Genomic DNA, 72089 nt, shown 5'->3' on the forward strand with positions numbered 1-72089 from the left:
AACAAAGGAGAGGATAGGGAAAAAGAAACTGCAAAAAAGCACAGGAAAAACAAAGCAAAACAAAGTAAAGATTATAAAAAATTACAAAGGTAGAAAAACAACAGAGAAGAGCAGAAAGATAAACAGGAACAGCAGAAAAGGGGACAGGATGGCAGTCAAGCTACAGAGGAGTGATGGTCTACAAAAGGACGACCAGGGATGAGGCGCAGGCAGGAGGAGGTGCTCTAATACCTGACCTCCAGGTGAGAGGAGCCAGCTGCAGGTGATGGGAGCAGCAGCAGCAGCAACAAGACTGCACAGCGCTGTGGGAAGAAGAAGTCCACTAATGGTTAGTCCACAGTACACCCAAAAGCAAACAAAATGGGGGGCAATGAAAGGCAGCACCACCCGATTGCCTCTTCTGATCTAACAGTGGCGACCAGATTCTCAGTGATGTAGGTCATCCACAGCACAGGGATTACTCAGGGCATTGTGTGCACCACCTGCAGGCACTAGGCCTGGGTCCAACTCACCCCTCCTTCCCAGGTGTCCCACCTTCTCCTCACCTGGATATTGACACTTTTTTCTCGCTAACATCGAAAGTTTTATTGCCTTGACGCTAGTGTTAGCGACAGTTTTCACTGCAGCTTGCTGTTAATATTGCTATGTAGCGACATATTGTAAATACATTGCTAACAGGGCGATATTTTTGGGTGATAGGGAAAACTGCTGCTATCTAACACTAATGTTAGTTAGCTGCAGTTTTTGTAAATATAGTCCTGGGGGACCACAATCCTAGTCAGGGTAAGCTACATACTCCCTTTAAATTTACCCGTGCTCACCCTCTGGTAGCTTGGCACAGAGCAGGTAGGCCTAAATTAAGAGGCAATTTGTAAAGTATTTGTGCAATAAACACACAGTAACACAAAGAAAACACCACAAAAAGACTCCAACAGGTTTACAAAAGTAGAGCATGTTTATCTGAGTAAAACAAGGCCAAAATGAGAACACCCTAATCAGTAGAAGTTGAGAGTAAAAGCAAAAATAGTGCTTAGAAGTCACTAGCTGTTAAAAGGTTACTTGAAGTCATGAGGGACAAATCCAAAGTTTAGGCCAACCGCAATGGAGGGTCCTGCTGAAGGAATGCACTGAATGGAGCAAGTGTTGACTTCGAGAGTCTGCTGCGTCATCTTCAACCTGCACAAGGGGGTTCCACGTCATCATCAAGCTCGGTAGAGATGAAGGCACTGCATTGTCATTGAGCCACACAGAGCATCGTCATAGGGCCGCGCCGGCTGTGAAACTACTTCATCTAACAGCCTCTGCATTGAAAAGCGATGTGTTGGTTCCAACTGCTGCAGTGGTGATGATGCATCGCTTTTTGTAGTAAACAGCTGCAGAACCCTCTTCTGAGGTCCAGGGCTGGAGAGGGCACCTTAGGCAAGAGTAAGGTTCACAGTCCAGCAGCACCAACTTGATTGCAGGAGGTCTTTTGTGTCCCTAGTACTTCAGAAGACAGGAGACAAGTCTGCAAGCCCTTGGAGTCACTCTGGGTTCTAGTGAGATGGGCCAAGACTTTGTCCTCAGCAGAGCATATATCAGCAGGCAGCAGGGCAGCTCAGCAAAGCAGAGAAGCAGTTCATAAGAACAGTCAGTCTTTACTCCAGCAGAGTGCTTCCCAGGACCAGTAGTTTACGGTTTTGGGAGGGTTGGAGCCCCAGTACTTATGCCTATCAGTGCTTATGATGTAAGGGGTGATTTCAAATGAGCTCCCTGATGTGCACAAAGATCCCTTTCCACCCAGTCCTGTCTGCCAGGCTATCTGTGAGAGGTACATCAGTGCTTTTTGTGTGGACAGGACACCACCTATTGCAGTATAACTTTCAGCCCCATCCCATTTCTTCCTGCCCAGGAAGACCCATCAGAATGCATCTATGGCTGTCTAGAGGGAATGCAAAAAGTGTAGCTGTCATCCAGCCCAGATGCACATTGGAGAGAGGCTGCAGGCAGACAGAGCAACGTTAACAGCAGAGAATTGTCCACTTTCTAAAAGTGGCATTTCTAAAATAGTAATGTAAAATCTAACTTTATCACTAAAGAAGAATTTATTATTGCTATTACAAAGATATGAAACATGATTTAGCTACTCCTTTCTAATCAGGAATTATAGCTTAAAGTGTTTTAAGGAATTCCCAATGCTAGCCTATAAGAGTAGCCCTCACAGTAGTGAATAACAAATTTGGGGCTAGATGTAGGTAAACTACATTTACCGAACCTAAAATACAGAATTTTACAGATTCGGTATTTTAGAATCGATAAATGCTATGTAGGTAATTACTCAGTAAGTATTAACAAATCGGTAGGATTCGGTAATTACCGAATTGGTAAATACTGATTAGGTAATTCCCATTAAAAGGGGGGAAACATTCAAGGGTGGCAGAGTGTCACTTTGGCACCCTGTTGCACCCCTGAATTGTGCATGGGTTCACATGTGGCACACATACATGCCCCTGTTATTGAATGCAAAAAATTGCTTTTTTTAGGGTTTTCGTAATTTACCACCAACTTGTAGTTGTTTTAAATGTCAAGTCGAATTGGCAGTAAGCTACCCACACAGGCCTTGCAATAGCAAACCTGAGACAGGTTTGAAAGAGTACTTGGGTGGGAGGCACAATCAGTGCTCTAAGCCCAATCGTAGCATTTAGATTAAAGGCCCTGGGTGTATGGTGGACCACTTTACAAGGGACTTATGAGTAAACTAAATATGCCAATCAGGTATACACCAATGTCACAATGTTTATGGGAGAAGCACACGCACTTAAGCACTGGTTAGCAGTGGTAAAGTACTCGGCGTCATGTGCCCAACAAAAAGATACAGCAATTTGCATATGGCTGGGTCCAAACTGGGGTGCCGTAGTGGGAAAAAGAGCGATGGATTTAACCCAGATCTTTTGACTGGGGGAGAATATTTGAATTGTCAGCATTCCGTCCATAATTTGTTAGCTGTAACATTTTTTTTCGCCTTAAGTGGGATGGGTATGCCCAGATGTGGATCACTTGCTCACTTTGCCACTGGATTCAAGCTAGCCTGGCTGAAGAACGGTGACATACTCTGAAACCGGTCTCAGGATGCTTGTTTCCAGTCCAGGGAGGACCTGGCCTGGCAGTTTGGTCTGGACTGTTCCCATGGGGCACAGGGTCAAGACTGATTTGCACATGGCTGGGTCAAAACTGGGGTGGTGTAGTGGGAAAAAGTATGATGGATTTAACCCAGATCTTTTGACTGGGGGAGAATGTTTGCATTGTCAGCATTCTGTCCAACATTTGCTTGCTGTAACAAAAAAAAGATACAGCAAAAAGTGGAGGTAAGCAGGCAAAAAGTTGGGGGAAGGCCACCCTAAGCATGACTGGTCTAACAGACATACATTAACGAAATAAATAGAGATAAATGCAAAGTATGGTAGCAGCTCACCAAGTATGCTGTCTGGTAAAATTATAGTAACTAGAAAACCTAATTGGATTGTCATACATGCTCAAAGTAATGCTCCAGGATGCCATCTCTTTGTCCCTCCATCATTAGATAGATCATTGCGTTAGTGTTTGAAATCAAAACCACAGAAGGCACTTGTACCAGGTTCTATAATGAATCAAGGGGAGCAGTGTTGGCCTAACAGCTAGGGCGGTCGATCTCAAAGCTAAGGGAACTGGTTTCGAGTCTCAGCAATGACACTGAACATCCTGTGATTCTGGACAATTCACTTAATCTCCCTGTGCCTAACAAAAAAATGAATGTGTCCGCAAGTAATTCAACTGGTGCTATGGAAAGCGCTCTGATACCCGATTCGGGTCAAGTTCGCCAATATAAAACTGTGTTAAAAAAAGAAAATGCTACATGTAGTTATTTATCACTGGGCTGCTGTTGTAGCAAGACAGGTAATATGTGGCACTGCATTTTTATACTATTGCTGTGGCAAATTTTCTTATAGATGTCTGGAGCACTCAGTACCCCGGACCCATGTCCAATGTGCAAGCTTTCTTTGATTCCAGGAACTTTTTCTCAAATGTGTTATTCTGGTGCAACAAACATTGGCTTCATCTTCCATAAGTTGGGCATCGCTATTCACTTGAATGCTGTGAATTACAGTGACATGTAGCCATAGTGATAATCTAGATTCTACATGAGACCTGCACGTACAATTTGTATGTATCATCATGATGGAATGGCACTGATGGAGCGAGCTTCAGAAAATATTTTATTCTGACTCGTGAAATTTATTCCCTGTAACATGAATTAATCTATTAATGAATTGTTGCATGATTTGTTTAACTAATCCAACTTAGTATAAGATTGCGCACACTTGAACACGCGGGACTAATGACATGTGCTCTTGTTGCATTTGCGAGTTTGTCATTTAACACATGATTAATATTGTTTTGTTTGTCTTGTTTGTCCTATTCTCCTTGTCACTATTTATATGTGGCTGAGCATTTTATGGCATGTGCTTTTATTATATGTGCTTATATGTTAGTCTTATGTTGTGATTGTCTGTCTGTGTATTATTTTATCATCTTTTTACTCTTTCAGAAATATAAAGATTTCAGCTGTACTATATGAAGAATGGTAGATATTTTATGTGCTGCTTTATTTGTTTGCTTCTGCTAGATGTCATTTATTAATGGGTTAATTATTAGCAATGGTAGGGTGGGTAACAGAAGGGTTTATTTTACTTGAATTAATCACCTTTTTGTGTTTGTTTAAATACTAGCTCGAGTGAAAAGTTTGGGGCCTAGTGCTAATGAAAGTTGGTTGGCCTGACAAAAGGAGCAGAGTGCAACGTGACGATCTTGTCATTTAAAAAAAAACTTCCACGCACGGAAATGTGAAGAAGCTCAAACAATGGTTGTTCAGTACAGCTCCAAAAGCAAAAGCGTCAAGGCCGAGGAAGCGTGTAGAGGCAGCTTGGCTAAAATCCTGGAGGAAATAAACTGAAAAACTTTTGGTTTAAAGTATCAACTTTGGGAAGCCAGTGTTGCTTCGTGTCAATGAACAATGACATAATGATGTCATAGGGACTGATGCGTTGGCCTCTCGGTGGTCTGATGGATGTCAACCAATTAGGTTGCTGTATTTTACTAAAATATAACATTTAGTTAGATTAGTGGGTCAGAAAGGTATAAAAGTTAAGCCTCTTGAGGGGAGCGGGGCTGTCTGTTTCCTGAGGGCGAAGTGCTGTCCGTTTTCCTATGGACACGTAAGGACTCAACTGTTTATTCAATTTGTTTTCTTTTCAGGTCAGAAAGCTAACTTAGGGAATAGGGATGATGTTTTCTTTAATTTATTATTCTATGCAATGTTGAAGTGTCGGACCTTTGAGCCAATGATTAAATGAATAAAACTGAATTAATAAAATTAAATGTTTGATATTAATAAAAAGCTAATAAAGTTTATGAAATTTGAGAATTTAAAAATAAAAGACTTTAAACGTCAAGCTGGTCTTGATTTTTGAGTTCTTACCATTAGTTAAAATCCGTTGGCCTCTGTGGTCTAATTAAATGTTTCTTTGATAATTCATGAATAAAAATGTTATACTGCAGTTGTAAATATGTACAAATGTGTTTAATAGTGTAGTGAATTAGGCCACATGATTCAGCTTCATGATTTTCTGTCTTTGTGCATGGGCCTGGTTATTGATTAGTTTGGTGAGTATTAGGTAGTGAATGGTGACGCATGTGAGACAGAATTTCTATAGTGACGCTGGATCAGCACACATTGCAAGAAATTTCTATACATAACTATTTTTACCACCCTGCAGTATTTGCATGCACTGGCATTCAGCCAACACATTGAATACTGCTCCAAACACATCTAAAACTATTCTCTCGTCCTGCCACATCCTTGTTTAATGTTAACATCCTTCCAAAATGCTCCAAAATGTGTCTGAAAGCCATATGAAAGAACAAACAACACCCTTCAGCATCCTGATGTATCTAAGACCTGGTCAACAATAAACTCTCCTTCCTTAGACAGGCAAGAAAATGGAAGAAAAACAGAACCACTGATTACATCATGTTCCTGAAGTCCCTCCAGACAACTCATCACATGAGTGAAGTACTATACCAATAACACAATGAAGCTTCCAATAGAAGCAGAGCACTTATTAAACAATTAGCCATTGTATCCGCCCCCTCCCTGATCTTTCAAACCCACACTCCACAGATAAGTGCAAAACCATCAAATATTTCTTCGAAGAAGAATAAAATACAGAATATCTGACAGCACATCCACAACACCAAACATGCTTTTTCTCTGACATTTATTCCTTCACACTGTGGCACAACTGTTGGGAGAACACATGTGAATAATGTGTTCACCTACAGTCCTTCAAATTATATTTGGATGCTGGAAAATTCACTTTAGAAGGTGAGACAATGACCAGTGTATGCACCAGCAACATCACTAGAAGGCCTATTAACTACACAATGGGGGTAATTCACAGCACGGTGAATGAAAGAATCAGTAGTCGCTGGAATCAAAACAGTGGGTTATTGTTATGCAGAAGAAACATTTAGGAGCTTCGCATCCACGTTATAAGAAGATGTCTTAGTGGAATCTCAGTTCCTGACATACAGAGCAGTGACACAAGCGATCCGACTGTTGTGGGGGAAAAGAGGTCTAGAGCCGTGAATGTATACTACCCTGCAGGTCCTTCACACCTGTGGTAAGGGCCGCAAACTCATCTCATAGCTATACCGCACACAGCTGTCCATGAGTATCAATTCATTGCCTACCGTATGATCCAGCTCTGTGGAGTGGCATAATAGACTGCTTCGAGATCAGTAACAGGACTTGAGCACCCTCATAAAGTATAGAGCGATGCTAGATTGAAATATCCGCAGTGTCATCTTTTGCATGCCACTCCTCTTATACCATAGAAACTGAATAAAATCATAGGCACCACTGATAAGGAATGCCCACAGTGTTCACGGATTGATGCTGACTCCCTGAACATGGTCTGTAGCTGCCTTATAGTTGCCTATTTTTGGAGGGAGGATGTTGCAGTCATGACATAAACAGTGATACTGGACAACCTACATTTGGAAGCAATGTGTCTGTTGGTGCAATATGTGCATACAAAAAGGGTTTGGATCGACCTAGCCTTAATCCTTGCTAGAAGAGCTATAGCAATGCATTAGTGATCGACAGGCAGTCCACAGCACAGCACAATCCTTATCACATCTAGCAGCAACTCACTGGAATGAATTACCAATAGAACTTCGGCTTATTGTTGACTACCTGGCATTCAGGAAGAAAATGAAAACTCATCTGTTTCATAGGATTTGATCTGGATCTTAGAGACCTTCTCTCAGTACTCCACTCCCACTTAGGTTGCGCTCTCTTTTGCACCATTATATCCATACGGATGAATGCGCTGTATAGATAAATAAATAAATAGATGGAAAAGAGATGTGGAGAAATAGGCACTAACAGAGGGGGCTATATTACAAATAGAGCAAAAGAGAGGTCCTTCGCAAAAAATCCATGGAAGACCAATGGACGGATATCCTAGCGATGTTTACAAGCACGAATGACTAAGAAACACAGTAAACACTACATATCCAGTGTATCCTGCCCCTTCCCGTGTGTTTATCTAATATGAGGTTCTATTGGATTTTTAGCTTACCACCACATACTGGTTGGGATAGATACAACCTGCATGTATATATCACATATATAATTAAGCACATGGTGTTCTATGTGGTGTGTTCTGGTGTCTTTACCTTTGACATGTTCCCTTCACATACATATCAACTGACTAAGATTTATTGTATGATTTATTTTCTGAATTGAAACCAAAGTTGAAATTAGAAACCAAAGGCACCGAACTGGAACCCACATATTCATTTTATCAGTTTGACCTAGGATATAGACTCTACTGACTTCCACTATGTAATGTAGTGTATTTGTATAGCGCGAACAGTAACCCGTAAGCATCCCGGCGCTTGTACTCCTACCACAAGGGAACCCCTCCTGGCTTTTCCTTGTGGGGTGTCCACTCCTGGGCATCCCATGGTGAAACCAGGCCCCTCCTGGCTTTTCCTTGTGGGGTGTCCACTCCTGGGCAGCCCATGGTGAAACCAGGCATCCCTTGTGCATCGGGGCCGTTGTGGAGACTAAGCAAGCTATTGCCCAGAGTTGCAGCGTGGGGCCCATGCTTAGATTCAGCACTGAGGCGAGAATATCCGGTCAGAGGAATTTAAGCCCGATCCCGCCGAGGCGGGAATCGAACCCTGGTCCCTGGCAAGCGTTCTGCATCAAGGTCTGCCGCTCTAACCATTGAGCCACACTTCTCCACTATGAGCTGATAATGGTCATTGAGAATTATGTCAACTTAGGTAAACATTAGATACACATCATGCAAATATTTGAGGCGAGCATTGGGGTGCTTTAAAATGAAGACGGTGATGAAAATCTACTCACATTATGTGAGAAATGTGTCAGATTGTTATGCTGCATTACAGAAATTAATTTAAAAAAACGCCAAGGAGTATTTGTAGCCCATTGGTTCTCAACTTTGATAGAACATTAAAGTTCACTAAAATGCTGAAGACAAATTACAATATTCAAACGTCTCCTTTGCTCCAAACATCCGATGCTTCTTACACTGGCTACAAGTCATCAGTTTCTGGATGCCCAGCACCTACTTAAGGCTTTCGCCTAGCAAACAAAATGCTTGCTACTTGCTAACAGCAACATGCAACAAACAGAACAAGCTTAGTTCAAAGACATGAATCTAGGTGGATTCCAACCCCAAATTTTAACTAATTTTAAGGTACTTGGATTCATCTAGGACACTTTTCCCATCTGTAGGGAATAAATACATCTATATCAAAAAGGAGGGAGATAAGGTAGTTGATCAATGGATCAACGGACACGATTTACCACACAGGTTGGTGGAAGGTCCAGTAACAGCTTGTGTCCGTATCTTGCACTAGGAATACAATAGGGGGTTGCTGCACTGTTCCTATGGAAAGAAAGGAAGAAATTAACTGGCGTGACCAAAGATGTTAGAGTAACATCCTGGGGCATCCATTTTGTTGGATATAGTTGCCTCACACACCCCGAAGGATGTCATGCTTCATCATTGGCGGTTGCTCCTCGTCGGGGAGGCGGTGCAATCCCCGACGGGCTCACCTCAAAGAGGGGCTCTTTGGCGGAGATCTTTTTCCAACAGCCTTATGGTGAGGTGGGGGTGTGTGGGCGTTAAGATGGCCCCCATATAACCCGTTAGAACCACGTGACCTGACAGGGGAGGCGGAGACGCGCCGTCACACGCCGACCTGTCAGCATGGTTTAAATTGCCCCGGCCGCCGAGCTCACACATCTACTCGAGCTCGGCGGTGAAGGGTAGGTCAATCTACACGGACACAGGAGCATGGAGGTGAGTCTAATAGGCGAGATGTAAAGCGGAGGGGGACAGTATGGAGGTCTTTGACCTTACTTAGCCCAATTCTTCATCAAGACAAACTAACACTAGCCTTAGCAATAACCTATAGGCGCTATGTTTGAATCTCTATCTCCAGCTAAACCCTTGGGCTCATCCCTGATGTTTTGACCCCCTATTGTATTCCTAGTGCAAGATACGGGAATAAATACATCACAGACAAAACAAAGATAGCCTGGTACCAGCTCTTTCTACTTCCTGTGTTCCACACCTTTTGCTAATCTCAGCCTGTTGATCACCACACATGTTCAAATAATGCCAAATGAAGTTAGTTAAAAATCCCAAAGATTATTAAGGTGGCACAAAAGGCATGGGTCTCTTGAAAGTCCAGTGTAGGTTCCCACGGGTGGTTCGCCTGTATGATATTTCAGTGACTTGGACAGTCACTGCAGAGAACCAACCGACTAGTCCTCACGTTCGAATAAAAATCTCATTGCCAGCCAAGACTGGCATGCAGCTTCTGGCCACAGATAGAAAGGATTTGATCAGCTTTTAGGCACCATGCTGCAGGGACCATAGGTCGGAGAAGGTTGAAGTCCACATTTGCAGTCAATATCTGTTGTGCGGAGCAGGGGCTGGGGCTCTCACCAAACTTTAATGTCCCTTCAATAATATTCATAAATCTATTGGCTGTAAGACCAATAAATATACCAATGATATTCAGTTGCTGTTGATCTGTGAGATTCCCTTCTACTCAAGCCTTATGCTTTTCTTATTCAGGTGATGTGCAGCTTCAGGGAAATAGCAACAGTGAACATTATTGATAATACAATAATTTATTACCCATGTTAAAAAAATATGCTAGAACTGCAGATGACACGGAGCTGACATAACACCAAATTTGCTGTCCAGTCTTCCATTCACGAGTTTTTGTTATTATATCTATTACTATAACCATTCAAATGAGAAAGAAAGACTACAAACCCAGGCCACCTCATTTGCTAGGTGTGGCCTTGTAAACTCCAAACTGCCTTCTGAGACAGTAATCCCCCTGGCTTGCTAATTGCATTTATTGTTGTCTTGATGACCCTCGTGGGCTCCTCTATTAATGGTAAACTGTGCAGCAGACGCGCCTTTTAAAGCCATATGCGAAAGAAATGAGGGTAGGAACAAAGTCACTGGGAAAGTTAGGAATATTTGATAATGATACCCTACCTCTGTTGCTTGACTAAATACATAAAATATGCATTTGTGTGAGTTGTGCCTTGTTGTAGACAGTCCTAAGGTCACAAGCTGCATTTGCTGCCACATCCAGTGCTGATCATAAAGTGCAATGCCAGAACAACTCACTCTTTGACTCTCTTATTGTGTTCTATTTCAGCTTGGTAAGTCCTTTATTAACGGAGGAAGCTCCCTTACAACCTTCACTTGGACTCTTACTACCTTTGCTTTCGTTCATTCAAGCAAATGTTGTTAGCGTGCCCAATTCTAGAGGAGACATAACTGGGAGTGCTCTGATTGCTAGAACTTCCCTTATTGCTGGCCTTTTTACCACTACTATTGTCTTGGCGACTCACTTTTCAACCCAATTGAGAACCCAAGAAAGGATCGATCGAAAAGCACATGCTAGTCATATGGCTGGAATCTACCTGACAGTAATACCCATTGTGCCTGAACCATAGTCTGCTGGGAGTTTATTTTCCATTCTCCTGGAGAGTGAACTGCATCATAACCTCAAGTACTTCGTTGGCAGTGAGATTTGCCTAATAATCACTAGTGGTTAACTGTTTCTAATTGGATAAGGAAGAGAGACGCAGACCAGTTTCGTAGCTAAAAGTGGGTGAATGTTACTCACAATGGTGGTTGGATACCGATGAAGGTGGGGGGGATACCTCCTTTAGAAAAATGTGCCCTCACACACCCATGCAGGGTTCAGGCTTCATCATAGGGCATTTTGCTCCTCGTGGGGGTGGCGCTCCTGTCCCCCATGGGCTCTACGAAGGGGTTTTTTGTCGGGGATCTTTTCAGGAGCAACACTCCAGTTGTGAGGGCGGGTATGTGGGTAAAGAAACTGAGTGAGTGAATTAAAATTAGCCCCTCGGTACCCAGAAACAGAACTGTATTCAAGGGTGCGAGTGGTAAGATTAAAAAAAGTGGACAAGGAAGACCTCTTCGAAAATACTGCAGAGGCGTGCTCTCCCCCACCTTCATTGGCTGTAACTGAGATCCATCTTCATCGACACAATCTTATTTGCATACTGCCCACCTGGTTTCCACCCAAGGGAAAATTTCTAGAACGAATAATCCAATGCCGGGCAATGAACTTTCCACTGTCTGTCCAAGACTCACTATAGCTGGTAATAATACCCCTATAGGCTCCAGTCTGTCTAGACCACACCTACGGAATGTCCCAAAAGAATGCTAAAACATTGGCACTTTCACTCACATTGGGAATTTTTATGACTCGAGTTCCTAGGTCACAGGCGCCAGTTAGGGTGAATGAGACATTTCTGACCAATAAAGTTGTACATTGGATCTGAAGATGTCCAGAAATGCTATAGTGTAATTCATTCATTCAGACATTACCAGGGCAATGCGACTTCCTTCTGTAGGCAATAACTTAGACTGCATTAAGCTGCGATTTGCACATCCGTCCATTGTAAATGACTTGCTGACATTAGAGGTACACAACCTTCCCCCAAATAACTCGTCTAGAGGACTATTATGTCTCAGGCATTGATACCTACAAACCCGGCAGTTTGACTTGCTTTACCAAGAAATCCTGTTCTTTCTAAAATAACTACACAGAGTTCCGCTCGGGGACCCAGTACTGTTGCCACATAATTTGCATTGAAATCTTGCGCTATACCCTTGAATAAGTCTAGTAACATCAATAATTTTGTGGAACATCACAGGATTTAGGAATAAGAGCAGGCAAATAGATTGGGGGACCTACATTGATACCGGGGATGTTATCCTGTTTCAAGAAACCTGGGAACTAGAGCCATCATATAGGCTTTTTTCATTTTCCTAGCCGGTAGGTCCCAAGCAGGTAGTCCATCACATGCAGTCTCTATATGGTTTAGTATCTCCTTGAGCTGCTCTGTGAGACAACTAGTTATAATTTTGCCTGATCTACTTGGGCTAGAAGTTTCATATTGGAGAGGGAAAAAATGTTTCTTTGCAAAATTTACAATAGAAGCACCACAAAAGCATCAGAGTCCCCTGTACTAACCCTATTCAGAGATTGTTTTCCAAAGGCTGGCAAAGAGTCTGTCATTATAGTGGGTGGTGATTTTAATCTATCTTTTGAGCCTTCAGCTTTTCTTAGGGACATTTTCGGTGAAGAAGATCACTTCTGGGGCATTCTGCAACTGCCAGGCCCATGCAGATCCTCTTTGGCTATGGTGGCTTTGCAAATGATAGATCTTTGCTTATGATGTGATATAAGGGCCTGTAATGGCCAGTCACCCTCTGACTTAGTGAGATATCCCACTTTTAGAAGGCTTCCCTACCAGAGCCACATTGATTACAAACTCCTAGATTTATATTCCCGAGGCAACCTTGTTAACATGAATGTCCTCCAATGGTATGAAAGTGATTTTTTTTCTTGCACCTTACTCTACGGGGCAATCCTGGACATACAAGTTTGCAACACCCTGGCAGGGGTCTATCTATCACCAACAACAAGATGAATATAAGGTGAAAGCATGTTGCACATAACGAGGAAAATATCGCCCAATTGTATCATTGCTTGGTTCCAACTTTGTGTGCCTTTGCTGATCCCGTCTCCTCACCCCACACTGTTATGGACTTCCTTACCAGTGCTTCAAAGCTCTTAAAACTTCCTTCTTCACCAAACCTTCCACTACTAGGACTACGTCCTTGCCACTGAATCCTACATGGCACAACAACACTTTCAGGCTAGCTAAGAGTTATTTTATCAAAGCGATCAAAGGCGGCTCCTCAAGTGAGATACAGACTGCTAGAGCAAATTATAAGGAAGTCTAAAATATGGTCATAATAACATAGGATACCGCTCTCCGGGAGGACATCCTGACTCCTGTTTGATCTGGAAACCAGACAACACTTTTGGCATATGATTGGCCATGGAGCAAAAACATGCACAATGAGAAGTGAAAACAATATTCTTCCCCAAGATTGGACCGCCCACTTTCAAACCCAATATATCAGTGACATCTTTGGTCCTTCCTCAGATCTGGCTCTTGGGAAGACTGGCCTCACTTCTCCAGGGCTAACCCACCCATGTTAGATATGACGTTTCTGGTTAACTAGGGTATGCTCTTAAGCCAGGCAGAACCCACCACTCTAGTCAGGGTAAGGAAGTTACACACCCAGGATAACCCCTGATCACCCCCTTTGTAGCTTGGCAGAGCAGTCAGGCGTATCCCAGAGGCAATGTGTAACACATTTGTGCAACACACACCAGTGACACAAAAAATACACCACAAGAGAGACTCCACACAGTAAAACACACCCTCCACTGGGGTCTTTCTTTACAGATCATGTGACTGTCATCTGTCACGTCACGCAGTGGTTCTCTCAGGCTTTAAAAATGGTGCCAGCCAGCCCGGGGTAGCCCTGCCAGTTATCAAGCCATCAAAGGAGGAGACACTTTCTTTCCAGGTGAGAGGAGAGGCCCTTATTTTTAGTATTTAGCATCCTCGGACTTTTCTTCCCTGTTGTGGATACGGTCAGGGTCTCCTTTCTGAGACAGCCCCTTAGGATCAGGATTCGCTTTTAATGTAGTATGAGCCTGGTTGCGGGCGTATATCATGGTCTTGTATCCGAGACAGCCCTGGGGATCAGGATTCAGTAGGGGTGTGGTCAGTTGGTCCTCCCCTTTACTATGCTTATACCTAAACTATGTTTATGCCTGTTTCCTTCCCATTTTTTTGCTCAGTTACTATAAGAACAGTGGACTCTCTTGTTTTGCATGTACAGGTGTTTTATGAGATTTTCTTCTTCCCACCTTATTTTACATGTTAAATTTAATGTACATTCCCGGGTTTCCCCATTTGGAAAGGCTGCAAGATGGGATTTGGTCTTGCTATTGATAGATACTGGCATGAGGTTTGTCATTTTGAGATGCATATTTGCATTTGTAGTTGGGGTAATACTCGTCCTTTCTCTTTTAACAATACATGCAGTATCTCGTTATTTGAAAATAGTCGCTATACCAAACAACGCCTTTTGGATTTTCTCCTTCCTTGACCCTTTAAGTACTAGGTGAGTCTTCTTCTATTAGAATGTTTTTTTTATACAAAACACCTATTTACTTCATTTTGTGCTTCCTCCCCCTATTAGTGGCTAAATACACAGCATTTCTTTTGTGCCAAGGCACACATCTTGTGTGCAATAATAGGATACCTCTGACACCATAAATTCAACAAACAACTCTTTACCCAAACGGTTCTTTAATTACCGTTGGGATATATGCATTTATATTTCTGCTTTTTAACTTTTTCAATTTGAAAAACAACCAAACCCATCATTCAGCTTCTCAAACACAAAGGTTCTTATTATATACAATCAAACAAGGCAGTGTATTCAGTCGTTATATACAGTGAAAATAACTTAGAAAATTGGTGATTTATACATTCAAGAAAGTGCGTCAAACAAGGAAAGATAAACACAGGAAAATACTTTAAAGGTACATATAGATGTGGACTTTACATCCAAAGACAGTCCTATTACTTTCCAAGTAAAAGCAAGGGCAGGTTGCTACATTGTACTGTCCTCAAGCTATTGGTGCTCTTTTTCGCCAAGGGAGAGGTCAGGGAATATTTCTTGAAACACAAGAGAAAGGGGAACCCTAAATTAGGGGCTGGTTTAGTCCAGTTTAAAGTCTGTTTTCAGCTCGGTTTGCCCAGGAACCTCTCTTGAACTAGAACTTATGCAATGGATATTGCATTTTATTGCATAGAGTTGTCCATTTTTCACATCTGCTAGAATAGGGTGCTGTTCCACAGTATTGATAGTTTAGGATATTTAAACCGTCTTTTTCTGTGAAGCTCTGTACAGATTCATGTATTAGACATATGCACTGGTATTGAAAGTGTATGTTATTTATACAGTCCCTTTTTTGTGAGCTGTAAATAGATCGATGTGTTAGATATATGCACTTTACATGTGGGGTTTCTGTATATTCAAGTGGGCTTTTGAGTGTCTATTTCTGTTGTATTTTGCATATATGAGTTGCTGAAATGTATGAACCTGTAGGCCGTTTGTCATTACTAATCTTGAGATGTTTCTGTAAATGTCTTTTTAAAAGTTTTGTTATATGTTGGGTAATGTGGTTCTAAAGTCATGTCTTGTCTATGAAATTACAGCCCTGACAAAGTTCCCTCTGGCAAAAATCGGGAACGAAACGCATTGGCTGTGTACCAGTTTTAAAGAATAATTTAAATAAAAAGAAGTAATTTTGGAACAGACTTTGATTCTTGCATCTTGACTTCACAACATGTGAACCTTCCATATGTTTTCTTTTACATTCGTTTTCAAGTTCTTGTGTAATTTTATTTTGCTCTGACAGAACATACTTTATCATGTGCAGTGCTGGCTTCATACATATTTATGGAGAAGTGTTCATTGGAATGAATATTCGTTAGCCTAATATATTTTAGCTTCACAGAATGTGCAGGTGGCAAACCGGAATTACATGTATTTGTGCTCCCTTCCCGTGGGACGGTAACTTCATGTGCTTCGAAGCGGGTTGTCCTCCATGTGTCCCTGTGCTCAGATAGTCTGTTTTCCTCATGGCCTTTGGGGACATGCATGAGCCTTAAGGTGTCTGGAAATTCATGAGTGGGATTTTGCTTCTTTGTGAGCGAACCGATTTATACCTCAATTTAGACATATTGTAAACACTTTAATCTAAGGGACAGATCCCTTGGCACGCCTGTAGTGGAAGTGGTATATGAGGGGAAAGGGGCACATATCAAATCTGGTGAAACTCTACACAAATGATATTGATCTATTTAGCCTTTTGTGCGTTCTGTGGAGTAGCTATGTTAAAACAAGGTCAGCCTAGCCAATCAGTGCTTTCAAAAGTAGCTAAGCAGGTTACTATTTAGGATTTCGTGGTGCGGGCAACAACTGCGTTGCGTTGATCCGAGCAGGCTCCTTCGATGCTTACGAGGGGTAAAAAGGAGGCGTAGCTGTCTGGGAAACAGACCTTCTGTTCTTCGATCTGGATGGCTGGGCTGAGGATTTAAAGCAAGATATTCACAAAGCTACTATGAAGAGTTCACAATTGACCATAAAAACAGAATTAATTACAGCAACCATTCAAAGGAATAATAAGCACACACGCGCCTCCCGCGGCCGCAGGGGTAGGGGATGGGGATGCGCCGGTTTCCCTTGCGGGAGCGAGCAGCAAGGCAGATAATTGCTAAAATATGGCACTGCTGCTCGCCCCGCAAGGGAACCGCCAAACGTACAAACGTTTCCTTTGAAAACAATGCAATGAGTGCACGTTTTTGCATGTAAAAGTGTAGCGATGGCTAAAGGTCTTTTTCCTAAGCAGCGCATGCACGCTGCGTAGGCGAGACCTAAAAAGTGAATGTTAGGGTCTGACAAATGGGTCCACTTGCCAGGTCAACATGGTAGTATAAAACTGCAAGCAGACACTGCAGTGGCAGGTCTGAGACACATTTACAGGACTAATCCTGTAGGTGGCACAACCAGTGCTGCAAGCCCCCTAGTAGCATTGGATTACAGGTCCTGGCACACTCAGTGTACTTTACTATGGATGTACCAGTAAATCAAATATGCCATGTGAAAGGGTGATAAAGTTCCCAGAGTCCTATAGTCGACAAAAACAGGGTCAGTAAAAAAGTAGGCAAATGCAAAATTATTGGGGAAAAACCTGCAAAAAGGGACAGGTCTAACACCTGGTCTAACACCTGGTGAGGCTCTCGGAATGGACAAGATCCCTGCAGATCTTTTTGAGTCAGAGCCCGCTACTCCGGCACCTTATTTAAATTGTTTAACCAATGCTATCATGACTGGAGCCCAATTCCAAGCTACTTGAAAAGGAGCAGACATAGTTCTCTTACACCAGAAGGGCCTAATATTTGATCCAGCAAAGTATCAAGCAACTAACCTAATTGATGCGCTCAGAAACTTTCCTGTTATCACATTTTAGACCGTCTCTTACTGTATATTAAAGACAATAACATTATCTTGCAATTCCAAGAAGGGGTACACTCTAAGACAAGCACAGTGGACCACGATTTCAGATTCCAACTTATGAGATAGAAAGTGGTAGATATTAACAGGTTTAGCATCCACGTGGCATTTGCCAACTTAAAGGTGGTCTTTGATATGGTCCCCAGGGCAAAGCTCTGTTGCATCCTAAGTGAGCAAAGTCTCCCATTTTCCCTTATGGATATTATAGTGCATCTTCGCACTGATAACTACACCTGAGTAGATAAGAATCAAATGAGGAACTAACAGACCAGATGAAGGTCACCAAGGGTGTTCAGCATTAGAGCATTCTGGCCCCAAAACTATTCCTTCTCTTCATAAATGGCTGTGTAGACTTTCTCTTGAATTAGGAAAATGATTCCCTAGTTATAGGTGGCATGAAAACACCAGCCTTATTGTGTGCAGATGGCACATTGCTAGTCTCAAAACACCAAGTGGAATAGAAACCCTGCTAGCTAAGTTTACAATGTTTTGCCTTTAGTCATGATCTAGATATTAAAACCAGCAAAACCAAGTTCATGGCCATCCACCCGTACATTTGTAAAGATAGGGAGATAGGTCCTGGGACGTAGGGTCAGCTGGACCATATAGTACTTGAGGGAAAAACAGAGTGCAGGCCCTATCACTACTTTCTACAAGCTCTTGAGTTTGAGCGACAAATCAGGCTTATTTCCGATTTGTACGGTATCATTAATTTATACCTTTTACTTTTTTTCTATTTTGTTATTTCATCAAACAAACAAACAAAAAATACCACATTAACATTTACAGTTAAGACATTAACATATGACATTAACACAATGATTCGTTATATACACATATATACATATTGCACCATTGCTATGCAGCAAATTCTAAATCTTCGCATTTTTGATTCAGCAAATCATAATTCCACAATACTTGTAAAGGATAAAGTCACTTTTAACAAGGAGGTAGAAACAAAATGAATGACAAAAAATCAGTGAGAGGAACAAATCTCAGACTATATGAATTAATCCAAATTCTAGTCTGTCCAATCATTTGGTTTGTTTCTTCCTAATAAGAATCAATTGCCTCCTTTATTGCCGACGCGTTTCGAACTCGCCAATTCATTAGGCTAGTTCCCATCAGGGCTTTATCTCTTGAAGTCTGCAAATTAGGTACAAGAGAGATAAGAACTTTCAGTCTGATTCATCAAGCATAATTGCGCTTGCAAAGGGCCAGATTCTGAGAATCTGGCCCTTTGCAAGTGCAATTTTTGCTTTTGGGATTCATCATCCCAAAAGCAAAAGTCTCTATTTAAGAACTTGCAAATTTGCGAGGAATAGCATTTAAGGAATCTCTATTAGAGATTCCTTAAATGCTATTCTTGAAACATTTAAAAATATCGCTTTCGCAATTTTGGGCGGCTATTTACCGCGAGGTCAAACCTCATGGTAAATAGCGAAAACTTAGAAAAATGCTTTTAAAAGCATTTTTCTAAGTTGCATGTTACACAAACACATGTCCTTTGGACATGTGTGTGTGTAACATCAGTGTAATTTAACATTTCAGGGGTGTTACAGGGTGTCCTTTGGACACCCCTGCACCCTTGAAATCGCAATCTCATTTGCGATTAGCTAATTGCTAATCGCAAATAAGGAATGACTCCCCATTGATTCCGAAGGGCCTTTAGGCCCATAGGAATGAATGGGGAGTTATTCCTTATTTGCGATTAGCAATTAGCTAATCGCAAATAAGGAATCAGTAGGACTCGCAAAAAATATTGCGAATCCTACATGAATCCTGTTTTGCGAGTCTGGAATAGCGATTCCTTATGAATCGCTATTTCAGACTCGCAAAACTTCACATTGATGAATCTGGCCGTTTATGTCTAAATGATCTTAAGAATCCCTTATTCATTGCCCCATCTTTCTCGTTTGGAAAAATGCATACCTTTATCCTGCTTTGTAGCAAGTTTCCGGGGTTCACTTGTCTTTTTTTCTAGTTGTGCGTTCTAAAAAATGAAAGAAGATTCACAAAGTCTGGTTTCAGTAATTTACCTTAACCATATTGCGTGTGGCAAGACGCTATAACACTCTCAGGATCTACCTATATTGTAAAGGTGTCTCGCCCTCGATGATGAGTGGCGCTTTGTGTGCTTAAATTCAAAACCCAGGGTCCTGGATGCGGCAGAAAATGTTCTCCGCCTAGAGGAAAAATCAATAAAGCTACTAAGTGTCTGTTCTCTGTTCTACAAGACCCGCAGTACCCATGCGGTTGTGCCTGCATATATATTGAAAATATGTACCTTTTATCGTGTACTCGATGTCGTATACGTCTCCCTTTTCAGTGCTGCTCGCTCTACACTGTTTGACCTTGGTTCGTAAATATTTTTCAATCCTGTCAAGGTTAGGAAGGATACAGTTAACATCCGCCAACCTTACGGGCATTCGTAACCGCCCGTCCCACCCAGTAGTCGGCTTACCTAGTATTTTCGGCTCCCTGCTACAGCTTGCTCTCTATTCGCTCTCGTCTGTGTGCAAACACTGCGGCTTGCTGTCAATGCGCGATATCACGTAGCGTGTGGTGTCTGTCTACGTCACGTGACACTTATGGAATTCTGGGTGATGTAGTCCATATTCATATATTTCTTGGTTGGCGCAGCAGAGTGGACATTTGGAGCATTGTGTAATCATGCATAACAATGCGTTATTACAGTCTCGAAATTTCGGACATCGTGTTGAGCCCTGTATGTATGCTGTTAAATCGCAAAATCAGATAGGCCTCCTTTCTCAGTAAGACATCATCCATATCTGTGATGTGTTTAACATGAGTTGTAGTGTAAAGGACAGTCCATGTAATATCAATGGTGCACAGACATAATATCGAGTCCAAAATTTCGTTTGGACATAATATCGAGTAAATAATATAGACTGGACAAAATATCGACTGGACAGAATATAGACTACAAAAATATCGTTTTTAAGATAAGTGAAGTAATATCGACTGTATAAAATATAGATAGCAAAAATATCGATTTTTTAATAATATTTAATATTTTATAGTGTATTTTTTTGTAATAATATTAGTGAAAAGTGTGTATTTATGTTATAAATAATTTTATTAAATGATTTTTGTTTTTATAATTATTGCGTAATGTAATTCTGTAGCGGGTTGTGGGTTTATAGGGGAATAGGGTGGGAAGTAATTTAATTATAATTAATTAAATATGTAAAATTATTAATTGATATTAATTTGTAATTAATTGTTAATTAATTTATATGTGTCGATTAATTTAATAGTAATTGCAAAATAATTATTAATAATTGATTAATTGGTAGTTATGTAACTTTTACTAATTTAATGCAGTAGCGGGTTGTGGGATTATAGGGGAATAGGGTGGGAAGTAATTTAATTAAAAATAATTAAATATGTAAATATATTTATTGATAGTAATTAGTATTTAATTGTTAATTAATTTATATGTGTTAATTAATTTAATAATAATTGTTAAATAGTTTATAATAATTGATTAATTGGTTATTATGTGAATTGTACTAATTTAATTTCTGTAGCGGGTTGTGAGTTTATAGGGGCATATGGTGGAAAGTAATATATTAATAATTAACTAAATAATAAAAAAATACACGTTATTTATTTGGAAATAATAGTGAAATAATTTTTAATTATTAAAAAATTAATTTTTTATGTTTAATTAATTTGTATTAATAGGTGAATAATTTAAAGAATTATTGATAATTATTAAATGTCATTTATTATTTATTCTATTACATACCATTTTCATTTAATTTTTAATAATTATTATCAGATGTTTCTTGTTAGATTTTTGATTTATATATGAAAGATTTAATCTAATGTTGTATTCTCTGGAGTGTGAATTGTAATTTTTACACCTACGCTTTCCAACGCTTTCCTTACTGTTGCACCCACTGGAGTTGGAATAGTAATTTTAACCCCTACGCTATCCAAAGTTTTCCCTACTGTTGCACCCACTGGAGTGGGAATAGTAATTTGAACCCCTACGCTATCCAACGCTTTCCCTAATGTTGCACCCACTGGAGTGGGAATAGTAATTTTAACCCCTACGCTATCCAACACTTTCCCTACTGTTGCACTCTTTGGAGTGGGAATAGTAATTGTAACCCCTATCCTATCCAACGCTTTCCCTACTGTTGCACTCTTTGGAGTGGGAATAGTAATTTTAACCCCTACGCTATCCAACGCTTTCCCTACTGTTGCACCCACTGGAGTGGGAACAGTAATTTTAACCCCTACGCTATCCAACGCTTTCCCTACTTTTGCACCCACTGGAGTGGGAATAGTAATTTTAACCCCTACGCTATCCAACGCTTTCCCTACTTTTGCACTCTTTGGAGTGGGAATAGTTATTTTAACCTCTACGCTATCCAACGCTTTCCCTACTGTTGCACCCACTGGAGTGGGAATAGTAATTTTAACCCCTACGCTGTCCAACGCTTTCCCTACTGTTGCACCCACTGGAGTGGGAATAGTAATTTTAACCCCTACGCTATCCAACGCTTTCCCTACTGTAGCACCCACTGGAGTGGGAATAGTAATTTTAACCCCAAAGCTACCCAACGCTTTCCCTACTGTTGCACCCACTGGAGTGGGAATAGTAATTTTTACCCCTACGCTATCCAGCGCTTTCCCTACTGTTCCACACACTGGAGTGGGAATAGTAAATTTTACCCCTACGCTATCCAACGCTTTAGCTATAGTAGAATTCATTACAGTTGTTACAATATTTGTTAACTATTTTGCTATGCTACGGTAAAATTATTATATATGTTTATTTAATATAAAAAAAATTATATAAATATAGATGTATTCATTTTTTAGATTTATTTTTAATTTAAAATAAATATTTATTAATATAACATTATTTTAATAATTTAAAGTAAGTTTAGACTAAATATATTTATTACTACATTAGTATTAACTTAATTTAAAGACATTTAAAAAAAACGATATTTTTTACAGTCTATATTTTAGTAACTCGATATTTTAGAGTCGATATTTTTGTACTTACCTGTTTAAAGATAGCCAGTCGATATTTTGTCCATCGATATTTTGTCAACGATATTTTGTCAACTCGATATTTGTGAAGTCGATATTATTTCAGTGATCCAAAATCTATTTCAGTGTGGCCCCTTTCTACAAAGTGTTGAACCATTGGGGCAGTCATCATTTCATTTTTAATGCGGGATCTATGTTGTGTTATGCGGGTGTTGAACTGCTGGTTAGTTTTATCAATGTACAGTTTCCGACACCCGCAGATGATGGCGTATACAACGTTTCGGGTCCTACAATTGTAGAACCCTCATTTTTCCATCTCACATTTTTGTGAAGAAATTCACTGCCTTCAATCGTTGTGTCACATGACACACAATTCCCACATCAATGGTGCCCCTCAATAGGCTTGAGGCCCCACATCGAAATTAAATCATGTTTGGGTTTTTGGATCATGATATCTGCACGCACAATTTGTTGTCCGATGCTGCGATTCTTTTTGTATGCAAAGATGGGTCTGGGAAACGGGCATTCAAGATCTTCTAGTAGATGCCAGTTTTTTAGTATAACCTGTCTGATTTGATGAGTTTGAGGACCGAATGTTGTCACGCAAACCATTTTGTCCAATTCTTGTTTCTCTTTCCCTTGTAGTAGGCACTCTCTTGGGGTATAGCGGGCTCTTTTGTAGGCATGTTTTAGTAACTTTTTGGGATAGCCTCTGGTTGTCATTTCTTCACAAAATTTGTGAGCATGTCGATCATATTCCTCTACTTCAGAGCAATTCCTTCGAATTCGAAGTAACTGCCCATATGGTAGGTTGGTTTTTAGGTTCCTTGGGTGCGCACTTCGGTGATGGAGAATGGTATTTTTGTCAGTCTTTTTTTTTAAAAGAGAAGATTTGAGATGACCATCAACACAACTAATTTCCACGTCCAGGAATGTCATTTTGGAGTTGCTACACTCCATGGAGAATTTAATATCTTGATGTTTGTTATTCAACCACTGGTGGAATTCTACCAACTCCGCGTGGCTCCTCTGCCACAGAGCCACGATAAACCTCAACCATTGTTTGATACATTTTTGGTAGAGATTATTGTTTTCGACAAATCTCTACTCATATTCTACCATGAACAATACAGCCATCTCCGGCGCATAAGGACAGCCCATGGCTGTCCCTTTGATTTGTACGAAGAAGTCTTCATTGAAGCGAAAGTAATTTCTCTTCAAAGTTAATTCTGCAAGTTCTAGGATGAATGATGTAGGCACCCTATGTGGGCGGTCTCTAGTTTCAAGGTACACCTCCATCACCACCAACCCCTATTCCTGGGGTATTTGCATGTAAAGGGACGTGACGTCCATAGTTACCAATAGTTCAGTTTGAGAGTCGAATTCCGTTCCCTCTAATTTGACTAAAAAGTCTGTGGTATCTTTAAGATACAATTTAACCTTACTCACAAAAGGCTTGAGAAAAAAGTCCACATACTTGGAAAGTGGCTCAAGGCACGAGTCACAGCCTGAGACGATGGGTCGTCCAGGGGGCTCATTGAGATTTTTGTGAATTTTCGGGAGGAAGTACAATATGGGGATGCGTGGATATTTTTTTATCAGAAATTCACTTTCTTTCAATCTAACGAAGCCCTCTTCTCTGCCTTTTTGCACCAGTGTCACTATTGCCCCTTCCATTTCTTTAGTCAGAAGGAGGCAATCGTTTCCATTTTTGTTTTTGTGAAGTCTGTCCTTTGGTTTGGGACAAACTTCAGTCCCAAATTTAGCACAGATTCTAAAACAAAAATGGAAACTAGAAGATCTTGAATGCCAGTTTCCCAGACCCATCTTTGCATACAAAAAGAATCGCAGCATCGGACAACAAATTGTGCGAACAGATATCATGATCCAAAAACCCAAACATGATTTAATTTCGATGTGGGGCCTCAAGCCTATTGAGGGACACCATAGATGTGGGAATTGTGTGTCATGTGACACAACGATTGAAGGCAGTGAATTTCTTCACAAAAATATGAGATGGAAAAATGAAGGGTTCTCCAATTGTAGGACCCGAAACGTTGTATACGCCATCATCTGCGGGTGTGGGAAACTGTACATTGGTAAAACTAACCAGCAGGTCAACACCCGCATAACACAACATAGATCCCGCATTAAAAATAAAGTGATGACTGCCCCAACGGTTCAACACTTTGTAGAAAGGGGCCATACTGAAATTGATTTTAAATGGACTGTCCTTTACATCACAACTCTTGTTAAACACATCACAGATATGGATGATGTCTTACTGAGAAAGGAGGCCTATCTGATTTTGCGATTTAACAGCATACATACAGGGCTCAACACGATGTCCGAAATTTCGAGACTGTAATAATGCATTGTTATGCATGATTACACAATGCTCCAAATGTCCACTCTGCTGCGCCAACCAAGAAATATATGAATATGGACTACATCACCCAGAATTCCATAAGTGTCACGTGACGTAGACAGACACCACATGCTACGTGATATCGCGCATTGACGGCAAGCCGCGGTGTTTGCACACAGACGAGAGCGAACAGAGAGCAAGCTGTAGCAGGGAGCCAAAAATACTAGGTAAGCCGACTACTGGGTGGGACGGGCGGTTACGAATGCCCGTAAGGTTGGCGGATGTTAACTGTATCCTTCCTAACCTTGACAGGATTGAAAAATATTTACGAACCAAGGTCAAACAGTGCAGAGCGAGCAGCACTGAAAAGGGAGACGTATACGACATCGAGTACACGATACAAGGTACATATTTTCAATATATATGCAGGCACAACCGCATGGGTACTGCGGGTCTTGTAGAACAGAGAACAGACACTTAGTAGCTTTATTGATTTTTCCTCTAGGCGGAGAAGATTTTCTGCCGCATCCAGGACCCTGGGTTTGGAATTTAAGCACACAAAGCGCCACTCATCATCGAGGGCGAGACACCATTACAATATAGGTAGATCCTGAGAGTGTTATAGCGTCTTGCCACATGCAATATGGTTAAGGTAAATTACTGAAACCAGACTTTGTGAATCTTCTTTAATTTTTTAGAACGCACAACTAGAAAAAAAGACAAGTGAACCCCTGAAACTTGCTACAAAGCAGGATAAAGGTATGCATTTTTCCAAACGAGAAAGATGGGGCAATGAATAAGGGATTCCTTAGATCATTTAGACATAAAGTTTTTATCTCTCTTGTACCTAATTTGCCGACTTCAAGAGATAAAGCCCTGATGAGAACTAGCCTAATGAATTGGCGAGTTCGAAACGCGTCGGCAATAAAGGAGGCAATTGATTCTTAATAGGAAGAAACAAACCAAATGATTGGACTGACTAGAATTTGGATTAATTCATATAGTCTGAGATTTATTCCTCTCACTGATTTTTTGTCATTCATTTTGTTTCTACCTCCTTGTTAAAAGTGACTTTATCCTTTACAAGTATTGTGGAATTATGATTTGCTGAATCAAAAATGCGAAGATTTTGAATTTGCTGCATAGCAATGGTGCAATATGTATATATGTATATATAACGAATTGTTGTGTTAATGTCATATGTTAATGTCTTACCTGTAAATGTTAATGTGGTATCTTTTTCATGCAATTTGATTTGTTTGATGAAATAACAAAATAGAAAAAAAGTAAAAGGTATAAATAAATGATACCGTACAAATCTGAAATAAGCCTGATTTGTCGCTCAAACTCAAGAGCTTGTAGAAAGTAGTGGTAGGGCCAGCACTCTGTTTTTCCCTCACATCCACCCGTACATGCACTTTACATGGACAAAAAGATTGGTGGGTGAGGATGTTGAGAGTTACAGATTTAGGCTATGTAGGACTTCGCCTCTCTGGCAGACATTCTTGGGACATTCAGATTGCAAAGAGTACGCTTGTATTGATAAAATAGGGTGGTTGCTTGGAGCTCTCTGCCAGCGCTTTTGGGACATTATTGTCTCTTTTTCCTTCTCGGGACGGCGAGGCCTTGCAACTGTCACAAGTCTTGCACTAAATAGAAAATGTATTCTTACAATTTTCACCTGGTGATTCTCTTGCAGGGATATCCTCTGCTTTTAGAGAGGACCACCCACCATATCTGTATACCCATGCCTGCGTAGCGGGTATCTCTCTGCTGTGAAGGGATCTGCCAATGCAGTTGCTTCATTCACTGTGGTAAAGTTTGTGAAGTGGACACCATGTTAAAAGTTGCTGCTTCCTGCTCGGCATAATATTTTATTCAAAGTAGGATCTTGCTTTACCACCAATAGAGATTGGCTAGCGGACAAAGTGGCATATTAGCTTAAAATATTCATATGGCAGCTCATCAAAGGCTCTTTGCAAGGCACTGGACGCAGAAAAGGAGGTGAGGGAGGAGACATCTGTCCTACTGCTTTCAGTTCACAGATTATTTTTTGTGAGAAAATAGTCAAAATGGTAATGATGCAAAGACAGATTGCATGACTTGGCTTTTCTCCGTTCTTGAAGATGCTGAAAAACTCATTTTCAGGGGATGGTGCATTATAAATATTGAAATTATAGTCATATTTCTTGACATCAAAAACATAACTTATAACATTTATGACTGAAACATCAGTTGTTTGAAATAAAACATTGAAACAATGCTTGATATTGTGACTTGTAATCGCATAGTGAATTTGCAGCAGCTTTGAGAGTACCATCTGATCACAAACTAGAAATGCAATTAAAAAACTACTTTAAATGCAAACCAATGCCACCTTCAACCCATCTTTTCCATCTATTTTATAAAAGAATACAAATGCCAGACATGATCAAGTCAACAAGAATGGCAACACAGTGAATGTTTGTTCATTCTTCAATCAAAAAAGTGGTTATGATTGGTAATAGGACTCCACAGTTATAGGTTTTGAAGCAATTCAATTATTAATCATAGATTACGCCTTGAAATAGGCTACAGATAATGTAGTGTTCCTTTCAAAGCACTGAGCACAATGTGGGTGTGGCATCTTGAGCATCTTGGTTATGCAGCCTGTTGCCAGGTTGCCACATGCATTAGAATGCTCTGTACAGGTTGAGTAGTTGTGATGTTTAGAGTAGCTAGGCAGTTGAGCTTGGACTTTGCTACTTGTGACTCTTTATCCTGTGGATGGGATCCTATTCTACAATAAATACTTATTTCATCTATAATCCACGTTTGAACTTCTTTACATTGGCGACGGGACGGGATTTATGAGGAAAAGAAGAAAGGATCTCAACAAGGATACAAAGATTTCTTCCTTTACTTCATTTTGAAGTTTATCAAGGTACTGTTAATTTTAATGAACTTCTTTACAGTGGGTTTCAAAGGGGACATGCTAGCCCTGAGTCCAGGTAGGCGAAGTTTCAGATTCTTTTCTCGCATGCCACTCATAACTTAGGTGAGAAATTCCGGTCATAGTACTTGAAGGTGCAAGCGACTTGTGCAATATTTCCCCTTATTTTACCAGCTGTTTATGAGTATACATAATCTCGCATAACTTTCCATGCGACGGGCCACTGTCTGGTTTCTGTAAGCCATGTTGGCATTGAGGCACACCTAGCACACACGACTTCACATTTCAACACAAACAATCTGTCCAAGACATATCTGTGCCGTAAGCAGAAGTGAAATATGAACAGAAAAGCCTCTTGAACTTTAGGCAGGTCCAAAATTGGGATATAGATGTAATTATGACAGATAAAACAAGCACTGGTAAATGCATTAGGTTTCATCTAAGTGATTAATAATAATCTTCTTTTTGTTGTAAATTGTAGCTTGATGAGCAGTTTTGCAATATAAATTACTAAAAATTCTGTTCAAGTGTTATATCTTGTTTATTGAGAAAGACAGATGTGCAGCATGTCGATTAAAGTCTGTTAAAACACCTCCACACAAGTTTTGAAAAGAAGCATAAATATCAAAGCATGCACCTCATTAGTCTGATGCTCAATCGAGTTAAGTATGTGACAGCCATGCGTGAATTTAAAAAAAGATATTCAATAGCACTTCTTGTCATAATCCCGTATGCAGCTACATTTCCATAAACCCGTGCAAGTATGCAGAGAGCTGTTCAAAAGCATGTAACACCCAGCAGGCACTCTGGCCACAAGCATGGAGCCCTTCAAAAACACGCAGTGCCCAAGTAGCCACTCTGGCCTGATAAACCGCTCCTCCCAGTGTAAGCCAACAGAAAGCCGCTGCTTGCCGTTTTGTTAATCATCAGACCAGCATTCCCAGAATAGAGTGTAAGTAAATGTACCTGCCATATATTCTAGAAAACGTTAAGCCGCAGGGCAGTTTGAGCATAAGACAATGCCAACTGCAAAATTACAAGTAAAACCAGTACCAGCTCAAGGGGTCCCTGTGAGTACCAAGCCCTGATCAGCATTTCTCCTTCAAGTGTCTCTCTGGGGCTACCACATGTAAAACCCAGGGGCCTTATTTATGAAGGCCTTGCGTCAGTTTTGCGCCGCTGGTGCGTCACTTTTTGTGACGCACTAGCGGTGTAAAAAATGCACCTCGTTGCGCCATATTTAAAAAGTGACGCATCTAGGAAGATGCGTCACTTTTTAAACCCCTGCGCCACATTATACCTGCGTCAGGTATAATGTATGCAGGGGGGCGTTCCCCCGCAAAAAGCCTCGTAATAGTGACGCAGTGAAATTTATGAGATTTCACTGCTTCACTTTTAGGACGCTGTTGCGTCAAAATCTTGCGCCTGCCTCACAGCAGGCGTAAGACTGGCGCAAGCCCTTTCACATGGGGCTTTCCCCATGTGAAAGGACACATTGCTGGAGTTGCGTCACTTTTGTGACACACTCCAGCAATGCGTCACTTTTGCGCTTACAGATACGTCAGAAATACTGACGTATCTGTAACTCCTTGCGACATGATGCGTCATACATCAAATTGGATGCATCAGGAATGTCGTAAGGAGTGCGCAGTGAAAAGTGACGCATCGCTGTTTTCACGCAGCGATGCGTCACTTTTCATAAATGAGGCCCCAGGGGTGGGGCTCAGAGCGGAAAGTTAGGATTGGAGAACGAACCTCGTGGAAGAAAAAATGAAAGTTACATCATGGAGTAAATCAAAAAGAAGAGAAACGCATGAAAGACACCGGATGGGACCAGACTGAGATAGAAAACCTTTAAGCCTCCTAATGGAAATGCAAGCAATTAACAAGCATTGTCATTGCCAATAGGTCTCGACTTTAGGTCCTTATAAGAATTTAGCCAGGGATATTGGTGTTGCCATTGTTTTTAAGCAATGTTGGCCGATGTTGGAATGGGAAACTTCCCTGCATAAACTACAGTCGCCTTCCCCTGCCTTGAGTGTAGGGTGTACGGAAGCAGCAATGTGGCAAGCATGTCCCACAGTGATAAACAGCCGAAAGGAAATTGTGCAGTGTGATGTGCATGTGTTGATGCAACAGCAAATGTTGTATAATTAAAATGGATCATTCCTGCTTTGCCCCTCCAAACACACCCAAGAGAAATAATGTTTATTCGCTGCTGGAAGTGAAGGGAGATAATCTGTTGTCAAGTGTCTTTCCTAGCTACATCGTACGTTGACTGTAGAGATGGACAACTGGCCAGCAACCAATATCTGCCCTTCAGGCCGCTGTGGATGAACACCAGGTTAAACATAGCACCAACTCCCAGCATTTGTGTTGTGTGTGTCAAAAATCAGAGCCAAGGGAGAATTATGGCTGAGTCCACCTCCCTCTGAAGCAGCCAGTTATGCTCACAGGTTTTGGAAGTCCCATGCCCCAGGTGCACTCTGCTACATGTAGTCATAAAATTAGTATTTGCACCGTTATCACAGTGATTGTGGATAATACAAACCGAGCAGGAGGCCAGATCTGTGAATTATTAGGCAATTAGGCCATTACAGGTATTTATAAAAACAGGGGCAGGTTGTGCTCTAAGCTGTGTGGGCAGGCTGGAGGGGGCCTGCCAGGACAGAGAAGCTGGGGTATTGGCGGCACAAACCCTTGGGCAGGAAGCACTGTAGGGGGACAGGTGTCCAACACCAAAACCGGTTGAGGGAGGGGGACAGCACCAGAAGATGGAGACTAGTAAGAGCAGCTTTAGAGGAATCAGTCCTGGCTAAGGGAGAGTAGGTCTACAGGAGCGAGACCTGGGTCCTAAACCTGCTCAGGGAAAGAGCAGTCCAGTGCAGTGTGTATGGAGGCCGGTTCAGTGGGTCCAGAAGTGGGTGACTAGATCAAGGAGAAGAACTCCGGAAAATGGCCACCAGAGCCTGACCCGCGCAATCAGGTCCTCCGGGGAAGGGAGATGGCTTGTCCAAAATCAGAATAAGGGAGCCATAACCGGCCAGCGCAGAGCATCCACGGAGCAGGATATGCAGAATCAGGGCTCCTCTGGCCAGGATGAGAGGCATGCAGTATTGTGAGATGGGGCTGGACCGGAGGAGAAAAAAGTGGATTAATCGGAGAGGAGGAAGGGATCAAGTGAGGGGATAAAGACTGAGCGAGGAGGGGCTAGAAGGGACGGCCTGAGGAGGAGGGAAGAGGGAGAAACTGAGAAGGGCGGGACATGGGAAGGGAGAAATACTGAGCGAGACGTGCCTAGAAGGAGTAACCACATGAGGAGGAGGAACGAGGAGGAACAGGAGAGGAGGGAGCGGAGGTCGAGTGTGGTGTAACTGCCAGGGTAACAGACCTCGAACCTGGGTAACCAGGTTAAAATCTCAGTGTCGGCACCAGCATCCTGTAATTCTGTACACATCACTTAATCTCCCCTGCCTGAAAATTGAATCTGTCCTTCTGTAATGCAACTGGTGGTCATATAAAGCACTCTGATACCTTCGGTCGCATTTGCGCTATTTAAAACTGCAAAAAAGTAAATACATTATTTTTTTTAAAGCAGTATAGTGTGAGGGGGTATTTGGGTGGAATAACGGAAACAAAAGACAGACATGCCACGAGCAATGTACGAGTTGGATATTGTCTAACATAGCATACCATACTATACCATAACATACCATTTCATACCAAACCATACTATACCATACCATACATAACTAACATAACATAACATACCATACATAACATGACAGCACATAACATACCTACCTGTATCAAAACATAAAAAGAAGAGCACAGCACACATAAACCCGTCTATTCTACAGGTACTCCCATGTCAGTGACGTGGTAGATGTGAGAGACTTTAACGGAGAGAACCGTGCCTATAGGCGCAACCAGTGCAAATGTGGGTGAGTTGCACAGGAATGTTTGAAATTACATGTTGCAGTTCTGAGTTAATGAAGACTGTTAAGTCGATGCGTGGTGACGCATTCCTTCTAGCCGATGTGTGCAAGCAGGAGGCATTCGGTTGGACTTTGCATCCAGTGACGTCCCCCCAGCTAGCCCCAGTGAGCCCTAGGAATGTTTCTCATGGGTGCCAGTGGCACCTCTAGAAAAAGTCGCCCCCTCCCCCCCAGCCCCTCAAGTGCTCCCGGATAACCGGCTGCGAAAACCCAATGTTTTAAGGTCAGCCCGAGCTAGCACTGCAGAAACCGAAAGGCTCTTGTTTTCCTCTTGCCTACAGACAAACAGGAAAGGCTTATATTTTTTAAGATACTTTTATCGGGCTCTCCATTCTGCCTCTATCGCCTCAGGCTCGTATCGATGTGTATGGACAGCTCACCAGATTATATTCTGTCAGAGCTGGCCTCTTTCTGTCTTCAACTCTCCTGTAAAAAACACCCAAAGAATGGAAGCAAACTGGGCACTGCAGAAGAGTACACAGTGGGTAGAGCATTTCCCTTCGCCTACACTCTTAGCAAACCGCTTTATAATGGCCTCTGCCAACCATGAGGGCTCCCTGGCACTGCGGCCCCTCCATTATTTTAAGCAAAAAGAAATTATACTAATGATGAGACAAAGCAACATCTAATAAAATTGTTTCAGCCTCAGTAGTCAATTTGGACAAGCAGAGCGGCTAATAAAACAAGCATTTGCAATGTAATCGGTCCGATTGCATTGCAAAATGCTTAATTTAAAACTGAGTGCTGTGCCGCTTCATGGACACTGTGCTCGGTTTCTTGATATATTTCTTAACTTCAACACTGAGCGCGGTGTCCTTGAAGTGGGAGCTGCACTCAGTGCTAAAGTTAAGAAATATATCAATAAACCGAGTGCCGTGTCTGTGAAGCAACGCCGCGCTCAGCTTCAAAGTTAGAAAAAAAACAAAGTAAAAAAAAAGACTCGCAGAGCGTTTCCCTTGCGGGAGCAAGCAGGGGCACCATATGTTTGCAAGTTAATTACAAACACATGGTCTCAAAGCTTGCTCCCGCAAGGGAATCACCAAACGTGCACGTGTTGCCATTGAAAGCAATGCAATGCGTGCATGTTTTTAGGGCGAATAGCGAATCCATTCCGAAAGGTCTATTATCTATGCAGCGCATGCGCGCTGCGTAGGTCGAGACCTAAAAAAATAAGCACAGCACAAGCGATGTGCTGGCAAAAACTTTAAAATAAGTCCCACAAAGCTGATAATAACAGTACTTGAGGTATGGAAGACTAATAAGAGAAATACACAGAGCAACAATAGGAAACAGCATGGTACAGCCAATAGAAATAGAGGATAAGGAAGTGGTAAGCACACGATCCAAAGAAAAGTGAGGGCAGGATGCAGCGCCTTTTAAGTTTTATATATACAAATAGTTTCACAAGCACATCACTGTGCAGGTGAAACCTCACAATGTGCATAGACCTAGTGATGAATTGTCGCAGTAGAGTACATTAAAATGTAAGTTCATTGATGTGGTTGGAGAACTCCCAGGAGTTAAACACAAAATGACTAGCTGGGCATCCAGTGAAAATATACGTCACCAAAAGCCAAGCAATGCTGATGACCAGTAGTATACGTTATCTAATCATAGCATGTCTAAGCATGTAAGGGTGTAGAAGTATTTCCCTGTGGCCCCCCTTTGGTTCACCCTTGTAGATACACAAATGTAGAAGAGATGCAGTGTGCTTCTCACATGAACACAAGGCAAATAAATGTGACACTACACTTTTTCTCTAGGTTATAGAGCCTGCAGTCCCCTCTCTACGAAACTGTCAGGTATGACACCTCCTCGATTCTTAGTCAATAGCATAATGCCTTCAGAGATTTTTATGGTTGATTTCAGTGTGGATTTGAGAACACTGTGGGCTTGTACATGCATTTGTTTTTTTCTCTTAGCTTCACTTTAAAAAGCACTTTGATATGGTTTGACAGATTGATTCGTTTCACTTCTATATTATATTTTGCAGTTTTAGAGTTAAATAATTATATGTTGCATTCTTACTCTGAGTACATCTTGTCATCTCACTGTTTTGCTGTTATTCTAACTTACAGGTTTCTTGTAACTGTAAGAATGATATAGATGATTTTTATGTTATGTTTTCTGTACATGTTGTGACACTTTGTATGAAAATAATTGCAGTGCTTTGATAATAAAAATTGAACTTACTGGTTGGTGCTCAAAACTGGCGTCTTCGCTTTGCATGTTTAGCTGACTGAGTATATTTTAGACTGAAGCTGTGTGTTCAGTTTTTAGTCTCTTCCACACCCGTCTATCTTGTTTTGGGGTAATGCAGTATAAATGCATGCTCACCAACCAAGAGAGCAAAAGAAATATTGTCACAGCACTGTTGAAATGGGTTATTAAACAACAGGTAGAAACCACAGTAGGTAATACCTGAAGCTGCTCATTAAAAATATTCATAGATTCATGTGGTGTCGAACTTGATGAAAATGTTGAACACTCATCTGAAAACTAATGTAACATCTGTAACTCTTTATTTTCATCAAAAGAACAGTTTAAGTAGCTCATTATAATCTTTAGGACTGACCCACCCGCCCGGCAGGAGGAATCGCTATCGTCCACAAATCCACCCTCTACCTGAGCACAATCCCCGACAAGCCCAGAGACCTGATGGAACACTTTCACTTCAAGATACTGGCCAGCCCAACCTCCACCCTCCGAGGAACCCTCATCTTCCGACCCCCTTAACCCCTGTGTACTTTTTGCCAACTCCATCATGGACATCATCTCCCGAATGCCATCGCGTCCACCAACTACACCCTACTGGGAGACCTCAACCTCCACCTCGACAAACAACGGACACCAGCAGAAATCCACAACATTAGACCTCCACAACAGTGGACTCCGCCAGATCGTGACCGAACGCACACACCCACACACACACACACACATGCGTGCACACACGCACACACACACACTCTTGAATGTGCTGCCCATCAGAAATTGCACAGAAGCATGGCAAACAGGAGCTCTTGGCCACTACAGTGTTCATGGCTACGGAGTTAAATGTTTGGACCCATGAGACTGTTGTACAAAGGGCTTTAGCATTTGCAACCCCTCAGAATCACTAAATATGTTTAGAAATGCATTTAGCAATTTGGAAACTTTTTTTCGGAGTCTTTAAATAGATTTAGAAATAAATACAGATTCTGTATCTAGAAGGGGAGTACCTTCCAAATACCAAAACGGTATCATGTGTATCAGTGTTTTGTGACTGGAATCCTGTTGCAAACATAGACATTTTACCAACCCTTGCCCCCTCCCTTTGTGAATGTACAAAACAAACATGTGTTTAAGAGGAGGCATAGTTCCACTTTTATTCACTTTTTCAAGTTGAGCAAAGATAAATACCTACCCAGGGGAGCTGTGCCAGATCAAAGAGTAGAATCCCTATTGGTCACCACAGTAATTATGCCCCAGCCACTAAGCTAGTATCTTTTCTTTAATGTAGTACATCTGCTTATACCTCAGTATTCTTAACCCCATCTATACCATAGTGCCACTCCAACCTATACAATTATGGCCCACATTTGTGAATTTTTGCAATAGGGCAGCGCCGCAGGCCTTCTTGCAGCACTGCCCTACTGCAAAAGTAAAGGGCAGGAATGTGCCCTTTCTATCAGATACGGTCCATTCCTGACCTTTTCCCCCGCGCTGATGCACAATGGGTTGCTGTACGTCAATGCAGGCACTTTTTCACCATGGTGCAAGGGTAACTGCTTTGCGGGGATGACAATATGGATTAACAATCACAAGAGGCTTATTCCTCTTTCTTTGTGTGCTGCTTTCTGCAGAACACATAGAAAAAGAAAAAACAAGGACAATTAGTAATATTTCTCCTTGTATTGCCTCCCTTATGCCTCCCCCGTAGTAAATCTTGGGCAATGTCAAAAAGCAATTGATGTTTATGGGAACGCCCACAGCCACACCCATTGCATGCCCCTTTCACATCAAAAATGGTGTTAAAGGTAACAATATTTATAAGGCAACATTAAGCCAAAATAAGAGGCTCAGTGCTGCCTGGTAAATTTGCTCAGGGTACTAAACCACTTTAACATCACAAAAAGTGATGCACCGGTGGAGCAAAGGGCTTAAAAATAAGCCCCTAATATTTCTTCTAAAATGTAGTGTATTTGCTTAGTAATATCATAGTTCCTCTAACCCTGCATGCACCCTAACAACTCCTCCCTACCTAAACCCTTTTAGCTCCTGTTAAAACGTAATACATGTATTCATATCTATGTAATAGTGCCTCTGCTAATATCGGAGTACCTCTGCATCTTCTTTTATTTTCTACCTCTATCCCTGAGTACCATTTCCCACCCATACCATATTAGCTCTGCCCCATTTCCATTCCCTAGAACCTCATCTCCAGCATATACACAAATTACTGTTCTCTTACCCCCCACCTAGCACCTCTCACCTTTCCACTTTTTCTGTCCACTTTTCCTCACTGGTTATTTTTGTTGAAATTGAATTGCTTGCGATTTTTTCCTTAATTTCTTCAAGAAAATGGGTTTTCCCTATTTTTCAAATTTCTCCTTAACTTGTGCTCATCTGCCTAACGTTACCCATTTTGTAGGTCGCAACCACATTGTGGTATATTCAGTATTCAGCCTTGCACACCTATGCATGTGCCACCCTACTAGATGCACTTTCAGCAGAGAGATTCCCACTAGGCAGTCGGCAATACTTAATTGTGGTAGATGTTTGTTTGCTGAGGGAACATGGCCAGGTCTTCTGATAAAGCTTTTGGTTGACCTGCCAGCTTCTAAAGGTGATCCTAAGAAACAGTATGAAACAGCAAATACAACCCAATTAACTTCCTTTTCAAGCAGTGCAGTATCTTTAAAGAAAAATGTAATGCTTCTGAACACAATAATACAAAGAGTAGTTACACATTTGAGACACATGGAAAACGTTCTGGGCCCAAGCTACAACCCATTTGAATTAGGGTAGCTTTTTTACATGGAGCCCTAGGTCCAATATATTTTAAGGAACTACACACGGGGAACTCATAGGTCTAATGCTAAAGTTTTTGCAGATCAATTAAATTCTTGTCAATGACACAGAAGTGCCGGATGATTCAAGATAGCAATCTTGACACTTTGGGCATATTAACCAGAATTGTGGCACTGGGCAGCACAGCAAATTAGCTTTCTGCACTGCCCTGCATCACAGGGAAAGGGCAGCAATGCACTGTAACTATCCAATGTGATGCATCCCTGTACTTACCCCCTGAGCTGACGCCGTTTCAGCAGCCTAGCGCCTGACGCAGGCACCCTTGCATCATGGTTCAAGGGTGCCTGATTTGTAAGCATGATTGTTGTTGAGCAGGCAGGTGCACCTTACTGCACAATAATAATCCTGAGAAGCAGAGGAAAAACAAGGAGAAATAAAGATATTTCTCGTCATTATGGCTCACGTGGGGAGGCGTATCTTTTTGACTCATTTCCAGGTGTGCCAGGTTTGGTAAATCTGAGAATGTGTTAAATACCATGGGATTTACATGGGAACACCCACTGCAGTGCCCATGAAATGCCTTCGTCAAGAAGAGTAATGCAACTTCAGCCGTTTGCGCTGTGTTGCATTTCGCTTGACACAGCACAAAATCTGACCTTGTTTTTCACGACACTTTAAATGATTCTCAACGATAAAAGTTAATGTGCACTTTGCACACAATTGGAAAAATGACACTGAAATTTAGAGAAAGCTGAGGTACCAGCACTATGAAAGCGTGCTTGACTAGGTAGAAACAGAAGGATTAACTTATATAATTAAGAATAGATGTCAAAGAATTTGATGATAACTGAGCATTGTTACTGACTTCATTGTAGAGTCACTAACAAACTCGACTTTGGAGCAATTCCTGAATTAAACATATTAAAGGTCTGACATTTTCAGTATAAGTGCCTATTATTATGAAGAACATATGTGTTCAGGAAACATTTTATTTTAATGATTTTTAGAATGAATATACATGTTGCTACTTTTTTGAAATAGTGGCAGTAGGCCATACTCCAAGTTGATCATTTCTTTGTAATCAATACTGATAATTTTACAAAAAAAAATATATATGATACGTATGATTTATTTTTTTATGCTTAAACTTAATTAGGAGTTTCTTATGTAAAAAAATGAATGTTGAATTTAAAAACATTCAGATGCTTTTTCTCCTTAGGCCGCTTTATTTCAAAGCCCTCTGCATGTTTTAAAAATTGTTCTTGTGTATTGAACTTTGATACATTTCTTAAAATGTAGCTTTATTTGTTCTTGGTTCAAACAACATTCTTTTTTTTATAAGAAAGGCTGCTTTTTACCCTACATTCATAAAAATTAACAAGGTGAACAAGCTCTTTGTCAACTAAGCTGTGAGGATGGAAGGGCATTCGTTTCTCATGACACGTGTAGGAAAATATTCCTGAGTAAGATTGTGTACCTGGAAGGACGGAAAGATGATCACATGAAGATCCGACCATTAAGGACCTACTATTGATGTCATGATAGCAAACATGTACTATAAAACTTCACCATTCAGGTGGAGGAGTGAAAAGACGCTTTTTGAACCTTTTGAGGAGAGCTTACCTATAAGTTTAGGCTGCCTTTTGACTATTTCCCTTGCCTCCTACCTGCCTGCTAAACCTTCTTTATTATGCCTCTTGGCCCTTGCTGATAAACTTGCCTGTCAGAAGATTTGAAGCAGTTTATTGAGATACCAGTATTTAACTTTCCTGATATATTCTCCATTTCCACTTGCCCATTCTCCTGGACTTTGCCACTATTGGACTTTAACTTGAACCCCTTTCCCATGGTAAGATAACTTTTGAGAACTAACTTCTTGCTTTGTTGGTGATATAAATTGTATTATTGACTAAAAACCATCCTCATAGATTCTTTTATTTAGGGATAGATTATTTCAACTAGTTGTGTGATTTTATATTTTGAACTGTTAGATTTTTGACTGAACATATTAAAATGTTACTTATATGCATTGATTTGGATCTTTAATACAAGGACCAAATTCTGTAATGTTGTCTCATTATGTTTAGTGCTCTTTCCGTAGAACCTGTAGATACCCCTAATTGTTCTTCTATTGGTCTGTGTAGCCACAGCAGAGCTTTTGGTTTGGTTTGCTTTTGGTTTGCATGATTCTTGTTAGGCAAAACCTCTTTAGGAGGTTCTGTCTACCAAACGCCATACTTTCTTTCTATAGCATGGATTTGAGACACATTTACCTGAATTTGATTAACAATCAGTGAGTTGCCTACCAATTGATGGTCCTCATTTGTTAGCTGACAGTTGGACATCCTGCTTCCTCACCCCTCACTATGACAGGGAAAGGTCCATCTGAGGTCCATCACATCTGAGGTCAAGAATTGAACCTGAGTAAACATCCTAGCCATATGGATCCAGTAGGGTAGTTGAGGTTATATCTGAAAGTGTATCATCAATACTTAAGCTGTAACACTTCATATTTATGAAGCCATTCAAAGCCATACAATGTGAATTTCCATGGCTTTATAAATATGACGTGGGGATTTGAGTCTTGCATGTACCACATTGCATGGTGCAAGCATGACACAAGGCCCTAGTAAATATGCCCCTTCATGTCAAGCCATCGATTTTCCTGACTTTCCTTCTGGGTGAAAAACGTAACACCTCAATTGATGTGGTATCCCAGTGTTTTAGTTGCAAAGATAGAATAATTGTTTTTTTTGCAACAGCACACTATAAAATAAAAAGGGTGTTACCCAATTTAGTAAATGCTCTCCTTCAACATGACCTTAAAATAAATAACCAGTTACAATTGGAAACAAGGATAACATCAAAACTGTAAGCACTTGATAGTTGGTTCTAAAATGATTCTGAAAACATAATGGTATTCTTCAGTCACAAGGAACAGATTTATTCTAGGGTTTTGAAGGCAAATAGCCTAAAAAAATATTTGGACATGAGCAGAGAAAAATGAATACTCTACTGGCATGAAGACTGTTGGGCATGGTGCAAGCTTACCAGTGAACATCCTTGCAAACATGCCTATAGCTCCATGACTCTGGTGATTTTTCTATGTTGTCTTATTTCCAGATCAGCTAGATTCTGTTATCTTATGTAAAATTCTTTAGTAAGATTGGCAGTCATATAGGATACTGCACAAATTCATATTCCAGTGGTGATCCAGTGGCCACTTGTAGCTTCTTTTACCCCAGGATCCTGCTCCTTTTTTTCATAGGTCAAAGAATCAAGTTGTCACAGGAATCAGGGTGCTCTGTCCAAAGTTCCAGTATGTATGCCATTCTAGAGACTGATAGGGCAGGTCTGAGAAATCTAAATGCCTGGCCTTTTCATAAAACAAGCCTATCACAAGGAAGTGTATATTCTGCCTTATCATTTTGTTTCTGCAGAATTCTAGAGAAGAGAGCCACAAATGATTACAGTTTCCACCAGTCCAGAAGTTCATATGGATTACCATTAGTGAGCAAAATGATACTTTTCCAGCCAGGGGATGCAACAGAGAGAGATGAGTCCGGATGACTTTCACTAAAGAAAAGAAAATGTGCTGATGGATTTGGTGTTTTGTGGATGTGGGACATAAAGCAAACAGTGATGGATGTCCTGTCTGTCCTATTTTGAGTGCATATTAATGAATAGTCTCTTCATGAGATCCTCACTTATTTTCACTTTTCTAAATATTATGTTGCTCCTTCTGGTGATTTGCTTGCCTCTTTTATTTTTTACATTTTTTGGGTATGCAGAGTATTATACACAAGTAATAATCAGAATGGAAGGGAATCGGAGCCAACTACAAGACCATTTTAAAAACTGCCTTCGGTAACTGCCATTTCTCTCCAACTAAATTTGCAAAAAACTGAAATATTGGTGTTTTGCAATTCATCCTGTTGGTTCTCTGCCTGGTGGCCTCAATCATTAGGGCCTAGGCAACAACCTCTCACAACTTATGCATTGTATTTGATACTGAACCTACACCTAACTGTTTCTTAATCATGAACAAACATAAAACGATTCTCCTTTTCCTCCCTCAACAGTCCGGACAACCTTTGATTCAAACCTTGATTTTAAGCAGGCTGGACAATTGTAATGTGTTATATGTTGATCTTCCAAGATATCTGATATATAAATTAGAACTAATTCAGAAATCAACAACTAGACAAGTTTTCAGCTGGGTCAAATTAGATAAAATGTCCATGTAACTTAGGAAACCTCATTGTCTCCCTGTTCAGGAAAGTTGCGAATTTAAAGATTTGTGCCATTGTCATGACGTCATCTTACGAGAAGACTACAAACCATTCAACACTCGGCAGGCAGTCCCATTCTCAAACTCCCACACTAAATGCAATGAAACCACTGCTCATGGTACTACTTTGGCTCCTGATACACAAACACGATCAACTCAAACTGCTCACATACAAATTCAAGGCACTACACATCTCAGGCACCTTCTTCCTCAATGATTACATCTTCTTCCACCAACTACCCAGATACTCCATAGGGCTTCTATTCAGACATGTCATACAGAGAATCAAATCAAAAGGAAGGGAATTCTCTTACATCACTTCTAAAGCATGGAATGACCTCCCACTCCTTGTCAGAGTTTCCTGCTCTCTTCTCTTATTCCACAAGAAACTGTAGACCCAGAATTTTCACGTAACAAACCTACCACAGGCAGGGCTAGGCACACACACTGAGTCAGTGCCAGGATACACTCGCAGTTGAGTGTGTGCTTTACAAATACACATCACATAGCATAATATTCACCATAATTCACTTTTAATACTGTGGAAGACCATACAAAACACTTATACTACCAATGCATGTTCATCTCACAAGGATGGGAAAGGGACTTCTATATAATGTAGACTAGACAGATATTTGCACAGGAGTACCAAAGGACAAAGTCCTTACATTAGTACCGGTAAAAAGGCATGTGTTACCGGACAAGAATTGCTTTGCCACCAAAGTCAACATAGTCTGGGATGAGTCGGAAGCAGTCATTCTCAGCCTAAAAGTGCACTTTGGAGTGACCATTAATGAGCAGACAAAGATGTATTAACAGCACTGCAAATACAAGTAGGAACTGCAGTGTACTCATACTTTATTACAGTCACTTGCTTTCACACAGAGGAAGAGCAGCACTAACATAAATGCATCCCAATGGCACATTTGGACACAAGGAAAATGTAGATACATTTATTTTATGTAGTTTAGTTATGCTTCCAGAATACTGCCTTTTTGCAATAGAAAGTTGAAAATACAAATGAAATAGATTTAAACAAGTATGAACCAGACATCCAATTTACTCTTAAAACCGACCTTTCCTACTTCTCCTAAATTGATACATCCAATTTATCTACTATTCACCATATGATATGAGAATAAATTATTGGTGAAGTATACCTTGGTTCTTGCACTTCTTTAGTCTAAAACAATGTATTGATTACCGTGAGTTTAAAAATCTTGGTGATGCTCGAGAAATCGTTTTAAATATGTTAGTAGGAATTTGATTTATATCAATTTTTGAAGTATAAGTGTAGGAGCATTGTTTTTTGTATCTCATGGGAACAGCAGCACACAAACGAGAGAGGAAGTAGGGGAAGGAGGGAGTACGTTCTACAGGAACAGTAGCACAGAGGGAGAGAACAAGTGGGCTAAGGAGAAAGCAATACAAAGTGTCCAAGACAACAGTATTGGGAGGATAACCATACAAGCTAGAGAAATGCAAACACTCTCATGGTGTATTTAAAGAAAAAGAAAAATGTGTTTCCTAAAAGTGAGCAATAGAAAGATACAAGGTAGTCAATCAACAATCAAAATTATTTTAATGAGGCTATGATCTAGGGGAGGTGCAAGCACAAGAAGGGGAAGGCAAAACATTGAAAAAGAGGCCAGCAAATAAGAGTGACAATGATGTCAGTCAATGGTTAGAAATGGGTGGGTTCCTAGCCCTCTGTATTTTATTGTATTGTCCATAAGAGGCATGTTTCCCACAGACAGATACAGGCTATCTGGTAGATGAGACTTAAAAAGGAAACATTTTTGTAAAATACAGTTCTGTACTACATTAATATGTTATTACAAGCATAGGAATGTTGCATCCATTATGCAAAGAATAAGAATCCTTGGTATTTTAACTGCCCTTACCTCGAATAGAAGTATGACGCTACTTTCTTCTGGTGAATATTACTAGTGTGATATAAACCACAGTACAGCATTACCTGAATACCCAGGCAAAGAAATACAAAATATCCTAACATTTGACCTGTTTTTGGCAACTTATTGACTTACCATCGCCATTTGTAATCAAAATGATGAAAGAAGTTTGGTAAAACAATTTGTACGCCTATCTCTAGAGATGCTTGTTCTCTGGCTATGCAAAAACATAAACTATAATTGTAATCCAGGCAAACTCAGTCACAAACTCAGTACTGTGTAGAAAATATAGACTTTTGTTTTTTATGTCTACCTTTTTGCTACATTTTGTGTCATTGTGTGATAAGTTGCATCCGAAATACCACTCAAATGTAAAGTAGAACCGTTATGTCAGTCTCTAGTCCAGGGGTCTCCATCCGGTCCTGGAGGGCCGGATCCATGCCAGATTTTTTGGACATCCCCATTGAGATACGTGTAGTTATTTTAAAAATCTGGCATGGATCCGGCCCTCCGGGACCGGTTTGGTGACCCCTGCCTAGTCTTTCTCATGCAATGACCATTGAATTAGGATTTTCCTCATTCCCAAGTTAGCGTGCATTGCAGCACAAAGTTAAAAAGATCTTCTCACTGGCCACGCATGCTCTTATCTGCTAATACCCACTTTCTCTTTACCATGACAGGGCTGATAGTAAGACTGCCACTCCTGGTGAGAGGGAAGAGTCTTCATTCATGTGGGTTACCTAATGTCATCAAAAGCGGTTAGGGGATCACGGATGTATTGACTATGCCTATCAATCTAGGAAATTATGTCATATTTGTCTACAGCCTGAAAGACCCACATTTGGACCCGGGCCACATATTTCTTTTTTATCATCAAAGATGTGTCTTGTGTTGATGCCAGGCCCTGTTTTGTCAAATAAGGCTGATTTCTTGACTGAATATTCCAGCTTCTGTTGATTAGGCGTATGTAAATGTAGATATCGCGGACAAGCTTTTGTGTTCTCTCCACGCCTTGTGGATCAGTCAATTAAATGATACTGCTAAAGGCTTCACTGCACTTTTACTAGGGGCCATTCTAAATGTGTTCTTAATAGTGTTGTAACTAAGATAAAATGTCAGTATGTGTTGTTTGAAAGTGTCTCAGTAGCAGCAGTAGCTTGTTCAAAAAATTGATTTCCCTTTCCTCATACCCAGTTCTGTTCTGCACTTTTTGTCCGGGTCCCAGAGCCCAGCAATATATTCTCTCAGTCTCCCCACCTTAGCATGCACCACATTATCAATGTAGAAAATAAATTATCATGACCCTGATGAAATGAAGAATTGCAGTATGTAATGAGCTTCAGATCTCTCTAGCATGTTTCCATCAACTCAAATCTCTACATAATGCCTAGATACAAAACGGTGTGAACTTCCTACTCTTCTGCACTCCCTGGACAGAGCTGCCTTCGTTTTTGGCAGTGCTTCCCAAAGAACATTGTCCTTGTTTAGTTGTGTTTATTTTCAACTCTATATCTTGCAATGCTTTACAATTGCTTTGAGCTGGGCTTGTAACCCTTCTAGTGTATAACCAATCGAGATTGAATCCTCTGCATGCAGCAGTGCTCAAACTTAAAAGTTATCTGAGTTGCAGACAACACCTCTTTGTAGAGGTCATTTGTGTTTAAGGGAAGGGCAAGGGGTCGGAAAACGCCCATACTTCACTCTTTAAGTGGTTGGAAATGGTCTACTCAATTTACCATTTTGGCTTAGCCTGATGTTTGAGGCGATATCAACATAAAACCATTTGATGATTGAAAGTATATCTTTGCTAATCCCTGTGTCTTCCAGATCTATATCCAGATCACACATTGATATAAAAAAAAATATATAATGAAGCATTGATTTTTAGCAAGCTCTATTTGTGAGGAATGCAAACAACAAATGCAGACCAAATCTGGTGCAGGTACGTAGGGAAGAAAGTCATCTTGTTCAAAACATTCTGCTTTTTAACCCACTGTTTTATCATTTTGTGGATTATTTTGGAGAAGAACTTGAATGTAATGTTGATGATAAAAAAGACTTACTTTATTTTGGCTCATATTTATTTCTACAGGGTGATTATGATACTATTTAGCAGAAGGGTGGACAGTTTGGAGATTTAAAAAAATCTGCATTTCTGTTTGCGAGGGATGGTGCCCATCAAATGTTTGAAAAGCTTAGGCTTGATCATATTTGGTCTTTGAGCCTTTCTCTTTGTCAAGCCAATAATTGTCTTCAAGATCATCTTCTTGTCACTCTATCAGTGTGCCTTCCATTCCAAACTAGGCTTAGAAGGACTGACTTCTCTTGTCTGCTATCATTGCCCTTATTATCATGTCATGAGTACTAAAGATTGAATAGAAAAAAGATGAAGAAGTCTTCTTTGGTGATATTTGCCTTTGGGTCATAACTGAATCCACCTAGCCATTCTGTAATCTTTTTCCAGAATTGCAGCATATTTCTTTTTGTGCTAATGTTTGCCATATCAAACAAAGATACCGCTTCTTTTTCTTCTGCAGGAATGTTTGCATCTCTAACTCCTAGAGAATACTGATTTTCCTTTATTTGCTTAGCCAGCCAGACTGTCATTAAAGACATTTGTTTAGTTTATGGTTCCTTTGTAACCAGAGGCTGTAAAACAGATAATAGGTGTTGGTCACCTTCAAGGTCTATATCAATGCTCCTCCTGCTGGTTTCTCTGTTTCATACCCATTCATGCTTTTTAATTCCCCATCTTCTACTCCCACATGACTAGGTTTCAAGATTACTGCACCAAAGCATTCTCACTCTAAAGTTCTACTCCCAGGAGTTGTCCTGTTCTTTCATATCCTAATGGAGAGCAGTGTTTTAACTTCCCCAAAACAACCCAAAGGTTTGACATGGATTTCAATAGTGCGCTCTCAGCAGAATGTCATATTTCACAGTTGAAACCCAATGGGCATTGTATTTTAAGGTTGACAAGTCATCGTCCTGATATGAATTTCATAAAGACCTCAGATCTTCTCTTTAACAAAAAGAATTATGACATTTCCCCTTTCACTTTGGAAAGATGTATTTCAATATAGTAATAATTGACCCATTTTTGAGCAACTATACATTTTGTAACGTTTATAAAAACTGGAATCTCCCGGTAGCGCTGCAATCCACCTTTCTTCCAGGGCCAATATTGCTTGCTTTCTAAAACAGTAAATGGATCTCATATTTGTCGCTTGATACCTTCGAGACAAGGATTATTGTTGTCTTCCACAGAATCCTGAGAGCATGTCTCCCAACAACTCACTCCCTTGTGTGCAAAACGAAGGAAAGGATGATTGCCTAACACTTTTCTTTGCTGTTACAGTACTTAAACTTGACAGTGAACTCTTCGGGGAATTTTTATTTTTTCTTTCTCCAAACTGTTTTTATTGGTTAATCAGGTAAGGAATTAATGCATTACCGTGGTCACGGCACAAGATGACAATTGGTACAGATCTATTGCAAGTTACAGTTGCTGAATTTAAGTGCCGGAATATGCATTATCAGTTCCCTATATCTTCCCTGAAAGCACCATTTTACCCCCCCCCCCAACCCCATTCAACAAAACAGTGGAACATGGATACAGACTTTGATTTAGCTGCCATAGTGTTCAGTGGAAGTGCATAGGTGGTCGTTCAGATGGTATACTACCACGGTTCCCTTCTTTCCTTCTTTGTTTTTTACAGGTAATCAATGAGATGTGTTCATCACATGCACATCAGGGTTCAATCTCCCGACTGTGACCATTTATCGATTTGGATACTTATGACAATTTTTAGACATCTTTTATGGAGCCTTCTCCTAACGTGCAAGACATCTCTGGGCTCTGGCACATTGAATTTAGGAGAAATTGAGACAATAAAATTCCTCTTGTTTGTCAATCTTGAAGTCAGTACTCTATCATTGAATAGGGGCATGGGCCTCTTCCCTTTGCTCATTCAAGATGGCGCTGAGCAGATTTTCTGGAGTAAAGAGTTCTCTTACTGATTCCCACAGATGCTATCCTTGGATCACTACTTTCCTTTGTAGCTTTAACAGTTTAATCTTAGCAAATTCAATTTTAATGGATTTTCCTCTGTTGTTGCTAATTATCATTGCTGCTCTGGTGTTGCCCTATATTACCACTCAGCTCCCTTTTTTCCTTGTTGCTTTATTTCAGAAGACTGCTGTCTTGATTTTGTGGCTCAGCTGAGGTGGGGAACCAATGGCCTCACTTTGCTCTCTACAGCATTGCACTCCTTCACGTCTTGGAACAGGTTCCATCCATTCTTCACTTCCTCCATTTCCCGGGTACAATGGTGATTTTTACTTAGTGCAAGATTCCCAGCTTTTATTTAATTTAGGTTAATTTAGGTTTTATCTACTTTTACTTGTGAGACCCAAGGTAAATTGCATTGCTAAGCAACTGTCTTAGAATATATAGTGCAATAATATTTCACTGGATTCCAGGAGGCAACGCAAGCACTTTAAATCAATCCAACTTAGACTTATTCCTATATTTGCGTGTCTCAATCCTAGCAGACCATGTATAGGAAGCACCAGCGTGGCTTTCTATGGTGTGGTCTGTCCTTGAGCACAATGTAGAGCATCAGCATCATTTGTTATACCATAATCATCTTGTAGAGGAAGAAGCATTTCAGATGAGCCATTGAGGCCTTGGGGCAAACAATCTCATTATTCATCACTGGTATTCTGGTTCCATTAAGCTGTAAGGGCTTTTCAGTGGGAATCTAACCAGGCGAAAAAAAATTCTTTATTTTTCTGGGTCATTCATGGATCATTGAGAAAATCCTCACGGAATCGAATATGTTTCCTTATTTGTTTATCTCTGTCACTCGCTTGACTTTGCTGATGTTAACAATGAAGGATTTTGTGCATAGTTTCAACATCAAGCAAATTTAAAACATGCCGCACACAATCCCACCAAGGCACTTTAAGTATTGTTAGGGATATTTACCTCTCTCAACGTGTGCAGGTATATGTCCGCATGTGCGATCTTATGTGGTTGAATCCAGTCTAAAACTGGAGCAAGAGTTAGGATATGGACACTTGATTTAATGCACAATTCCAAATAAAAGGCATTCAGGGGAGTGCCAGGCCTCAATGATGAATAACAAAGGAGCATATGTACAAGCCCCTATCACCACGGGAATGTCCCTTTTTTCGACGATCCTGTGGCAGTAGGGGCTTTGCCTTATTTACAAGGCAGCGTTAAGCCACTTAACGCAGCCTTGTAAATAAGGCCCCCTTTCAGGTTATGCTTAGCATGAGAGGGGTGAGCAGTGGGCCTATTGACTAGGGGGGCATAAATAGGAGGCAGCGTCAAAATTAAGACCAGGGAAAACCTGGTCTTAACTTGACGAACTGTGGAGAAATGCTTTATTTCTCCTCGTGTTGGCTTTTTCCATGTGTGCTGCCTTGTGCAGCACACATGGAAAAAGCAAAACACATTAGATTGTTAATGTGTAGGAAGGTGTCCCTTTCCTGCACATGAACAATCTTTAAAAAAAAAAAGACAATTTGTAACTTCTATGTGTGCTACATTAAGCAGCACACATAGAAGTGACCAAGTGCATTTAAAGATAGTTTATGTGCAGGAAGGTGCCCCTTCCTGCACATAAACAATCTTCTCCTGCATGCAGAAACCCTGGCACTATGGTGCCAGGGTGTCTGCGTTTGGGCTAAGCTGCTTAATTTAGCGCCAGCACAGGTGCAAACGCAAGGCTGCACCATATTTTTGTAAATACGGTACAGCCATGCGTTTCTGGACTGGCGGTGTGATGCGTTAATGGCTAACGCCTCACTCCACCACTTCTTTGTACATATGGCCCAATGATCTTGACAGTCTGTTCTATATTTTCTGTATTTGCTCCAGAAATAGTCGCAGCTACTGCCCGAGATCTATAAACCAGCCAGCACGGAGCTCAGAGATTGACTCGCCATCTTGTGTTTGCATCTTGTGACAGCAGCGTAGCTTGCCTCGGAGAGGCAAAGATCAATTTATTATCAAATCGAACTCCCGGATAATCGCATTGCTCTCCTGTTCTAATGGTTCTTTGTTAACGAAAATGAGCTCCTTTAGGCTGCCTTGAGTTTCATTATCATGACCTTAATTTTTGCTACTTTGCTTTTCTGTGTACTATTCTACAAATCTCTTCTTTAAGTTTGTGCATTGATTGCTCAGTCAATGTAAGCAAAACTGGTTCAGATGCAACAGCAGTACAGGTTCTCTTTTGCTGCAGCGTCTTGGTTTGACCAGGTGCATGTTCTCTAGGTATGAGCCAACAGCATTCAAGAATCACAAAACAAGCAGGGGAGCTTGCACACACCCCTGTACACCGAGTACGGGAACACTGTCAGTGGTCTCTCCACTCGTGTGGGTGGATCAGAGTGGAGTCCTTGCAAATCAATACTGATTTGAGGTTAATGATTGTTACATCCAAAGGGCGCCTCTTTGATTTACACATTTAGTGCACAATAAATGCAGTCGCTTTACCCTCTACAATTCTCACGAAGCCCTTTCTGAAGCCTGCTTGATTGTCAGGTAGGATATCTTTTGTATCCGCCCATTCTTTGTATTTTGATTAAAGAAAACACACTCGTAGATCTTACCTGCTGCAGATGAAAGTGATAAGGACCAATAATTGGATGGGTTTGTTTGTGACCCCTTTTTATGATTCGGCACATTCATAGCAGTTCGCCGTGACTCAGGGGTGACACCACATCACAGAATATAATTAAATAGTTTTGTAAAAACTGAAGCCATAACAAGGGCACAGTTTGAAGCATATCTACTGTAATAAGGTACGTACAAGGGGTTTTATTGAGATGTTGATAGCGATGACACTTTCCACCTCCACAGTTGTAATGACTATGCTAGTATTCCCTGCGTGCAGTGTGTGGTACCTATTTTTATTTTGTGGGAATTCGGTTTTAATTGTAGCTGGAACAAAGAGCTTCATAAAATATGCTACCCTCTCCTGTGCCTCAATATATGTAACCTGGTTCTTTTCGCACAGTTGTAGGGCCATGAAATGTGTGACCAAATATTTCACAAGTTCTTTTCTGCAGCATTTCCACTGACATCCTCCCCTATTTTAATTGCATCACAGCCTTTTTTACACCTATTCGTTGTTTATAGCACCATCTCAACCTCAAACGCTGTTATCAATTCTATCAAACTAGGATCAATCAATCAGGTGGCTTGAAAGGCGTGACTACTTATCCATAAAGGACCCAAGATGTTGGGATGAACCAAATATAATTTTTGGGACAACAACAGGGACACAATGATGTATTGATTCATCAACCTCAATACCTCGCTCTAACACTTAGCGAGCTTAAATATGGCTTTGAGGGCATTATGTCCACGGTCAGTTGTAGAATTACCTGCATATTCAATACTGATTCTGAAGCTTCAATATCTATCTGGATTTATGCTATGAGGGATGAGTCATATTTGCCAGCACATCAGATGTGGTGTATTCATCAAGGTATTTAGTAGTGCTGTCAATTGAAAATTGATGGCATCCCTTAGGGCACACTGATATCTGTGTAATTATCCTCCGTATGATGATGAAAAAAATGTTTACTCTTGTTAAACTTGAAATAAAGTTTAATTTTCTTATATCCAATGACGCATGTTTCTCCACATAATCAATGTTGTTAATAAAGTTTTTTCATTTTCAACAATTGCATTCTCCAGTTCCAATGCATTTCGGGTTGATACCCTTCTTCTGGGAGCATCTACAAAAAACGACATATATAGCATACATATCATGTCTATTGAGTTTGCCAAAAATTATAGTGGTTAATACCATGCTAGGAGTGCTTTCTGGTGAATTCTGTTAAAAAAAATAGATTGTGGTCGACAAGCAGGGGGGCATGGTGTTCAGTGGTTGAAGGAAGGGTTTGAGATCTACAAGCATGATTTACGGGAATACTAAGGGGGTGAGTTGTTAGTAATGCATATATCATAAAGGTGAAACTTAATGGCATGGGTTGTGAAATCGTAACGGGTGGTATGTTAGAAACGCGTTTTGTATAGTAGTAAGGTGTGGACGTTATAACGTTTGTTTACGCTGACCCAAATGGGATATATGAAATTTAAAAAAGACGCCTGACGGCTTTCGCTATTACAAAACGGTGATAATGTTAGTCCCCGCTACACTTAATAAAGACTATATGGAAATGGTGCTCGGTTTTACTTACATGAGAAGACGCCCTATGTTTCCCGTTATTATTCAAAAACTGGATTAGCGTCTGTCGGGTGCTCGGTGAACGGGTTTGTTAGTGTGAATCGGTCGGCTCGATTAATGAAGATGGATATGGTGCCGATCACGTGAACGCGCGGAAAAGATAATAGAAATGGGACTAAAAGGAAACTTACTAACCCGAGAGTGGGGGGTTTGTGTGGTGTGTGTACAAGGTGTATAAAAACCTTAAACCATTCAAGGTTTAGAATAAAAAGCCTAAAACAACTAAACATTAAAAATTAAACATTAAAAAATAAACATGAGCAAAAACATGAGAAAAATAAACATGAGGGTAAAATAACTACCGTAAGGAGACTATCCAGAACCATGTGTCCCATCTCAGTGGGTTAATAGATAGTAGTTCCGTAATGTGATTACAGATAACAAGAGTATTCTATGCGTTCATTTAATCCATATGGTTTCATGGAATTAAGTCTGTAAATCCAGTGATTCTCTCTTTGGAGCAAATATTTGTTATTGTTTCTCCCCTCAACTTTTTTGATGATTTCGAGTATCATAAACTTAAGTTGGGAAACATTGTGGTTCATTTCATTGAAATGGTTGGCTTAAGACGGTTTCAAATTCTTGGTTCTGATATTCGACTTGTGTTCATTCAAGCGTACTTTGATTTTGCGCTCTGTCTTACCAATATAGGTTTTTCCGCACGGGCATTTTAACATGTATATCACAATATTGGTGTCACAGGTGGCTGTGACATTTATCGCTATATTATGACCTCTCATGGGGTGTGTCACCTTGTTGCCCAAGATTATACTTTTGCAATTGTTGCAATTATTGCAAGGTCTGGTCCCACGTGATACTGTTTGGATGTTTTCTGGTTGCTTGAGGATTTCTCCCAAATTTTTTCCTCTGGTATATGCGAACAATGGTTGCGATTTGAACATATCTTTGAAGTCCATCTCAGATTGTAGCGTAGGCCAATGTTTTAGGACTATGTTGCGTTAATTATCGCTAATGACATGCAAAGTGGGTGTGCCAAGATGTTAGCAACTGGAAACAGTCGCTAACATTGCTATCTCCTATTACCAACTTTTGGAAATATTCGCACTAAGTGCGAATATCTCCAAAAGCTAACGCCTGGCCAGAGCAGTTCTTAGCCATATTATCCAATGGTAGGTGGATACCATGGCTAAGAGCATTTGCTTGGTAATGCATGAATATCGCGGACTTTTCAGCGATATTCATGCATTTCGGCCGATAAGTTTTTGTCAACCAGGTAGAAGACAGTCACCCTTGACTTCGCATTAGCAATAGCATTAGCGGCGGGAGTTGACAAGTAACTAATGGCCTCCTCTAAATTTGACTTCAACTCAGCTGTGAAAGTTTTATCGAGAAGCCAAGTCAGATCAGAGATGAACTTGATGGATGGGAAGAAAGAAAAGGGAAAGAAGGGTGTAAGGAAGGAGGAAGGACGAGCGAGTTAAATTAATGACTGGCAAACAATGATACGTGTTTTTGAATGCAGGCAGAGGTGGCTGGTAGGAATCTGATGTATGGCCGGTTGAAGCAAGGATGGGTGGAAGGAAAAAGAAAAGAAGACTGACTGGGTGGGTGAAAAAGAAACTGTATGTATGCGCAATATTTCCTTTGGGTCAAATTCAAATACAAGTCAAGCACTGGTGCATGGGTGGCGGTTTACAAAATAAAATAAAAAGGGTGTTTTTCTGTGAGAAGAAGTAAGTTTGTCCAGTTGAAACGTTAAGAAGAATGATTGACATTTACTTTGAATGGATGGATGCCTGGATGGTATCCTCCTCATAGATACATAGGTGTATGTAGAGTAGACAAAGTAGACGGTCACTGGATGAAGAGTGTTAGTTTGAAGAGCATGTAACACCGCATGTGCGTGCCAGAGTTACAAAGCCGAGGAAAGTAGAAGTTGTAATTTTTCAGAATACTCCCTTGACTAACAGTAGTTTGCAAGCACAGCATATATTGTGTATCTACATTGTATAGTTCACATTATCATGTCAAGTCACAAGTGCCTTCCTCCTTCGATTATGAGAACCACTCACTACCTATATTAATATTTTTTTTTCAACTTTGTCATTCATGTGTGGCCTATCGGTGTTCACTCAATCAATAAAAACAAAGCACCTAAAGTCATCCCTTATATAAGCAAATATCTTGTGAAGGGATAGATGATCAGATTATCTTCTTCATTTTCCTTTTGTAGTAGTCAGGGGCAGGGCAGGGTGAAAGCTAAATGAATTGAACAGAAGCCCTTGTTGCAGAGTATGGCCAGTGCCACCCGTAATAGAAAAGTAAGAGCTTCCCCACCTGCATGTACTTGTAAGAGTAACGCCAGTCTGCGTCATCATGGCTTGCGTCTGTTTTTCTTGGGTGCAAGCTGACTGCGCTGGCATTATGCTGGCTTCCACAAGTTTAAGTACTAATTTCGCTAAACAAGAGAGAAGAAGAAGACTGGTGTACTGTCTGAGTCTAATGTAGTGAGTCCATAGTGCTAGTAGAATTCTTGAAACTCTCACTAATGTTAGAGCAGAGGCCGACAAAGTGGGAGGTTAGATAGATACATACCACAAATGTTATGTACTGTGCTTGCAAGTTGCTAGTGCTACTGTGACACAACTTTCTGTCTAATTATTTTGTGTTAATCTTAAAGAGTATTGGTTACAGTATTTTTTTCTTTCTTCATAAAGATACTCCTTCTAAACTATCAAGGAAGGAGTTGGCTATCCGGGCCAGGCAAAGCTGGAGACAATTTTCGCCGAATATCGGTGGCTGGTGGTTCAGGAGGAGGAGGATGACTCTAAGTCAACAACAACAACAGCTGAATCCTCCTCCACTGCCCCTAGGTCATACAGCCAGCGCAATCCTCCAGCGATACGGTGCAGTGGTCCGGCAGCCACCCGCCGAGCAGAGAAACCAACAGCTGCCCCCCACAGTACCTGCAAGGCGCGTGTTCACCGCCTAACCCTGCGAGTGGCCTACCTTGAGAAGGAGGTGGAGAGGCATAAAGTCCTGCTCAAGGCCCTCCGGAGAGAGCTGCGTGACCACCTGGCCACAGGACACCGCTGGCCAAAGTAAAGACTTTCCCTTGCCTCTTTTTTAAAGACTTTTTTGGGGGGGTGGAAATTGGGCTTTGGGGTTTTGGAACTTTTGGGGAAATTTCATGGACATTGGTTGGGGTTAGGGAGGGGGGTGACTCGGGTCTTGTGGGATAGTTTATTTTTGTTAGAGTTGAAGTAATTAATTATTTATTTTCCACTTAAACATAGCATACACGTTTTTACTGTTTTCTGGGGGAGGCAGGGGGGGGGGTTAACTGCACGTTTGTTTTCCTAAAACTTAACTGGCTGGTTGATTCAAATTGTCTAAGTAATTGCCCAAATTTGTACAAAAGTGCCACTGACAGAGTTATTGAATTCAATTGTCCTACTACTTACTACCATCAGTCTCTCCTCTCCTCCTACTCCATTATTCTTCCTCCCCCAAAATGCTTATCTTACCTGTGATTCGGGTTTGAGAATAGGGCTAGGCACAGGGCTGGCTGCATGGCAAATGGCGATTAAGGTTGGCTATGGAATCCTGGACGGATGAAATGGTATCGTTGTGGTGGTGGTAGTAGTGGTACACAATGGCAGTAGCAGCTTATATGAAAAAAAAGGAAATGAGACATTGAGTGGCCTGAGAGGAGAATTAGAACAGTATGATAGTACAGGAGGAGGGAGCTCCGTGAGGCTGAAGAGGGCGCGCACCGCAGGGACTCTGAAGACCAGGAGTCCCCGCGCTGCACAGGTGTGCACGGCCGCGCCCCCAGCAGGACACGCCCCCCGGCTGACCAGAAACTAAAAGCGGGAAGCTTTCCAAACTGCGGTGGGACTCTGACCGAAAGCTTACCTGGGTGCTCCTGCCGCTGCCGCTGAAAACGCTGACTCCTTGACATCCAGCCTCCCCGTGTCCCTGGAGGGATTGACCGCCTCTGCCGCCCGTCAACATCTTGCAGCACCCGCTTCGCGGGTGCCGCTGCGCGGCTTAAGGCGTGGGGTCGAGGCTGCAGGAGGGCTGCTCAGTCGCTGAAAGGAGGAGGGAGCTCCGTGAGGCTGAAGAGGGCGCGCGCCGCAGGGACTCTGAAGACCAGGAGTCCCTGCGCTGCACAGGTGTGCACGGCCGCGCCCCCAGCAGGACACGCCCCCCGGCCGCAACGCCCCTCTATAACCAACGGTCTGACACGTAGCGGGACGCGAGCGGGACGCCGAGCGAAGCCCGAGCAAAGGGCGGGCAGTCTGTGGCAGTCCGGGGCTGTCAAGGCTGGGCTGGGCCACCCCTCTTACATCCATCGCCTCCGGATCAAGATCTCGGAGTCCATCTGTGGGCCCCGAAGCCATTATGTCAACCCGCTCTGGTAAAGCTCTGAGGGGTGGCGGAGAAAGTGCCTCAGGGGGTACCATTATCGGCACAATGGACAAATTTATTACCAGGGTGGCTGCCGTCATTGAAAAGGAGATTGCAATGACGGAACGCCGCCTCTCACAAGACTTCCTCCCCTCCAAACGCTCCTCCTTGGGAGCAGCGGCACATGCTCTGTCTCCAATGTCTTCCAACCCCATCGCATCCCTGCTTGGGACCCTATCTGGGGAGCCACACGTTGTAGCTATAGAGGCAGGAATTGATAGGATAGAAAATCTGATATCCGATTCTCTCCCTAACAGCCCCAGCACTGTTGTAATAGAGTCCTGCCCCGTCCCTCCCATAGCTAGCTCTCCTGGTCTTAAGTCTCAATCCTGTTCTGACATTCCTACAACAGGCCTAAAATCATTGTCCCAGACACGATCGACCCGGGTTCATAGGAAAAGGAAAAGGGCGACCAGTATCCGGAAGGGTTCTTACTCCACGCTTTATAAGCGTTCTAGGATACAGCCCCAAAGGGGTCCCACACATCCAGATTCTGGAGGGCTTGAACCATCTGGAAACCCCACCCCTCTACAGCTTGCTGCTGATACCTTGCAGTCTCATCCCTTGGTCCCGGCATTACTTGTTCCTGCTAACGAGGGCTCCACACTCGAGCCCCTCGAGAAACTGATGAAGTCTCTACTGGTACCACTCATCGACCAAGTCAAGAGTATGGGGGATAGGTTTGACAGATTCGAACAGGCTACTAGGGACAATTTCTTCTCCCTGAAAACCTTGCTTAAACTGCAGCCAAAGCTTAGTGAGGATAACGTAGATAGGAATGTCGGAAAGGGGGTTGCTGTGGGCCAACCACAGGGTAACCAGTCGGCATTGCCTGCTAAGTCGCAAGCGACTGGGAATGTTCCCACACCAGCTTCCCTAGCCGGTGCAAAGCAGGCAAGGCCGATTGCTACAACTCATGTTGCTCAAGTTCATGCTAGCCCCTCCCCAGTAGCGAAAATTCCCATGCCAAACCCCGTCCACAAGAAGCAACAAAAGGGAGGGGTCGGTTCAAATTCTAAACCCTTGGCTGCTCCGCCTGCCAAAGCTAGTGGAGTAGCCACAACCTTAAAGACTAATCCAACCACCTCTTCTCCTAAAAATCCCTCCCAGCGGCCCCTCCACAAAAGGCGACACGCAAGTGCCCCCCAGTCAATCTCCTGCCCGAGTGCCACCCATATGTTGTAGTCCTAGTTAAGGTTCCCCCCCTAAAAGACAGCCAGCAGGAAACCCACCAGGCGCTAAAGAATAAGGTCATCCACTGGCTGAAAACTAACAGATCCCTTCCATTGGGCGTGGATGGCCTGATTCTCGGAGTACGCAGGGTGGGTTGGATCGGACATGGGAAAAAACCTTTTGAGGGTGACTGTGTGGTGGTCAACTTCCAAGACATTAGAGCTGCCCACTCAATATGTTGCCTAGGGCGAGCCGCGGCCGGCCCCGGAGTTGATGCAGTTGACCTATCATTCTTCTACCCGCGGTCGGCCTCGAATACCCCCATCATCCATCCCGGGCTCCCTCCCCAAAATAACGCTTATGGCCTACCCTACCCAGTGACAACTGTAGCGCAGTCGCATACAGTTTTACCATCACCGAACTGGGGCAACTGGGGCTGTTGACTCTGTGACGCCTCTGAGGAGGCTCTGGTGATTCGGAGTCCCGGTGTCCAGTCCCCTCCTTCTGCTAAAAATAATACCCCTCTGACCACACCGTATGAACAGGCTATTGTAGAGATGACAGGGGAACTAAGGGAGGAGAGGGTGCCACCTGACCCTACAGCTGGTTGTCCTACTGTGGGTGCTGTGGACTTATCCGCTCTTGTCGAGACCCGTAGCATTGCGGCTGTGGCGGACCCACCTATTAGGGTTCTCAGCTGGAATGCAGCAGGGCTCGAAAGAAAGCTGGCACTGCCCGACTGGAACTCGCTTGTGGAGCAATACTCCATATGCTTGTTCCAGGAAACCTGGAGTAAGGAGCCCCTACACAAGGCAGGATACTCTACCCACCACTTACCAGCTGTCCACTCAGAAACTGGTAGGGGTCGCCCTTCGGGCGGCCTCCTCATCTGGGTGGCTTCTGCACTTAATTGCAGGGTGGTGGAGCGGGATACCAAATGCCCGGACCTCCTCAACATCTCTCTGAAAAACCCCAAGGGACGTGTCATTTTAAACATCTTTAACATCTATGCCAGTGGTATGAAGGGGGGTAGAGAATCCCCAGTTATAGCCTGCCTGGAAGCCCTACTACGATCGTCTCCACACAAGCATTGCACTCTGGTTGTGGGTGATTTTAATTGTACCTTTGAGCCCCTTGGCCCCGAAATTCTACAAGACCAAGAGGAAAATGACAATATGTGGGGGATACCAGCTTTAGAACTTAGCCCAATCAAAAAATGGACAGAAGTGGTCCTCCAGATTAACTCCCTAACAATGGAGTTTGGTTTGAGGGCCGCTAATGGCAGTACTGGTTCTGATAAAGCAGGAGCCCATACTTACAACAGGCCTGGTCATACGTCAAGAATTGACTATTTTCTTCTTGACGTAAACCTGTGGAGCATGGTAAATGACATGGTGAATTTACCCTCCGTCGAGAGTGACCACAATCTCCTCTCGCTTACATTGTCCCATAGGTGGTTAACTGGCACTGGGAGCGGAACCGCTCGCAATCTCGCCCCGGACATGTCATCAGTCTCCAACTGTGGACGACGGTTAAAGTGGGCGAAGCTGTCGCTCTCAGGGGAGAAAACTTCTACCATAAGGCAGCTACTTACCACAGCCTTAGACAACCCTGTCTCCTTCGAGGACGGGCTGGTGGAGGTGACTGCTAGGTTCTGCACCCTAACGCAGGCTATTAGTGACCTCTTTGTTGTCCCAGCTAGTGCCAACAGGAGGAAACCCCGCCCATGGGCTAGACAAGGTTGGTTCAATCGAAAGTGTAGGGATGCGAAGTCACTCCTTGTTGAAGCAGTCAAGTCCAAAATACACACCAGGACTAGGGAGGCAAGAAGGCAATATTCCCTCTGTCAAAAAAATGCTAAAAAGGAATGGGAGGACAGTTACTGGCAGGACCTCTTGGCTGCCAGTGAAGGGAAAGATGCTAAAGGCTTTTGGGATTTGGTGGGAAGTAGGAATCGCCCCGATGACACACTGAGGACCTGCAGCATTACTGCCCAGTCATGGCTTACCCACTTTCAGACACTCTATTCCGCCATTGAAGGCCCACTTAACGTCCCCTTCATCCTTCCGCCATACACCCTGGATAGAGATTTGGATTTGTTTTCTGAACGGGAAGTCACAAACCTGATCAAAACTCTGGTGCCATTAAAAGCTGCTGGCCCGGACGGTCTCCCAGGAGACATTCTTCGAGCCTACCCAAAAGAATGGGGGGCATTGATCTCGGCCCTTCTTAATGCCATCATTGAGGGAGGACGTGTGCCTGATTCCTGGAAAGGGGCAGAGGTAGTCCCAATTTTTAAAAAGGGTTGCCGGGACCTACCAGCGAATTACAGGCCCATAAGCCTAATAGACTCGAGCCAGAAATTGGCGGGGAAAGCAATTTTGGGGAGGATTTTACAATGGGTGGATGACAACCACATACTGTCTGATATGCAAGCGGGGTTTCGTTCAGGAACCGGAACCATTGAACAAGTGTTTAGGCTCTTGTTATTGTACTGGAAGGTGGTGGAGCTAGGCAAAGGCAGTCTTTACTTGGCCTTCATAGATCTGAAGACTGCCTTTGACCTGGTTCCTAGGGAGGAACTCTGGAGGGTGTTGTATGGCCTAGGGATGCCCCCATACATCTTAGACCTCCATATTAAATTGCACAATGCCAACTATGCCCAGGTTAGATGGGGGCTGAATGGGGAAAAGACCGATAAGATCAGGGTCGAGAGGGGAGTGCGGCAGGGCTGTGTTCTAGCTCCCACCCTATTCTCCTTCTATGTTAATGGGGTGGTAGAGCACCTGCTCGGCGAACCAGCAGACGCCCCCACATTGGGAGGCGTAAAAATTCCAACCTTGCTGTTCGCCGACGACACCCTCCTCATCTCGAAAACTCCCCAAGGCCTCCAGAAACTCCTGAACCGCTTCCAGGACTTTTGCACTATCAGAGGACTAGTTATCAAAGTGGACAAAACAAAGTATCTAATCATGCACCCCCCCCGCAAACTTGGCCGTCCCCCCATTTTGAACTCCATCCCCCTTGAAAGAGTGGCAGAATTCGATTACCTGGGAATCCACCTGAGTGATGCTATGAGCTGGACCGCCCACATCAACAAAATGACAGTCGGTCATAAAAGGGTGGGGGGGGGGCCCTCCTCAAGGAATACAGCAATTCAACAAAACATTGTGTAGCCCCGTTAATAGACATTTATAAAACCCGTGCTGTATCCGCGTCACTTTACGGAGCCGAATTGTGGGGCCTAGGCAATATGGAGTCTCTAAGTAAGGCAGAGAATAAATTTATCAAGGACCTCCTTGCCATTCCGATGAGTACTCCGACAGTCCTGGTCTTAATGGATGTAGGCTGCAAAGAAATTAGGGACCAGGCTCACCTTCGCCCTCTCTAGCTTTGGGCTCGCTTGTGGAGGGTTCCGGAATTAAAATCCTATGCTGACGGGTTAGCCGAGGTGATGCGCTCGGATGGCTAGCAGAAGATAAAATGGCTTAGGGACATCAAACATCTGTTAGGGGACATAGGCTTGGGGTCTTGCTGGTCCAATCACTCAGCCCCCCCAAAGGAGTCCCTAAAAAAACTATATTGGGAATGGGTTTCCTTGAAGCGCATCAGTAATCAGCGTCACTGCAACGCCACCGCAGCATTCTTGAAAATAAAAGACGTTGTTTCCTTTGAGCCCTATATAGATCTTATTACCATCGCCATGGACCGGACTTTATACATCAAATTCCGACTAGGAACCCTACCCCTTGCCGACTTTTGCTCCCGGTGGAATAAGTCCCAGCAAGCATCACGTCATTGTGCCCTATGTTCTGACAAACCTGAAACTGTATCACACTTTCTTTTTGAATGTCCGGACTACGTGCACCCTAGGTCACGCTGGCTTAAACCAATTTGTAGAGAACTGGGCACTCGTCAGTACTTGGTCGCCCTCCGGATTTTACTAACTAACACAGCCCCTCCCATTGTCTGCGCCGTATCCAAGTTTTTAAAATGGGCTTGGTTGATACGACTAAAAAGACTGTCTATATCAATTTAATTCATTTTTACTTAATTTATTCTGAGCAATTGTGTTTTTATTCTTTTATTCCAAATGTACAGTCACATTCATGATATGCTGTTTTATATTTTTGTAATGCTTTTATGATATATGCATATCGAAATAAAGCAATCAACCAACCAACCAAGTATTCAATCAAAAGTTAACTACTAGTTGCGTGGATTATGACTACTTCAAGAACTAGTACTGAAGGACACAGCAGCGTAAGCTTTCATCACGTGTAGGAGGATGTTGTTGATGATGAATCCACTCAATGGCGGACATGAAATTTTGAATTGATTTGCAAATACTCATGGGTGTGTGTCAAGCAGAATAAGAATACATCCTCGGATTCCTTGACCTGCCTTGAAATGGATTTTCTGTTGCTTTTGACCTTATCATCCCCAGCACGTGTGTGGAATCATTTGTGTCATTTAGTCACACCTCAATGAAAACCACACATCCCGGGGGGAGAGGATTAGGGTTTGAAAAATGGATGGGAATGGGGGTTTTTGGGAAAGTTTTTTGCGGGGAGAAACCAAAAACACAGCCTGGACAAACAACAAATGAAGAAAAACAAATCTTTGGATATGAAGATATCCATCAATCTTTTAAGGGACATAAAGGAAGTGCATGCATGAAGTTGTTTGCTAAATGGATGGTTAGGTTACTGAAAAGTAGTACTTTCTACAACTTACTAACTAGTACTAAACAATTAGACATTACAGGGCTGCAATAATTACGCAATTTCACTTGCCTACCTGCCCTCAGAGAGAATAAACACTTAGTAGTACATTACATTAGATTTAAAAATAGCAAAGAAACTTATCAAATAACTGTAGGGATGCATTTAAAGCAGAGAGCAAACGCACAGAGTCACACTCATAGAAGTTCACAACAATAACATTATTTAAAAGATAAGGACAAGTGAAGTGGATACTGTATCTGTATGTTGTAGTTGTCCTGGTCAAATTGGGAAGTTGCATGCATCCAGCTATTCCTCTTATTCGAGGTACTCCTCCATTCCATCGGGCACTCCGTCGATCAATCTTGGTGACCACACTGTCCACTGCCTGCTGGTGGATGCGAAATTGCGGATTGCTATGGTAAGCCTGAGTTAATGTTTTTCCCATCGCACAGGGTAAGTGCCGGCCTGTAAATGTCGATGGAAAAACAGAAAGGGATAATAAAACACCCTGGAGTAAAAATATAAGGTACGGTGTGTAGTGCAAAAATAACACTTTCACTTTCAGAAGCGACAATATTACATACATGCAACATTTCTAAAGTGCCTACTCTGAGTCTCTGTTTCCAAGATAAAAATTAGCACACAGCAGGCCAGGGCCAGGCAGACGATCAAGGCAGGCACCACTGAGTGAACCAACCTCCATGTAGCATACCTCTTAGACACAGACAGACAAAGCAGATCTAATTTTATACAGCAAGCCACATAGCTGCAATTTTACATGAACCACTGCCTGGACTCTGGCATAACACTACACTGGCTCGATCACTCCATACCATGACTAGACAGACATGTAGTTCTGCTGTGGTTGTTGTTGACTTGTTTACCTGTTTGCCACTCACAAAATGGCCGTAGTTCTTCCGAAAATCGACGATGATGAGCCATCCATCCATCCCAGTGAGTGACTGTAAAGATATTATGTAACTTTGGTCATCATGACTCATCATCAATCATCATGGTGTTGTTCATGCAGTCACAGTCTACACACAGTGAGTCCAAGTACATTTTCCATGTTAAAAAATCATGCAACGTAGTGGCCCCAGCAGACAATTTGCATTAAACAAGGTAAACAGAGTAGACTTGTGTTACATTTATTGTGTAAAAGATAAAATAATAACAGAACACATAGGATTTATTTCATACACGACAAACAAACAGCAATTGCTTTCATCAGAGCCAGACAGCCAGTGTTGTCCACTGAATGCCATCTCATCATTCATTACCTGTTCCACTTTTTGTCAGCATCTTTATCTTAAGTGAAGGGCCACAGGGCAGCCTCTCGTGTCAATTTCAGAAGTAACAGTCAGCATAGTCAGTCATTCCTGTCCCACTTCTTTTGAGGGGACTCGTCTACGAAGCAACAGTTTCTTGATGCTGCGTAATCCAGCCACCTGCCTTGAGGGAAATGGATAGGGGAAGTCTGGAGGAGGAGGATAGAGGAGCATGACTAAGTTGTGACCTTGTGAACTTCAGGAATGCAGACAGCGGCACCTTCAATATGGAAATTACACGAAGACAGTGCTGCTGATGGATTTGTTGTGATTAGAGTTTTGTTGTGCTAATAGTTGCAAAACAAAGAAAGACACACAGAAATAAAAGTGAATAAGGACGAAAAAAAAATGTATTTCAAGCCTAGGTGCCAGGGAGGTAGAGCTCGTCCTCAAACTCTGTGAATTGAAACGGGAGTAGGTCTGCTAACAGAGAAGAACTTCCATCACCTAAGTCGGCGTCCTCTTCTTCCTGCGTGGATTCACATATTTTGTAATCTGGAGGTATGAAGTGCTGATTCATCTTGATCATTGTTAACCTCTCCACATTTTTGGGTGAGACGCGGGTCCTTTTTGAAGGTACAATGGCACCAGCAGCACTGAAAACACGTTCCGAAGACACACTTGCAAGTGGGCAAGCCAAATAATTTATAGCCAGCTTGGTGATCAGTGGCCATTGAGGCCTTTTCCCATACCAATACACCAATGGGTTCTGATCAAAGAAGACCTCTGTTGGGTCATCCAGATAGGCATGCACCATCCACTCAAGGTCCTCCAGGGGTGCTCCACTTTGCGTACCATCTGTTGCCTTTGCATCAACACTGGAATGAGCAAACCCTTGATGAGTTATCCAATCCGCTTCTGAAAATATTATGGCTGGGCCTGGTGCAGGTGATGATGATACGGTTGCTGGTGTCTGTAACGGCTCTGAGGTAAAGTGACTGCCTTCGGCCACAGTAGTGGACCTTGACGCCGGATGGCCTGCTGCTTCATTAGTACTTGTGGTGGTTCCTTCAATTTCCTGCTGCTCTTTTTTGAACCGAGTGGCTGAAAGAGTTAGCCAATGTTTGTACTTGGAAAGATCTGCTTCAGAAAAAGGAATGAATATATTGCTGGCCAGTGCCTTTTTGTACCATGGATCCAGAATAGTGGCACAAATATATTGTTTTTCTGAATGTATTGCTTTAAGCCTTGCATTGTCAACTAGGCGGGTTAATAAGTTCTCCGCCAACTCATATGCATCTTGTTTTTCAGCATCAACTCGGAACACTGAAGACACCGCCTTCAGTTGGTGCTCTAGCATGCACGACAATGGGATAGCTTTGCCCAAAGTACAGTCCTCCCTGCTGACTTCACACGTGAAGACCTCAAAAGGACAAAGCATGTCTGTCAGGCTTTAACTAGGTCCCATACCTCCACCTCTAGCCTCATGTCTTTCACAGAAGCACCCAGTGCGTGAAAGACATACTCATTGATTACTAAGTACTGCTCAAATAGACGCCCAAGCATGTAGAAGGTTGAGTTCCAACGTGATGCCACCTCCTGGATGAGTCCTCTGACTGGCACTCTACGGTCACGTTGAATGATCCTCAGCTGCTTCTGGGCCTTAAAAGAATAGCTGAAATGAGTACAGATTCTTCGGCAGGAGGTCAGTAACTTGCTGACTGTGTTTTCTTTTTTCAATAAATCTTGAACAATAATGTTAATGATGTGCGCCAAACACAGCACTCTGAAATAGCCACCATCAGCCATGGCCTTAACTATATTACTGCCATTATCAGTGGAAACATAACCAATGATGCACTTTCTTGGATGCAGCCATTCAAAGACTTTACTGTTAAACTCCTTCAAAATGTTTACTGCAGTATGAGATGTCTCCATGTCAAACATGGCTACTGTTGCATATTTCCGAGTAGCTTGAAAAATTGTGACACTGTCAACATCTTCAGCTATCTTCTCTCTAACCCCCCAAAAGAGAACCAATGTGCAGTGATGCACATGTAATCAATGGCTTGGCAACTGGTCCACATGTCTGTTGTCAGGTGGATAGTGTGAACAGCACTCTTCTGCAAAGCTGCCCCAATCACGTCCAGCACATCTTGATGTAGTGCTGGAACCGCAACTCTGGCAAAATAGGACCGGCTAGGAACCTTCCATTTTGAGCAGACTGTTGCCACAAATTGTAGAAAACCCACCCCTTCCACGAAAGAAAAGGGAGAAGGTCCAGCGCTAACATTTTAGACAGCATAGCATTATAGAGATGTGCCGTTGGGTGGTTGCGTTCAAATGGCGCCGCAGACCAAAACATGCTTTTAATGGTGGTCGGGACCGTTTTCATATTTGATGATGATCCAGACTTATTCAACCAAGTAAGGCTCATTGATGTACTTTTTCGCCTTGGTATCTCTACCAGACTCTTACTGTGCCTCCTAGATGTTGCTGGGGTAGAGGGTGTGGGCGCTACGACTGCAGTGCTGCTGACAGAGGTACTGAGTGTACCAGAAAAAATGTCTCTCGCTTCTTCACCTCCCCCGTGCATGATCAGCTCCTTGTCATCAGATGCAATTTCAATGGCTACATTTGGATTTGTACTTTTGGGTTTTCCGAATGTTACTTAGGTGCCTCTCCCACTGGATGCTGTGGTGTTTTTGGAGATGATCTCTCTGGCCTCCGGTACCATAGTTGGTACCAAGCTTACCCCGACTAACTACTTGTTTACAAATCGAACAAATAACTTGGTTTTCCGCCTTTTTGCTTATACTAAAGAAGTCCCAAACTGGGGAGTTGAGATTTCTGGTGGTGGTGGAGGTGCCACTTTTAATGCCAGATGAAGTGGAGGATGGGTGTGGCAGAATTTGACTCTGGGGTTCACTTACCGCACCACTACTTGTGGTAATCGAGGTCGAGCTGGCTGGAGGTCCCTGCCGGCACTTCTGAAGAATAAATATGGAAGCTGTAGGTCTTGTTGATATAGAAGTTACCTGTGTTGGTGGTGGTACCAGTGCCACGCCGCCCACATCCCACGCAGCATTTCGGGATAGGGTAAAAATGTCTGTCTGCTGCATGCCCGCTGGAGCTGCAGTGAAGACTGTGATGACTGGGTCGTCATCGTCAGACTCTTCATCAGCAGCAGAATACACCACTTCTACTTCTTCGTCATCACCCATAAGTGAAAGTCTTGCGGGAACCTTCCTTTTACCTAGCTTTGTCAGCTTATGGCATGCCTCCCTCTCAGACTGAATTGGTGGGTGCCAATCAAGATCTAGATCATCAGAAGGAAGGGGGCTTGAATAAAAAGTTGTACTAGCCCTCCTTTTCCTTGCTGGGGATCTGTAAGACAATGGATGATCAAGAGTGGCTTGCTTGGCTGATACCTCCGCATGAATCTCGATTTCCTCATGTGCAGCTACTTCTGGAGGAACGAGCATTGTGGGCAGTTTTGCCTCTCCTTGCGCCTCTCCTTGCACCTCTCCTAGCACCTCTCCTTGCGTCTCTCCTTGCGCCTCTCTTTGCGCATCTACTTGCGCCTCTCCTTACGCCTCTCCTTGTGCCTCTACTTGCGCCTCTACTTGTGCCTCTCCTTAAGCCTCTGCTTGCGCCTCTCCTTGCGCCTCTCCTTGCACCTCTCCTTGTTGCACCTGTGTTTGCCGTTGCGGTTGTGGTTGAACACTCGTCAGATGAGTTACACCCTGCGTTGATTGGATGCTACTTTGCGATGAGTCAAGGCCAACATCACTGGTCGATGGTGAAAGAGCAATTAAAGTGGCTGCCTCTGCTGCACTTATGGGCTTGGGCCTAACTTGGCGTGGTGCCACTGAGACCAATGAAGCGGAGGTTCTGCTCCCAGCTTGGTCCCCGGCTGACACCGCTGCTGCAGGCATAGTTTTCTTTTCCCAAAAAAAGTGTCGGTCGGCACACCAGACTCCTTGGTAAGTGGCGCCACTTGCTTCTTCTGCTCCTTTTTACTGACAGTGGCACTGGCAACTTTCTTGGTAGAGGAGCTACGGCTACCTTTCTTTGGACCCATCTTCTTCAGATGTCAGAACAGCAGGACGAGTTGCACGAGTTGCAGGGTTGTCTGTGGCCACACATGACGTCACGTGACGTACACACACCAAAGCAGGAATTCTTACTGGCACTAGAAAAAGTGATGATGATGAGGATGATTCCTGGTTCTCATTATTGGTGCACTTAAAAGCAAAGAAGCCAGAGGAACATAAGTTCAATTAATACTATTGCTACTAGGCATTTATTATTATTAACACAACACAACCAAAAACAGAAAGACCCAAAATAAAAATTGCAATTCTAATCAAAAATGGATATTTAAATTAATAAAAGAGAGACCACATGGAGAGAGTTGTTTCATGCACCCATAAATAACCCTAGGCCTACTGGCCCGCAAGCTTGCCGGCCTATGGCAAAAACTGCCTGGCCTCAATATGCCCCCCCACCCACATGGCCAGGACCTGGACCAGGCCCCAACAACACCCAAAAACTCAAAATACACACAGAAATCACCCAAATCCAATGCCTTCCATGCCCTAAATGATGTTTAAATTCAAGAGACCCCACAGAAAGACTGTGTCCATGCACCACTGAGTACCCATGGGCATAATGGATGAAAGCAAGGCAGACTGGGTGCAGGCCTATGGCACAAAGCACACTGCCTGGCTTAAAAATGGCCCCTAGACCCCCACTCACATGGCCAGGCCCTGGATCAGGCCTCAAAATGGCCCCCACCCTCATGGCCAGACCCTGGATCAGGCCCCAACAACACCCAAAAAATCAAAATACACACAAAAATCACCCCAATCCAATGCCATTCATGCCCTAAAGGGTGTTTAAATTCAAGAGACCCCACAGAAAGACTTTGTCCATGCACCACTGAGTACCCCTGGGCATAAAGGATGAAAGCAAGGCAGACTGGGTGCAGGCCTCTGGCACAAAGCACACTGCCTGGCTGTCAGGTCTAGGGTGGCTTGCGGTCTGGTGCCCGCCCCACTCAGCAGAGGTCTTTACCTGCCGTCATGTCTGGTACCATTATGTGGTAAAATGCATCAGATAACTGGGAGGACGTTGGTGGCAGAAATTTTCAAGGGGACTTCATCAATAATGATGAACTATGTATTCTTCCCCAGTTTGTGCAAAGCGCCTGTTGTACGTGTATTTTCCACTGCATGCATGAGGTTTCATACCCCTGTCGCATGCGTGAGATTTGGCAAAGGCGTTGTCACCTCAATGTACGCGACCGCGCCCAACCTTCTGTGCTCACTACTCTGCGTGCCTTGCAGGGTTGACAGGCAGTCCCCGGAGATCCGCTCTCGTTTTAGGTCCAGAGAAGTCTTTTCTGATAGTGGAGTAGCAGTGGTGAGTTTGTCCAGTTCTGGGAGCAGCTTTGCTTCGGGTTCGGCGGCGGTGCAGCAGTTAATGGCTTGTTGGCCCGGTGAAGAACGGCTTTGTGTGTCCAGAGAAGCTGCTACGCCCTTTGAGTTAGTCGTACTCTATAGGTAGGAGAAAAGTATTGAGTCAATTCAAGATTTGAAGGTCTAATTTCTAAAATAATTTCGTCTAATATTTGAGATATACCTTTTTATCAATGGTTAAGATATAAAAATGAAAAGAATCATTTCATGTTAATTTCAAGGTTTATTTTGGCGCATTCAATATTCCCAGTATTATTGAGAATTTAGACTGAACAAGTATATTATATATTGCTTTTGAGAAGTGTGTAAAGGAATATTTGAAGATAAAAATAAGACACAATTTCCAGTGGGTATATTTCGTTTTAGTGTTTTCTTTTGCTAAAATCCAGCTAGGAAAACTAATCATCAAGAAAAAGAAAGTCAAACTGTTAAATGCAAGAACCAAAGTATTGAACTATTTTAGTGCATGTTTACTTATTTAAGAACAGCCTTTTCACTACTGAAATTGAAGTAGATTCAACTAATAGGCTGACTTGGTCTGCAGAGATTATCAAAGACCTTTTGATTAATATTATTTTTGGTCAAGCAAAGCTAAAGAATATTTGCAAAATAACTTTTCCTTTTTTGATCTCCTTCCCTGCTGTTCCCTTCCTAATCCCTTTTTCCCCCACGTGATCACTTCAATATTCTGTGTATGAATTACAATCAGAATTGGAGGTATCGAGAGGTGGGCCCTTATAGCATCACATCAGACCCTGAGGAAGACTTTGCCTGACACTGGCTTAAAAATGGCCACTAGACCCTCACCCACATGGCCAGGCCCTGGATCAGGCCTCAAAACGGCCCCCACCTACATGGCCAGACCCTGGACCAGGCCCCAACAACACCCAAAAAATTGAAATACACACAAAAATCACCGAATCCAATGCCATCCATGCCTATAATGATGTTTAAATTCGAGAGACCACACAGAAAGACTTTGTCAATGCAACACTGGGTACCCCTGGGCATAATGGATGAAGGCAAGGCAGACTGGGTGCAGGCCTATGGCACAAAGCACATTGCCTGGCTTCAAAATGATCCCTAGACCCCCACCCACATGGCCAGGCCCTGGACAAGGCCCCAACAACACCCACAAAATAGAAATACACACAGAAATCACCCCAATCCAATGCCATCAATGCCCTAAATGATGTTTAAATTCAAGAGACCCCACAGAAAGACTTTTTCCATGCACCACTGAGTATCCCTGGGCATATTGGATGAAAACAAGGCAGACTGGGCAGGCCTATAGCATAGTGCCTGGCTACAAAATGGCCCCTAGACCCCCACCCACACAGCCATGCCCTGGACCAGGCATCAAAATGGCCCCCACCCACATGACCAGGCCCTGGACCAGGCCCCAACAACACCCAAAAAATCAAAATACATACAGAAATCACCCCAATCCAATGCCATCAATGCCCTAAATGATGTTTAAATTCAAGAGACCCCACAGGAAGTCTTTGTCCATGCACCACTGAGTACCCCTGGGCATATTGGATGAAAGCAGGGTAGACTGGGTGCAGGCCTATAGCACAAAGCACGCTTGTGGCTTCAAAATGGCCCCTAGACCCCCACCCACATGGCCAGGCCCTGGACCAGGCATCAAAATGGCCCCCACCCACATGGCCAGGTGCTGGACCAGGCCCCAACAACACCCAAAAATTGAAATACACACAAGAACGACCTCAATCCAATGCCATACATGCAGTAAATGGTGTTTAAATTCAAGAGACCCCACAGAAAGACTTGGTCCATGCCCCACTGACTACCCCTGGGCCTACTGGCTAGTGTGGTTTTATCACGCACCCCTAAATTAAAAAAAACTTTCACATATAACAGTGAGCTATTCAATTCCATGCCATCCATGCCGTAAATGATATTTAAGTTCAACAAAACTCACAGAAACAGTTGTATCATGCACCCATGACTAACCCTGGGCCTACTGGATACTGTGGCTACCCACAATATATATTTTTTAAAGTTGTGAAAAAGTTTATAAATTGTAGTTGCAGCAACTGCAATGCTAGAGCTAGATCTACAAATATATTGCATATGGGTTGCATCACTCTTGTGGTGCAGCCCAACACAAACTTCTTTTAGGCATTTACTAAGCCACACCATGATGATGTTCATGGCTTTGCATTGTTTAGTAAATACAAAGTAAGACACCTCATATCACTGCCATACCTTACTTTGCATCAGGTAGGCTTTACATGACTGGAGCATAGGCATTCCCATGAGTCCACCCATGTATTTTGATGCAAACTCAGATTTACAAAGACTTGTAAACCTGGGTTTGTGCCACAATTAAGTACCTAGCTGAAAGAGGCTTAATGCAGAGAACTATCTTTATTTCTCCTTGTTACTTCCTTTTTCCATGTGTGGTGCATTCTGCATCACACGTGGAATTAGGAATATGCCTCTAAGGATTGTTTTTCTGCATAAAAATAATCCTTTCTGTAATGCCAGCATGGTGCTCTAGCTCTAGGCTGCACAGAGTTCCTCAACGCTGGGAGAGAGCAGAAGTAGGCCACATCCTAAAAGATATTACACATTCCTGTTGTCTCACGTTTACCAATGTAGTGCAGCAAGTTGCCTTGCTGCATTGCGTGAAAGAAAAGTACATTTGGTTCCACATACATGGTCATTATTACCGACACTAATAATGACCACACCCAATGGCCCACATGCATCATTGTGACATTTTGCACTTCCTAATTTGCGAAAAATAAGGAATCGCAAATTAAGAAGTGCAAAATGCTATGCATCATTATTTTCGGTATTCATTTGTGATTCGGTAAAAATCGCAATTTTTACCGAATCCCAAATGAATACCGAATTCTTAAGTTAATTTTCGCAATTCCCATTGATTCCTATGGGCCAAAAGGCCCATAGGAGTCAATGGGAATTGCGAGTGGCACTTTGAAAATTTCATGGGTGCAGGGGGGGGTCCAAAGGACTGGTTCACTTTTGCCTAATCTATTTTTTTAGAGACCGAGTTTATGCATTAGATGAATGTATTGATTATACCAGAACACATGCTGCGGCCACCAATAACATGACAGCTTGTGATTGTATTGTAATACTTATAATGATGTATGTGTACTTATTACTGTTAGTCTAAAAAGCAGATGAGCAAGTTATGTTCACAAGTGTTATGAGCCAGATGTGCCATTTTGATGTTGCAAAAAAATCATAAAATTGGAGTGTCTGCATCTATAAAAGGGCATTTTGGAGCTCAGGAAATCCATTTTGGGCCTCAGTAAATGATTACTAAGTCACAAAAAGGTTTTATAAAGGAATACCACACCACAAATTTAAAGGGCATGTAGGAGGTACGCCTTCCAAATTGCGAATCAGTATGTCTTGTACCAACTCCCTTGCTGCGGATGTAATGTTTTTGCAAAAGAAAGGGTCTACTTTTACTTTAACTCTGTACTGAGGAATAATCTGTGAAAGGAGAGGTACTGCTTGAAATGAGAC

Source organism: Lissotriton vulgaris, chromosome 9, assembly GCF_964263255.1.
Source record: "Lissotriton vulgaris chromosome 9, aLisVul1.2, whole genome shotgun sequence".
Lineage (NCBI taxonomy): Eukaryota > Metazoa > Chordata > Amphibia > Caudata > Salamandridae > Lissotriton > Lissotriton vulgaris.